The sequence below is a fragment of the Megalobrama amblycephala genome, linkage group LG2 (assembly GCF_018812025.1).
Source record: "Megalobrama amblycephala isolate DHTTF-2021 linkage group LG2, ASM1881202v1, whole genome shotgun sequence".
NCBI classification, from domain to species: domain Eukaryota; kingdom Metazoa; phylum Chordata; class Actinopteri; order Cypriniformes; family Xenocyprididae; genus Megalobrama; species Megalobrama amblycephala.
Genome location: NC_063045.1, coordinates 44345612 through 44417700, shown reverse-complemented (window position 1 = coordinate 44417700; position 72089 = coordinate 44345612). Strand labels below are relative to the sequence as shown.

Below are 72089 nucleotides of genomic sequence, written 5' to 3'. Positions count from 1 at the left end.
CAACAGGAAATCATACATCCAGGACCAGATATGCATGACAAAATGTACATACATTGCATTTGTATTTACAACATCCAACTCAATCCCTGTTTTTTTACATTCCATGTGGCCTGCAGCACTCCCTTGAAACATTTAATTTCATTTCAACACAGTAAGTACAAGAACAGGTGAATGCCAGGTCTGGCAAGAGGATGGAGGAACCAGAGGAAACACTGTGATATCTTTACTAAATACAAAAGGACGGAACAGTCTAGTAGATGCTCCTCTACTCTGTTCTGGAGGTCTACAGGTACAAGGCAAGGGATTCTGGGAAAGGAGCCCAGAGGTCAGCAGGTGGCATCGATAATATTTCCATCCATCTGGTGGCGATAAACTACTCGTGCTTTGTGGGAAAAATAGACGGGACGTACGGCGCTTTCCTCTCCGTCGTAACCCCAGGAGACTGTCGGAGAGAAGCCAGGTTGCACCTCAACAGATGGCACTGTGAACACACAGAGAGAGAAAATTAATCTACAATATTAAGTATTGAAAGACAGTTTGACTTATAACTTCATTAGCAGGATATCAGGACAAAATTTGGTTAACAAGGCAACTTACCAGGCGGAGGAGGGCACAGTCTGCTTTTACCGCGGTCTTTACAGCGTTTGTACCAGGGAAAACACTGCAAGACTTTCTTACCCATGGCTTGCCCAATCTAGAGATCTGGAGAGAGAGAAAAAAGTAAAAGGTCTATTGACTGAAGAACATGGAGTTTCAATGCCATTGTGTTTGTTTCTTCAAGCTTATCTCGCTTCTCTGACCGGAACATTAGCTGAGAGGTGAAAGCAGGAGATTGCTAATAATGGCTCAAAGAAACAAAGAGCTCATTCATCCTGAGGATTAATCCTCAGTCATGTCTGAGGCTTGTACTATACAGTACTATATCACTTGAGCGGGGCACACAGTTGTGTTCCCTGGCCCACTTCGGAGGGCTGGAACACCCGAACAAGAACAACCAGCTCTGACTCCACAATTAGCCACAACGTCAATGTAACACATAAATCTTAACTACAGGAAGAGAACCGCTATATAATAACAGAACACTTATGTTACGTAAATAATGAGCAGCACCACCGTTCATTTAGCAGAATGGGACTATGATTTATTTTGTAAGCTGTAAATCATTAAAACGTTCCAGATGTGACAAATGTATTGTATTTACAAAGGAATACCATTACAGGCTGTAGGTCTCATGGGACTTGAGGGTCAAAGGGTCTTGGCTGATGTCAGGGACCCCAATATATATATATGTATATATATATATAATATTTTGGGGTATTATATAATATATGGAGTCCCTGACATCAGCAGTTAGAAACTAGCCAAGACCCTTTGACCCTCAAGTCTCTTGAGCACCGGACCTACTGCCTGTAGACGCACGAGAAAGATGCTTTGTCGTTCTATGAAAGGTATCTTATATCTTACATAAAACTCAGTCGAGGAGAGGTTAATCCCTCATTTAAGAAAATCAAACTAGAGCGACTTGGCGCGCGTTGCACGCAAACACACATCACAGATCAAATGAGTTGAACTAAACATGAGCCCATCGTTGAGAAAAACACAATGTTTATAGCGTACAAATTAGTAAAATATAAAAGGCTTCTAAATAAACATATATTATTATAATATTTTATAAATAAATACAATTTTAAGTAACAGGATAAATGAAAATGTGCACGTTAAAGTAGCTATTGAGCACAGAACCTTATTTTAAGTAAAATATGTCTATTATTATGTCAAGCACACTAAATATTTCTGCACACTGCATACTTTAAAAAGTTGTTTTGTCAAAACACTGCCTACGTCACACATTCCAATTTCAGACACTTTAAACAGTACTTGTTCCAAACGTACCTGTAGAGAAACAAACTGGCGCGCGTCTTATCCAGTGATATGAAGGATTTGCTTCGTTTGAAACTCTGGCTCCATGAGATTGTGCTCGTGCTGGTCCCCACAGAGATCGTGTTAGGGCAGCAAGCAGGTCGCATTCCCGACGGATACTGTCTGATGATGCTGTACTTGACTCTATCTGCCCCTCTGTTCCGTTACCTCGGTTGCGTATTAAAGCTTTGATTGAGCGTGCGCGGAACGCCATGGGAAATTTCCACCGGCCGAGGCTTTAAATAACTAATCCGGCAAGCCACAACAAAAGCTTCTGACCTCAGAAGTGACTGAGTACATTTTTTTCCCCTCAAGAATCTGCCATAGCAAAGCTTCTTAATAATGCATTCAATAAACGCATAGGCTAAATCACGTTAATGGCAATTAAAGTTGTTGTAAGAGATTTTTTTCGCCCATATAGTGTCTGACAAGATAGCCTATCACGGAAATAGATGTCTGAGAATTCTATTGTTGTAATTAATAGTGCAAAACCGCTGTTGATGGAAAATTAATTGTGGCCCACACCTTTTAGCCAATCAGAAAATTTGGAGACATTTTTGCGCGGGACTACTTGAATTTGACTGTAAACTTAGAAAAGGAGTAGTCTTTTTGAGAAACAGCCATAAAGCACACTAGTAACCACACAGATCAATTGCATTCTATCAACTGCATAGCTATAAAAACATTCAGAGCAGCAACAACTTAAAGGGTTAGTTCACCCAAAAATGAAATTTCTGTCATTAAGTACTCACCCTCATGTCGTTCCACACCCGTAAGAGCTCCGTTCATCTTCGGAACACAAATTAAGATATTTTTGATGAAATCTGAGGGTATCTGATCCACATATAGGCAGCAATATCATTGCACCTTTTGACCTCCAGAAAGGTAGTTGAAAACGTGGTTAAAATAGTAAACGTGACTACGGTGTTTCAACCTTAATGTTATGAAGCGACGAGAGTACTTTTTGTGCGCAAAAACAAAACAAAAATATTTGAACCATTGTCATACGTAGTGAACTCAGTGCATGCTTCCTTGTTTACGTCCTAATGCCAGCTCAGTATTGGCCGAAGCTGAACACGTGAGCAGCACGACGCATGCATGTGATGGTGACACAGGATCCAGCCAATAACTCGGACGTAAACAAGGAAACAAGGCCTCTGTGTGGATCAGATACCCTTGGATTTCATCAAAAATATCTTTATTTGTGTTCCGAAGATGAATGAAGGTCTTACGGGCGTGGAACAACTTTTTGGGTGAACAAACCCTTTAACGCCCCAAAACATTTAGCATCATGGTAGGTTTTGCACAGTCAAGCACCATGTTTTTTGCTTTCCAGAATATATATATACAAAATATAGGCAAATTATTTTTGTAATTTTGTTTAGTGCCACGGAAATAATTTACAGCAGCTAAATATAATTCATTGCAAGTGCGTAAAAAATGTGTGTGATTGTGTAATGAGATAATGGGAGCATATCAACCGCACTCAAAATTGCTAAATAGCTTGCCACACATTGACCATTTTTGATAATTCATACATTTATCTTGGGAATGTTTTATTTATTTATTTATTTAAGTAGAAAGAGGTGTTTGTACAGTAATAAAAGAAAACTTTTTAAAATTTTTTTACAAAGACTTCATAGTTAAATGTATGAAAATTCACTAAAGTAGGCCTACTAAAAATGTTACAAAGAAACAACATTAAACATTTGTAAAAAAAATAGTTCCACCTTTTTCACCATGGTATAGGTTGAGCCAGTTAAGAAAGGACTGAAAAAATCACTTAAAAAAGAGACTGACACTGAATAAATGCACAGTTTGTAAAAAATTAATTTAACAGAACTGCTGAGAACACGGCACTGCTTGTATTGACATCTGTTTGGTATTGTATTTGGGTTCTGTAATGTGACCTATTGCTATAGCTATTCACATTAAATTCACCAGGCTTCATCAGGCTGCTCAAACCCACACGCTTCCCTTTCCCTCGCTCTCTCCTGCCCCCTGCTGGCCACAGCAGCCCCCCAGGCCTCGATGACGTGATGCAGGCAGGTTCTTGTAGACGGCACGACTATATGGGATGAAGCACAAGCCCAGCTGGAGGTGGCGTGCCATCCTGCAGTAAGCAGCCAGAGCCAGAACCAGTAGCGGAGCCAGCAGCAGGAACCCCACCACCAGCAAAGCCACACAACCCCCATCGTCCAAAAGATCCGAACAGTAGACGGAAGTACCGTGGCGCTGAACCTTTGGAACAAATGGATAAGAAAAGAGTAAGTTAGCAAGAAATAAAGGGAGGTGACTGAAATTTGGAAAAGTATACTGTACAAATATGCCTGTAATATATTGTCAGATCAGATAAGAGCATTATTACACTGTGATAATTAATAATAATAATAAAAAACATCCACATATGGTGAGGCAGTGGGAGTTGACTGCGACAGCTCAGTTGGAGGCAGTTAACTGATCACTGATTCAGCGAAATGATAAGAGAGGATTATGTGAAATAGTTCATTTCCTTTGCTCACCCAGGTGTTTTGTGTTAGTTTCACTGAGCTCTGGGAAGTTCAGTTATCAGTGTTTGGATGACATTTGAGCAATCGAAATGTTTTAATTTCCTTTTGGGGGAGAGAGTTGTGATTTGGGGTGGAATTTCGGTCTGTTGGGACAAGTACAGGAAAAAATATTGAAATTTAATAATTATGTCATAAATACAAAATTTGGGGTCAGTATTCTTTTTTTTTTTTTTTTTGAAGGAATGAACACCTTTCATCAAGGACTCAGCGTAGCACAACCAATTAACACTGATAATACTGATAATACTCTTTCTTGAACAGCAAATCAGCATATTAGAATGATTTCTGGAGGATCATGTGACACTGAAGACTGGAGTGATGCTGTAAATTCAGCTTAGCATCACAGGAATAAATTACATTTTAAAAATATTAAAATGTATATGTAATGTGAATATTAATATTAAAATCGAAAACACGTAGCAATATTTCACAATAGTAGTACTGTTCTACTGTATGTTTGACCAAATAAATGCAGCCTATAGCATATAAGAGACTTCTTTCAAAAGCATTAAAGGGTTAGTTCACCCAAAATGAAATTTCTGTCATGAATTACTCACCTTCATATTGTTCCAACGCCAGAACGTCGGGTCATTATTGGCCGGCTCCTGCGTCAGCATCACAGGCATGTGTCATGGTGCTCATGTGAATAGCATCGGCCAATACTGAGTCGGCGTTCTGACGTAGAACCTAGAAGCGCTGCACTGTGTTTACTATGTCAACAGCGTACGAGACTGACAGGGAAGAGAAGAAATTGTTGAATAAATTTCTTATTTTTGTTTTGTTTTTGTGTTCTTATCACTTTATAACATTAAGGTTGAACCACTGTAGTTAAATGGACTATTTTAACAATGTCTTTACTACCTTTCTGGGCCTTGAAGGGTGCAATGATGTTGCTGCCGTTGTGTGGTTCAGAAACCTCTTGGATTTCATCAAAAATATCTTAATTTGTGTTCCGAAGATGAACGACGGTCTTACGGGTTTGGAATGACATGAGGGTGAGTACTTAAAGGATTAGTTCACTTTCAAATAAAATTTTCCTGATAATTTACTCACGCCCATGTCATCCAAGATGTCCATGTCCTTTCTTCAAAAAGAAATTAAGGTTTTTGATGAAAACATTCCAGGATTATTCTCCTTATAGTGGACTATAGTGGCCTCCAAACGGCTGAAGGTCAAAATTACAGTTTCAGTGCAGCTTCAAAGGGCTTTAAACGATACCATACGAGAAATAAGGGTCTTATCTAGCGAAACGATCGGTCATTTTCGGAAAAAATACAACTGTATATGCTTTATATAAACAAATGATCGCCTTCCAAGTGGTTCCGCCAAAACCGCACTTTCGTATTCTTCAAAAAGCTTACGCTGTATGTCCTACGCCTTCCCTATTCTACCTACGGAAAAAATGCAACTGGGGCTGCGTTAGTTCCGTAAGTTGAATAGGGAAGGCGTAGGACATACAGTGTAAGCTTTTTGAAGAATACGAAAGTGCGGTCCGATCGTTTCACTAGATAAGACCCTTACTCCTCGTCCGGTATCGTTTAAAGCCCTTTGAAGCTGCACTGAAACTGTAATTTTGACCTTCAACCATTTGGAGGCCATTGAAGTCCACTTTAAGGAGAATAATCCTGGAATGTTTTCATCAAAAACCTTAATTTCTTTTCGACTGAAGAAAGGACATGGACATCTTGGATGACATGGGGGTGAGTAAATTATCAGGAACATTTTTTTTGAAAGTGAAGTAATCCTTTAATGCCAGAAATGTCATTTTTGGGTGAACTAACCCAATAAAATAATATTACTTGCCTCAAACCTTTGAACTATAGTGTAGTTTCTTTTGGTCAAATCTTACTCTTTAAAAAAAAAAAAAAAAAAAAAAAAAAAAAAAATATATATATATATATATATATATATATATATATATATATATATATACCATGTACAGTTAGACAAGGAATGTTCATTATTAAAGCAAATAGGGGCCATTTTGATTTGATATTGACTTTTAAAAAAAGTTTTTAAAAAATTACCGTTGAATGGCAGAGGAAGCCAAAAACAACCATGACGAGCGATGGCAACAGGATGAGGCCGAAGATAAAGGCAGCCAAACCTACATTGAGTGTGGCAATGATCAGATTCTGTGCTGTAACCAGAACAGAACAGGCCCAACAGTCCAAAGAGCCTCTCAGCTCCAGGGGAGAGTCGTTCACTGCACTGCCTGCTATTGAGTACGGAGGAGGAACCACTACACCTGAGCTGGACATGTTAGCTGGAGAACTGGAGGAGATGGAACCGGTGTGATGGAGACGCGGGTGAGGTGATTCGGACTCCCCCTGATCTGTGGGGGAATGCAGAGAGGCAGGTTTCTCCAAGGTACCATTACGGGAAAGACTCATCTTGCCGTTCATCAGCCTGTCAGGTATGTCCAGTGTTTGTCTGGATAGATAGATTAAAGGACAGACAGATAGATGATTAATTAAGGGCCATTGGCCAATAATGGTACAGTATTTAATAGCTACTATAAAATGCCCACAAACAGTGTCAATTAGCCTTTTAAGTCATGAGTAATTCAACAGCAATGAAATGACTATTAAAGGAATATTCGAGTTAGTTCACCCAAAAATGAAAATTCTGTCATTAATTACTCACCCTCATGTCGTTCCAAACCCGTAAGACTTTTGTTCATCTTCAGAACACAAATTAAGATATTTTTGATGAAATCTGAGAGCTTTCTGTCCTTCCATATAGACAGCTATGCAACTGAAACTTTGACACTTCAAAAAGTTAATAAAGAGATTGTAAAACTAATCCATATGAATTGAGCAGTTTAATAAAAAAAAATTCTGAACAGACATGATCGCTTTATATGATAAACATTGAATTTAGACTTAAATTCACATATAAACATTTATCAACTCACACATCAGTTGTGGTAAACGGAAGCCAAAGCATGTTTGCTTGATGTGCGAGAACCAATGAGGTTCGTTCTCATGTTACGCTGCACGTTTGAGGTTTGTTCTTGCATATAAAGCAGGTTCGGTTGAGCTTTTAATTATGTTGGTGTATTTGTTTGTTATGTTTATGAATAAAAGCCTAAATTCAATCTGTTCATATAAAGCGATCGTGTCTCTTCAGAAAATTTGGACTAAACCGCTCAATTCATATGGATTAGTTTTACGATCTCTTGATGAATTTTTTGAAGCGTCAAAGTGGTAGTCGTGTAGCTGTCTATGGAGGGACAGACATCTCTCAGATTTCATCAAAAATATCTTAATTTGTGTTCTGAAGATAGTCTTACGGGTGTGGAATGACATGAGGGTGAGTAATTAATGACAGAATTTTCATTTTTGGGTGAACTAACCCTTTAAGCTCAAATGACAGTAGTTATTTTGTAACACAGTTGATTACCAAAAACAAATTTTCGTTATAAAAAAGCAAAAAAAAAAAACACTTGAAACACTTACAATTAATGAAAGTAAATGTTTTTGGAGGATTTATAAGCAGAAATGTGAAGCTGGTAATTTTATAAAAGCAATTTAATTATTCTGTTAAACTTATTATTTAAGCTGTAAAGCCGTAAATCATTTTTACAGTCATTTTAGAGTTTGTGTTGCCTTGTCATGGTGGTGCAAGTGAAGTTGTAAAACTGGATATAACTTTACACAGAAATGGTTAGTAAGTGATTTTTCACGCTAAAAGGTCCGGTTTCACAGACAGGGCTTAGATTAAGCCAGGATTAGGCCTTAGTTCAATTAGGGCATTTAAGTAGCTTTTATAAAAGCGCCTTAGAAAAAACAATAATAAACATTACGGTGTGCATCTAGAGTCAAAACAATTTCACTGACATATTTTAAGATTTGTTAGTGCAAGTTGCTTTCAGCTAAAACAGCATGAACAAACATGAATTTTAGTCTGAGACTAAACTTAAGCCTTGTCTGTAAAACCGGGGGATAGTGTTTATGTCCTGTGGCTATACTATTGATACAGTGAGTATTTTAACATTTATGAATTGGCCCCATTCACTTTCATTATAAGTGCCTCACGCTAACCTATACATTTACAAAAAACAAAAAACAAAAAAAAAAGCAGGGAGGAACAAGTGGAAATTAATTTTTGTCGTTATCAATATTATAAGTGCTGTCGATTAAGCTTAACCTGAATTAAATAAAAAAATATTCCTTTAAAGGTAATTTTGTTGAAGTAAACTGTTTAAAAAATGTGGATTGTATTTCTCTAAAATGTTCTGGTGAAATATAGAGAAAGAAAATGGGGATAACTAACACTGAAGATCAGGAAACGAAGCCGCTGACCCCACCCTGATCTCCAGGATGACCAAAAAGTACAAAACAATAACTTTGGAATGGGCTCATCAGGAAACCCTGAATGCTGAATAGATCACAAATACTATAAAACAGCGGAACGCCAAACGAGCAACATCCTAAAGAAACAGTCATAAAGAGCCCTTAACAGCTTGTTACAGATGATCATTTAAGCAAGTGAATGTTAGGAAAATATTAATTTTACCTTGATTTATGCTGTTTAGCCCCTTTGATCAAAAATACATATTGAGTAGTAGTAGCATTGATGACAGATGTTAGAGCTCAGATCGTCATGTTCTCACATAAGTGTTTTAGATTGTGACTTCGGAACTCTGAGGTCACATGCTTGCTTATTCTTTCTAGGAATAAGTCTTCTGCTTAACCTTGTTTATTTGGAGCGGGCCCAATTTTTAGTGAATACAAGTATGATATCACTTTGCCATTAATAGTTCAGATGTTATCGAGACCTTGATTTAAAAACCTTTCCCAACACATTCACCTTTGAAAACTTTTATAAGAGCAATTTGTTGTGACCTTGAGGAAGTCTTCAATGGCCTATAAATCACTTGTATTTTTTAATAAGTGATAATAATTACTGAAAGACTAATTTGTATTCTTTATACATTTATTAATTCTGCACATGGTATTATCCAAAGTGATGGTGGTGAATTAATATTTTATTTGATTATTTATTAATTCAGATGTATTTTATTAGCATATTAAAATATTTTATTTATATTTTCATTTTATTTTACTTTTAGAAGAGTGATTTTAGTGCAAGAATTTGTACAAGATTAAATCACCACCATTACTAATCTTACATTCTGATTCAGTGTTCCGAATATCAGGAAATTCCACAAAATATATCAAGGGGGATTTTGACAGGACATAGACAGTCTTTAGGGAATTAAAGTTAATAGATATGCCAGGAAGAAAAGAATGGAGCATACACTGAGCTAATCTACGAGTTGCACTGGTTAGCATAAGTGTACTGAAAACACTTTTTTAGATTGAGACCATTTTTATTTTTTCCCACTTTGGATAAATGTGGCTGCTAAATGATTAAATGTAAATATTTAAATATTTAATATGGGTGGAAGATAAAATGTCATAATGCATAATACTGAAATACCTTTGTGTTCTATTTATCCAAAGCCTGAATGATCAAAAATCCACATATATTTGCATATTTAAATACGCATACATAAATAAACCATAGATATTAAAGAAATGTGCATACAAATCATGAAACGTGCTATTTGCATAAGTTCAAACGCAATACAAAGTCCAAAGTCTTCTATACTTACATTAGTGTAATAGAGAAGGTTGTCCGTTCCCTCAAAAAACAACTTTTCTCCTGCAGAGGAACTTTTCCCTTTACTTATTATATAATTTTCTTTCCTCAATGAAGTATAGACAAATCCTTCAGACTGGCTGAGACGATTATATAGGTCTATGATGTTTATTATTTGTTATATTCATCTAGCTTTCATGTCCACCTGTAGTATCTCCACCGGCTCTGTGTGAAACTGATCTCTGTGGAATGGTCACTCCTCTATTTCAGCCCTTTCTCTTCCTGCTTTCCTGCTCTACTCTTTCCTTCCTTTGACAAAGATGTCCTGCCTTGGTAACTCAGTTATATCTCTCCACTCCCACTTCTCTTTTTGGCCCCACGCTGCTCTGGCTGGGGCATTTATGAGTTAGGGGTGTTGGGTGGGGGGTGTAGTCTTATCCAGGAGTAGGTTTTTTTTTTTTTTTTTTTTTTTTTGCCCAATGAGAAGATCTATGACCTGGACTCCCTTTGGATTTACACACTCCACAAAAGACTGTTGGTGTTGGGTTTACTTTAAAACAATTTTTTTTCACTCAGAAATTGTTAACTATTTTTTATTTGAAGTTTTTTTTGTTTTTTTTTCTGATGCAATTCATTTTTATTTGTGGATTGAAGACCACTGAAAAGATCTTTAGAAGCATGTCATACAAAACTGACATTTTATAATTTAACACAGTTTCATAATGAACATATTTCTGCACTTTCTTAATGCAATAATTGGTATTGTGAGTAAATGGACAGCTTGAATGACTGAATCTGTTCACTTTCAAAAGAAAAAACTCTGCTCGTTACATAACCCTGGTTCTTACATCACGACTTTTGTATTTTCATCACACTCTTAGAAAAGAATCAGACCCTCTGGTTTAAGATAAGACATCTCAATCACAATAAAAGGACTCTTGATCTCCTGAGAAAAATGTATAACATGATTAAAGGGCATATAAAAAACTGTGAAATATGAAAGAGATCAGGGAATCTCCTAGTGGCACAGAAAAAGATTAATAAGACTATTTCTCGTGAGTTACAGTATAAAAAAAGTTAAATAAAAGTTAGTAAAGGCTTAAACTTATGTCTGAAGCCACTGAGGGCTCTCTAAAACAGTTGGCCCTTTGTAAGATGTTTCCAACTTCACCTTTAGTTCAGCTGCAGTTACAGCGAGGGGCGTTCATGTCTGTTCAATATCTCTCAGGATGTGTCAGAGCTGTCAGGACACAGGGCTCCGTGAGGTTGTTTTCTGGAGATTTCAGCAGAGGGCATGTAGATTGGCTTTGTTTTTGAGTGAGATACTGGAGGTTTTTTCTTCGGGGCCCAAATCAAATACCAATCAAAATTGTTTAGTGTACAGAAATAACAACAACAAAAAAGTTACATATTGTAAATGCAGCTTCGCAGAAAATGTACGTTTCTATGTTATAATCAGGAAGTATTCTGTTATCAATAAGAGATAAGTGTGTCAAAGTTTGTTTTGGTTGTGCTTTGGCTCCTCTGTGTGACTGTGTGGATGAATACTATTATCCTACTGCTCATAAAACATTCATTACTAAGCATAAAGAGAGATAACCAGTTTAGATGGAAAGGATCTCAAGCTGGCTAGCTGAAGAAGTTACTGTAGTTTATAATAGACACAGTATTTTCTTAAATAAATTCCAGCACAGTGCTACAACAACCATAATGAAATGTGCCTTCACAATAGATAATTCTTTACAATGAACTCTGTTAGAGAGCTACATTTGGCAATTTATCTTAAATAAAATACCTTACTCACCTGCTGAGTAATAAAAACACCACTTCTGTGTCGCTTTTACAACATTTCAAATCCCTCGGTTCATCTCCAAAAAGTCAAGTCAATGTTGATTCTTGTTTTATAACGAGCTCTATCGCATTCTCTTTTTGATAGTTCACCCTCTCTGGATATAATTTGGGTGCATAAGTGGAGCTAGAAGGTCCGACCACACCCTAACCCTACCCATAACTCTATTCCTCCACCCATTAGATCTACAGAGGTGGAGCTGGACTAGGTCAAGCTCAACACATGACGTCCAGAGAAGTGGAGCTCAGGTTGGAGCTCGACGTCATCAGGTTGGAGATTAACCATGCTCTGTTTCAACCTTGCTCGTTCAGTGTCATAACTATCTTATGCCACTTCCACACCAAACGTGAGTCAAAGTAGCCGGAGCAACTTTTCTCTATTTACGAATATGATGAGACATGCACAGGCGAGTGACACATGTACGCAATTTCCCACAAAAACCAGCGCAACAGGTCAAAAATATAAACACTTATAATAGGCTTACCTTCTTACCAAACATGTTTTGGAAGGATTGGTGATGTATTCACTCATTATTTAAATGTTGCTAATTTTTAACAAAAAAGTTACATAGTGTGCCTTTAAGTTATGTTGTTAGCAGGGCTTGACATTAACTTTTTTGCTCACCGGCCACTTTTGATAGTGGTTTTCCAAAGTTTCTAGCCACTCAGCATTTTCACTGGCCACAGTTTTGACATCAACACTATGGGGATAAAATATAATTTAATATCTCATAATATCTCATTATATCTCATAATTTGGCAGCAGGTATATTAGGCTGCTGTCACTTTAAGACCTGACGCATGGATCCATTATACCGTTATAGGCTACTGTGAGTAAAATTATGCGCAATGCGCACAATCTCGTGCTGAAATTCAAACCCTGTAACACCAACAATATTCATCCGGAGCGAATGAAACACGTGAGTGAGGGGACGCGAGTTTGTGTGTCAACTTACTGTTGGAGAGATGAGAGAAGTGTTTCAGATATTTCAGTATTGATATGTATCGAAAAATCTATATTTTTTTTTATAACACTACATTGCACTTAGTTTATTATTTCAGATGCCTTTTTAAAAGACTACAATTGAAAAATGTATATATAAAATTCAATCCACCAAAGTGGCTATAAGGAGTGACTGCTTTACACGCCACTGCTGAAATCCACCAGCATTTGGCGGGTGTTAATGTCAAGCCCTGGTTGTTAGTAAACTTGCATTCAGTTTAGCAGAAAAATATAAAAATCCAAACTATGCACCATTACATTGTTAGTTACATTTAGTATTGTCATTATTATAATTATTATTTGTATTTAGCATTGTTTCGTTCCCTGTCTGTGACTTTATCAGAACAGACCTGCAAAACATTTTCAGGTCACGACCCACCAGCTGTGATAAAGTGAACTGGATAAGATATTGAGTTCATAGGGGTGAAAACAGGATGATGACTTTATCTGTAAGTAAATAAACTATGTACAGTTGTTTATTTGTTTATTCACAGCAGTGGATTATCAGGAGAGAGAGATAAAAGGGGTGCTGGTGAAACATGCGAGTTAAGTGTGGAGGGATGGTGGAAAACGAGATATATCCTGAGAGTCATAAAAGAGGAAAACCTGCCTTCCTGTCCTTGGAGCCAGGATTTCCGCAGTAAAGTCCGCAGAGCGCGCTGAGGTGTCGCAGAAACGTTACTCCTGTCCCATGACCTCTGCAGGCCTCCACTTCCACTCCGCAGACAGACAGGAGACTGTGAATATGTAACCTTCCTCTAATACACTTCCACACACAATCCAGAAATAACAGACACGTAAACAGATGGGAATTTATCAGAATGTTTTATTTTTTATAGTTATCATTATATCAGGTATAACACACAAAAATCACAAAATGTTAGACAAGTCTGGCTCAGATCCTTAACATTTTTCCTTTTCTTTTTTCTTTTTTCATTTTCTTTTCTTTTTTATTTTTTTTTTATACAGTAAAACAAACAAAAATGGCAATGAACCTGAAAACAAACTCTGAGAGGAGAGGTATCGATGTAACGCAATCTGAAAACTCTCAACAATCTGAAATTCATCAATAATGATACAAATCAGAAAGGTCATTATAATCATAACAGCTAGGATGACTGGAATCATACACGTGCCACAATATCCTGTACCTCATGTAAAGCAAACAAATTTCATGTGTTAAATATACAGTACAAAGACATTCAGTTCATAAAAGTGTACTGACTCTGTTCTAAGCACCAACTTGTGAGATTAAATTCATGTTTTCAAACCTACAGATCATTTATACAGACAGAGAGACCCGGGAGGGGGAGGGGGATCAGCACCATTTTGAATCAGACGTTCCCCCGTAAGCCTCACCACATCAGCACAACAGAAAGATTTACAAAATACGTATGTCTCCGAAAAGAGAAGCATCACAAACAATCAATAAATATATAAAAAAAAAGGAAAAGTCAAGTAAATAAATAAAAAACAAAAACAAAGAGTAATTCAATTATGATTCAAAAAATTTTAAGTTCAGAAAATCAAAAGGATGAAATCAATCGAGAAATGCTTCAAAAGCCACAAGTTCGCAGGAATGATTTTTTTTGAGTTGTACAAAAAAGATTCACTTAACACACATAAGGTTTTCCAGACAAATGCAATCAAATAAGTTTTAGATTAAACCCGTATTTTTTGGAATAACTGTTACATATACTGTACGTCACGTGATATTTTAATGCTCTAAGAAAATGTCATTATTTACTTAATCAAATACCATGAAATCACCTTTTGTCTAAATGCATATCACAAGGCCCAAATGGTGTTAGTCTAGACTGTTAAAAAAGTTTTTTTTCCTCTTTCTGAAAACCTTTGACAACTTAAAAAAATAGCACCCAGTAAAATATGCAAATACCATTTACAAAGGTCAGACTTGTAGTAAATATGACATGACCGAAACAACAGAAAAAAAAAAAATGTAATGCCACTGCAATGGTCATCAGCTCCAAGAGAAATGAATCCCCTGCTTGTATATACATTGTATCAAAGCACCACTCAGATAAACCAGAGACATAGAATAACTGGACTGGTGAAATCGTCTTCCATTTGCATAAAAAAGTAAACTACATCAGTACCTGAATTAATGCACATGTTCGGCAAGTTGACAATTTTTTTTTTTTTTTTTAAAAAAGGAATCACAGCAGTTATCCATTGTGGATGGATGACCTGATAGCCAAGTTACACATTATTGTTAGAGTCCAATGATGTAGCACCACTCTAGTCATTCTATAATCAGGAACATGAGAACTATCAGATGTCCCGTCAGTAGCTGGCTGAGGGGAAGACGACTGAGCTGGAGAGACATCTGCTGATAGTATTGTAAACAATGTAAAGTAAACAGCGATTTGATTGGCTGTTCTTTAAGTCTGCAGTAGTGGTTTTGGTAAAAAAAAGAAGAAAAAAAAAAAGAACGAAAGGTTTGTGCCGCTGATTTGGGGCAGGAGGGAGGGAGATTTGGTTATGGCTGTGTAGTTTCAGACATCAAGTTTACCTACAGCATGGAACTGGAGCCTGGGAAGAGAAAACGCGTGAATTAGAAATGTTACATGTGTAAAATGTACATGGTATCATAGTGACAATGCTGATATCTAGAGAGCAGATATCTTATGATGATGGATTATTTTATTTTATTTTAAACATGTCCAGTTCACATTTCATAAACAATATCATTTCTATTTTTCATAATGAAAAAGAAAAAGAAAAATATAGCAATATCTATTTTATTTCATTTTAGTTTTGTTTATTTTTAATTTTAAAAATGTCCAGGACACATTTCAAAAAGTATAAATTCTATTTTGCACCATGAAAACGATGCCTATTTTTATAAAAAATAATATCTAATGATATTTTTATTTTATTTTTTTAATATGTATATGTACATTTGAAAAAATATTGTAAATTCTATTTTGCGTACTGAAAATGAAGCTAAGTAAATAAATAAATAAAAATATCATTACATGTTGATACTTTTGTCCAGGTCATGTCACAAAAATACTGCATAATGAAAATGAAGTCTATTTTTAAAACAAATAAAAATAAAGTAAAAAATATCTATCATTATATACTTTATTTTAAACTAGTCCAAGTCACATTTTAGAAAAATATTATAAATAAATAAAAATATTTTTTACATAATTTTTATTTTTTTTAATAGTGTGGCAGGTCTTCTTGTGCTTGAATGGTTTAAAGTCATATCTAAATTCACACAAAGGAATTGATAATAAGGTTAATCAAAATTTCTATTGTATAACAAGTATCTGATTCCTATGGAAGCTTGTTTCTGCCATGATATAAAAAATAAAAAAGTTAATTGGGACTTTTTATCTCACAATTCTGACTTTTTTTTAAACACAATATGAGTTATAAAGTGAGAATTATGTGATATAAAGTCAGAATTGCGAGCTATAAGTCAGAATTGCATGATATAGTCAGAACCGCGAGCTATAAGTCAGAATTGCGAGCTATAAGTCAGAATTGCGTGATATAGTCAGAATTGTGAGTTATTAGTCAGAATTGCGTGATATAGTCAGAATTGCGTGATATAAAGTCAGAATTGTGAGTTATAAGTCAGAATTGTGATATAAAGTCAGAATTGTGAGTTATAAGTCAGAATTGTGAGATATAAAGTCAGAATTGTGAGTTATTAGTCAGAATTGCGTGATATAGTCAGAATTGCGAGCTATAAGTCAGAATTGTGTGTTATAAGTCAGAATTGTGATATAAAGTCAGAATTGTGAGTTATAAGTCAGAATTGTGAAATATAGTCAGAATTGCGAGCTATAAGTCAGAATTGCGAGCTATAAGTCAGAATTGCGAGCTATAAGTCAGAATTGCGTGATATAGTCAGAATTGTGAGTTATTAGTCATAATTGCGTGATATAGTCAGAATTGCGTGATATAAAGTCAGAATTGTGAGTTATAAGTCAGAATTGTGATATAAAGTCAGAATTGTGAGTTATAAGTCAGAATTGTGAGATATAAAGTCAGAATTGTGAGTTATTAGTCAGAATTGCGTGATATAGTCAGAATTGCGAGCTATAAGTCAGAATTGTGAGTTATAAGTCAGAATTGTGAGTTATAAGTCAGAATTGTGATATAAAGTCAGAATTGTGAGTTATAAGTCAGAATTGTGAGTTATAAGTCAGAATTGTGATATAAAGTCAGAATTGTGAGTTATAAGTCAGAATTGTGTGATATAAAGTCAGAATTGCGTGATATAAAGTCAGAATTGCGAGCTATACGTCAGAATTGCGAGCTATAAGTCAGAATTGCGAGCTATAAGTCAGAATTGCGTGATATAGTCAGAATTGTGAGTTATAAGTCAGAATTGTGATATAAAGTCAGAATTGTGAGTTATAAGTCAGAATTGTGAGTTATAAGTCAGAATTGTGAGATATAGTCAGAATTGCGAGCTATAAGTCAGAATCAGAATTGCGTGATATAAAGTCAGAATTATGTGATATAAAGTCAGAATTGTGAGTTATAAGTCAGAATTGCGTGATATAGTCAGAATTGTGAGTTATAAGTCAGAATTGCGTGATATAGTCAGAATTGTGAGTTATAAGTCAGAATTGCATGATATAGTCAGAATTGTGTGTTATAAGTCAGAATTGTGTGATATAAAGTCAGAATTGCGTGATATAAAGTCAGAATTGCGAGCTATAAGTCAGAATTGCGTGATATAGTCAGAATTATGTGATATAAAGTCAGAATTGCATGATATAGTCAGAATTGTGAGTTATAAGTCAGAATTGCGTGATATAGTCAGAATTGTATGTTATAAGTCAGAATTGCGTGATATAAAGTCAGAATTGCGAGCTATAAGTCAGAATTGCGTGATATAGTCAGAATTGCGAGCTATAAGTCAGAATCAGAATTGCGTGATATAAAGTCAGAATTATGTGATATAAAGTCAGAATTGTGAGTTATAAGTCAGAATTGCGTGATATAGTCAGAATTGTGAGTTATAAGTCAGAATTGCGTGATATAGTCAGAATTGTGAGTTATAAGTCAGAATTGTGTGATATAAAGTCAGAATTGCGAGCTATAAGTCAGAATTGCGTGATATAGTCAGAATTATGTGATATAAAGTCAGAATTGCATGATATAGTCAGAATTGTGAGTTATAAGTCAGAATTGCGTGATATAGTCAGAATTGTGAGTTATAAGTCAGAATTGCGTGATATAGTCAGAATTGTATGTTATAAGTCAGAATTGCGTGATATAAAGTCAGAATTGCGAGCTATAAGTCAGAATTGCGTGATATAGTCAGAATTGCGAGCTATAAGTCAGAATCAGAATTGCGTGATATAAAGTCAGAATTATGTGATATAAAGTCAGAATTGTGAGTTATAAGTCAGAATTGCGTGATATAGTCAGAATTGTGAGTTATAAGTCAGAATTGTGTGATATAAAGTCAGAATTGTGAGTTATAAGTCAGAATTGCGTGATATAAAGGCAGAATTGTGAGTTATAAGTCAGAATTGCGTGATATAGTCAGAATTGCGAGCTATAAGTCAGAATTGCGTGATATAGTCAGAATTGCGAGGTATAAGACAGAATTGCATGATATAGTCAGAATTGCATGATATAAAGTCAGAATTGTGAGTTATAAGTCAGAATTGCGTGATATAAAGTCAGAATTGTGTGATATAAAGTCAGAATTGTGAGTTATAAGTCAGAATTGCGTGATATAAAGGCAGAATTGTGAGTTATAAGTCAGAATTGCGTGATATAGTCAGAATTGCATGATATAAAGTCAGAATTGCGTGATATAAAGTCAGAATTGCGTGATATAAAGTCAGAATTGTGTGATGTAAAGTCAGAATTGCGTGATATAAAGTCAGAATTGTGTGATATAAAGTCAGAATTGCGAGCTATAAGTCAGAATTGCGTGATATAAAGTCAGAATTGTGTGATATAAAGTCAGAATTGCGTGATATAAAGTCAGAATTGCGTGATATAGTCAGAATTGCGAGCTATAAGTCAGAATTGCGTGATATAGTCAGAATTGTGAGCTATAAGTCAGAATTGTGTGTTATAAGTCAGAATTGTGATATAAGGTCAGAATTCCATGATATAAAGTCAGAATTGTGAGTTTTAAGTCAGAGTTGCGTGATATAAAGTCAGAATTGTGTGATATAAACTCATGTATGCGAGTGTTTGTCTTACCAGGGTGAAGTTATCATATGTGTTCATCAGCTCATCGATGCGGTACTGCTCCAGCACCACCACCCCGGTCAGACCGTGGCTCCTCTCCCGAGCGCAGTCCTCACAGTGAACCACATACGTCTTCCTACTGCTGTTCTCACTGGTCACAAACAGCAGGTTAAACACCTCCACCTGTTCACACATGCATACACAGTCAGATACATGAAGAAAATACGTGTCATGACCGAATAATATTTGCCATCAGTGCATTTTGTGGTCCTCACATCACACTCGTTGCAGTAATACGCTGGCTCATCCTTCACCCTGCTCTGATAGGAGATCTTCTTCCCTGCAGACACCAGCTGGTCCCTCAAAATCTGAATGTGTTTGATGGACTGGAGGAGACAATGTCTAAAAGAGTAGACAAGAAGGCGGTGGAACTATAAAATCATTTAAAGTAGGTCTCATTGATATAAACACTTCAACACTGCACTCACTTGATCATCTTGAACGTGTTTGGGTCTGTGATCTTGATTGTGCGGGCGACGTTCCAGGACACGTGAATCATAGGGACGATCGATTTGACTTTCTTGATCTCGTTCCACTCAAAGCGCTCAAGAGCCAGCTGATATTGATAGGCTGGGAAGACAAAGGGAATATAATGAAAAATAAGTCATGATATGAAGCATGTGACAGATATATTTACAGTAAATGCTTTACAAATGTCTTTGGCGCCTCCTACTGACTCACCGTTTAAAGGGCCCACGTTCCAGGCGATATTGTTGCACCAGCCCACGGCCTGGACCCAATGCACAGTGCCAGCGTTGATCCACACCAGGTCACCAGGTCTCTGAATGAAGCGGTACACTGGGATGTTTGAACGGTACAGGTCTTCCAGAACAGGCCACCACGAGCCTGTCAGATAGTCCACGCCATGCCTAACACACAGAAGAGACACATAGCTTTATATTTGGATACATTTTTTAATCTAAAATGTCATGCTAAGCTATAAAGATATCTAAAAGAATGTGTGAGTGATCCAAAACTTACTTTTCACAGAAATCACTGATGGCTTTCCAATAGTGTTCATGGACAGCAAACCACTCACAGTCTCCAGGGCCAATATTGATGTTCACTGAACAGAAGTTATTATTTTCCTGATGTCCTAGAGAGAAGACAGAATTTCACTTTTTAAAAAGGTTTGTTTTATTTTATTTACATTTTATACATGTCCAGGTCACATTTCGCAAAATATTCGAAGTCATATATTGCATAATGAAAATGAAATCAAAACGATAAAATGAAAATTAAGTCTAATTAATAAATAAATAAATTAAATATTTCTCATTGATTATGTGTGCTTGGGAGAGAGTGAGAAGGTTTTGTTATTCTCAAGGAAACCAAACTTCCAAAAAAACAGTAAAACTTATAACAGTAAAACTCTACAAGGAAAACAACCTGATAAATCAATTTAAAGGGATAGTTCACCACCCAAAAATTAAGATTGTCATCATTTACTCACTTTCAAGTTGTTCAAAAACCTGTTAAAAACAGTTGATGGGCCCCACTATGGAAGTCAAAAGAAAGAAATTCATACAGTTCTGGAACAGCTTGAGGGTGAGTAAACAGAATTTTCATTTTTGGGTGAACTAACCCTTTAATAATATCCTATTTCTAATTAAGCTAGAGAAGTCTCAAATACATGAATATGAACATCATGTGTGCGTACACCGACCTGGTGTTCGGCTGCCAGGGACCTTCATATAAAGCTGGACTGTGTTCATGCCCAGTATAGTGTGGCCGACGTGACTCAGCATGTTGGCGCTCGAGGACACTCGCATGAAGGCAGGCAACTTCAACAACTCCTGCAGCTGCGGCTTCCACCTGAAGACAAGTACCCACATTCCTATACTCACGCCAATGCAAGTAATAATTGCACTCATAAAAGTAGAAAAATACTAAATAGTCTCCCTGTCCAACATTAATTTATGGACTAATGTACCAGTAATATCAAAGTGAACATCTCTCACCGTTTTGGGTCAGATAAGTCAATGTTGGTTCCAAATTTGATGATTTTTCCAATGGCTTTCTGCTCTGAGCTGTTAAAAAAAAAAAAAATTTTTAAGAGACAGCAGATCATATAAATAAATAAATACTATTCCATCTGGTCCTGTTAATAGCAGTCTATGTATTGTTGAGTGATAATTTAACCATTAACCAATATTTTTGAGTTTTACCTGGCTGTGGAGATAGTAGACCCAGTGTTGATTTGTAAGTTGGATTTTGTCACATTTTTTTTCTCCGATTTGTCTTCCTCCTCCTCATCTTCACTGTCTTTCTCTTCCTGAAAATATAGATAATTTTAATTGAATCTTAAATTGGTTGTTTTGAGTGGGGGTGTGTGTCTGTGTGATTATAGCGATTGTGGCTGTGGGTACCTATCACTTCCAGGCGATTGCCTGGAACCTCAGCACCATCAAACTGCAATACCCTTCCTCTGAGGGGAGGAGAAGGGACACTTCACGTAATAATTTGTTACTTTATAGAATATGACTTCATGGGGTGAGGCATACTGTTATGCCATAAACACAGTGTTTTCCCATCTAGACTTTCTCACACTTAGGAGATGTGACTCCAGTTAAGTGTGAGATAGTGTTGTTTTCTGATACCACCAAGGCGCTCTTGGTAACAGTGTCTACCTGTAAGCTCTCCTGGAAACTGGATGCTTGGTATTGTGCGTATTTAGCGATGGTTGTGTGAGATCTGCTACTTTCACAGGGCCAGGTCTGAGCGGATCCTGAATGGTTCCAGTTCTCGTCCGCCGGCTGCTGCACCTGAGTCCTCACCTCCACTGCATGCTCAGAGTTGGCCTCCACCAGGGATTTAGTGGAGAACAGACCCAGATCTACCAGAAAGACAAGAAAGTCATGGTAAAAAAAATTCTAAAAGATTCCTATTGGAATTTTATCATGAATTGGATGTGCATTTTTGATATAACATGCTAACAACACAAAAAAACTAGATCTTTGAGGTTCAGACAAATAGGGCTGGGCAACAAACTCAAGTTCCTCCGACATTTCTCTTTAAAAATTCTTGTATTAGACTTCTAATTCATGACCAGTGTTTTGTTTTGCTATGTCCTCTGTGCTCGTTCGTCAATACGTCATGCGTCATGCGTCGTGTTAGAGGTCACTCTTCGACCGGATCTAGACTTGTGTACAGCCGTTACAGTTATTATAGTTTATAAAGTTATAAATATCTGTATGGATTACTTTTATGATGGATGGATGTGCTTTTTTGGGCTTCAAAAAAAATTGCACTATTCACTCCCATTATAAAGCTTGGAAGAGCCAGGATATTTTTTAATATAACTCAGATTGTGTTTGGCTGAAAAGACGAAAGACGTATACACTTAGGATGGAGTAAATTATGAAACAATTTTCATTTCTGGGTGAACAATCCCTTTGAGCATCATAAAATAAGTTCAGCCTCAAGTGGTGAGTTTAAAAGACTTTCAAAAAACTCTCAAAAACAAATTTTTGAACAGTAGTCTATTCTGTCAAATTATTGTATAATCAATAAATGTTAAATAAACATTAACTTTTTGTACTTTTGTAAATAATTAGTTCTGCTGTTTGTCTGAAAGTTTCCAGGACCGCTGTTTGCTATGATAGTGTCTTTACTGAGAAGTTGCCATCTCTTAAAGTTCTTCCTGTTTTCTTCTATCTGTCTTTGTTCTGTAAATGTGTGTGTGTTTGAGAGATTGTGTTTTCTCACTGAGACGGAGTGATCCAGCCAGTCCTCTGATGACAGTGACAGCATTTTTAGGGTCTGTGCAGAATTGCAGTAGCACGGGAGAGAAAGCGTCTCTTTTACTCTCCAGCTAAAAATACAAAAGCATGCACACAAAGTAAGAATAGGACACTGTGACAATCAAACAGACAACTTAAATGGTTATTGTTGTTTTTTGTTAAAACAACAACAATCTTGCCTTTTTTTTACTCATGTAGACCTCTAACATGTCAATATAAACTAATGTCTGACAGAGCATATTATCGATAATTTACATTAATAAAACTGATTGGCCTGAACTCACATAAATGCTTGGCGTTGGAGGGTTCAGTTTCTCTCTGGGAATAAGAGTCTCGCTGGACAGGGCAGGCTTCACCGAAAACGCTGGGAGCAGGTACGACTCCCGAAACTTGCTCTTGATGTTTGCCCCCCTGTCATAGTAAGAGAGAGTGTAGGTGTATGTGTAAATGCAGGAAGAAAGTAAGAAAGAGAGAAAAACTAAGCAAGAGACATGATTCATATTCCCCATCAAAGTCATAATAATAATTAAATTATAGAGTGGTAAACATGCTGTTTTGATGGTAGGATGTTGTGAATGGTTGCTAGGGTAGCAATGTTTGATTGCCAGTGGTGGACAGTAACAAAGTATTTTTAGTTCATTTGCGAATCGGACTGATCTGATTGCAGCTGCTCTCGAGTCAACAACTCACTGATTCAATGATTCATTCAAAGCGAGTCTCTGGTTAACTGAATTACCCCTAGATATTACTGAATTATGTATATATATATATATATATATATATATATATATATATATATATATATATATAAAATGTAAAATTATACAAGTATATAAAATTATAAAAAACAAACAATCATCGATTTGTACTTTTTAATTTTAATTTTTTAGTACATTAAAAATCAAGTACTTTTGTACTTTTACTCAAGTAAAATTGGAAAGGAGTATTTAAAACTTTCACTGGGGTAATATTTTACAAAGGTAACAAAATTTTACAAGGTAAAAAAACCCTAAAATAAAGTGTTACCTTTATTCCTTATAGGTGTTTAGCCTTAGCAAACACCAACATTGGTAACACTTTACATGTATTAACTACTCTATTTATTAATCTTCGTTAAGGTTAGTTAATGAAAATACAGTTGTAACAATCAGAATCAATTGAGGTTTAAAGATCAAACATGAACTCACTTGCAGGCTCGAATGACCTCAGCTGCATTGTTTCTGATGTTGATGGCATTGAGTGGCATGCTCTGCTGCTCGATTTCTGAGGCGATAAAAGTCTGCTGACCTCCGCTCTCAATCTTGACCAAACGGATCGTCAGTTCTTTCAAAGGAATTTTAGACAACTCCTGCAGATTTAGGAGATTGACCCGGTCTAGAAGTGGAGGTCTGTCGGAGAGATTCACAGTAACAGAGGTTTGTTTGTTGGTTCTGGCAGATGCAGATGATGCTGTGGCAGATGTTTCAACTTTTACTGTGTCTTCTTTCATAGTCTCTTTTTTAACATCAGTCTCTTTTTCTTTCTCGACTTCTTTAAGTTCTGTTTCTCCATCTTTCATGTCAATTTGTTGGTTTTCTGGGAAAACCTGTTTGGTCCTGATTTCCATTAGTTGCTTGTCTGAACCTTTAGAGGAGGAATCCGTTGTCTCGGTGTCATCCTTTGCTGTTTCCTTTTTAGTCTCTCCTCCCTCAGTCTTTTCAGGATTTTCTCCTTTCATGCTCCTACCAACTTTTCTTAGAGACCTCATTTGAGCTTTCTGTCTGACCCGGTCTCGTTCATTTTCTCTCTCAATAAACATGGGACCACTGACTTTCAAGGCCTTTGACATGGGACTGGAGTTTTGAGTGAGCAGTAGCTCGCAGCTGTGCACTAGTTTAGCCTGCAGGGTGGCGGGAGACATCAGAGGTTCCTTCTGCTCCAATGATGTGCAGGTTGGGTCTTTAGCTGATTCAGCTACTTTGGTCTCTGTTTGTTCATCCATCTTCTGCACCTCTGTTTCCTTTTTTTCTTCTGCTATTTCTTCCTCTTTTACCTTATTTTCCTCTCTTTCTTCCTCTCTTTGACTCTCTTTATCCTTCTCTGTGGGCTGGACCTGATCTGGGATATCTGTTGTTGGAGATGTGGCAGGTGAACTATGCTGGTCTGGAGGGTGGATCTCAGGACCCAAGGACAGAGATGATGAGTATTTCACCCCAACTAAAGCACCAGGGGGAGGCCGACCAAATGGTCCTCCCCTGTAAGTGTATCTATGGCTGCCAATTGCTGAGGTTTGGGATTTGAACGTGTCCATTTGGTGTAAGTGTGGTTTGTTGGGCTCAGAGCTGCTTGATGCATTAGGACTACTATCTTTCTGCTCTCCTTCTTTCTTTTCTTCATCCTCTTCCTCAGTGTCCATTGCTTTAGAGGACTCAGAAAAGCCATACAACTTGGCCAAATCACTGTGGCAATAGTCAACACCAGTGCTGATCTCCACTGAGTCTCTAAATGGAGATGAGTGTGTTGGACTAGGTTGTAGCACTGGCCTCCTCAGAACTCCAATCATATCTTCCTCTTTCCCTTCCTCATCATCACCTAAGTCTGACACCGGAGAGCCCTGCCAGCTCAGAACAGGAGGGCTTGTTGGTGGGTCCAACCTTAGGAGCTCCTCGCTATAGGTGCAGTGAGCAGGGAGAAGGTCCGGGGCACTATGCAAACCTGGGACACCCTCCTTGCTTCTAATTGGTTCTTTACAAACCTTCTGCTTATCGGGAACAGTAGGTTTGGACCCACCAACCTCATGGGTCTCTATACTGTCAACATCGCTAGTGTCTATATGTGCAGGCTCATAGTCTGATTGGTTGCCAACCTCTAAGGCTTTAGTATTGGCTTCATGGATTGACTGGCATGGAGAATAATGGTTATTATTGACAGGAGATTTACAAGGTGGGATGAACCCTGAGGTATGTCGAGAGAATTCTTCTTCTCTGTGACTGAAATGAAGTGGCTCGGACAGTAGGTCATCCAGGAGAGGTCCCGAATCACTGGGGTACAAGCGTCCTAAACTGGGAGATGCTGATTTCGAAGTGGGCATCTCACTCTTCCTGTCTTCATGCTTTCCTTGTTTTCTCTCCTCTTTTGCTCTTCTTTTCATCTGTCCCAACTTCCTCCCATTTTGATGTATGTTTTTCTTATCATGCCCTTTCCTGCCTTCCCTCATCTTTTTCTTTTTCCTGTCCTCCAGTTTTTTCTCCATCCTTTCCTTTGTGTCTAACAGCTCTCCTTCCTCCTTTCTCTCCTTCCTCTTTAAACGATCCTTGTGCCTCCTCTTGGCTTGAATGTGTTTCAAGAGTTCAGTGTCCAGCTTGCTGAGGGAGCTCTTGTGAGTGGATTTGAATCCAGTCTGGTGTTTAGAGTGTCTGCTCTTCTTGATTTCTGACCTCTGTGCCCTCTGACCTCTGTCTGAGGTTTGAGTGGTGGGTTCAGAAGGAGAGTCTGAGTCTCTCTGATCATGTTTCCTTAACCCAGTCTCTGGGTTCCTCCATTCTGTACAATCTCTGACTCTACCCTCAGCACTGCTGTATGGCTGAATGGGACTCCGTTGGCGGCTTATGTGTTTGGATGCGCTTGGACGTTTTCTGTCCCCACCCTCAGGCTGTTGGGATTCCAGGCTAGAAGTGGAACGCCCCATCTCCTGTAGAAAAAACAAATGCCCAAACATGTGACAAGTCTAAACTAATACAAAAGGGCAACTCAGTATACATGATTTGCTTTTTGAAATGTAATCTTCTCTGCTTTTTCTGTTAATTTATATAGACTTAGTTGACTCACACTGCCAGACTTTTGACTATTGATATCAAATCTTGGATATTATTCTGGCCAAGAACGCCCACTTAGACCGTCTGTGGGTGTGTTGTCTGAGGCTGAGACTAGTTCTTTAAAAAATGGAGCATAACACTGAAAGGAATAGTTGTCACAGAAATGAAAATTCTTCAATAATTTACTCACGCTGTTGCCGTGTTTTCCAGAGCGGCTCTGTGTTTTCCAGCCAGGCTGTGCTGTGTTGAATCTGGGCTGAGGTACTGAGGTGACTGGGCTGCTGGAAGGGCCAGTGTGCCTCTGTGGTGGAGGGAGCTGGTGCTGCTGATTGTAAGGCACACTGGTGAGGTTTGCTGGTGATGGGCAATCCCAGCCCCCTTTGGCCCCACGGGGATGGGGGCCTGAATGATCCCGGACCGGATGATGGGGTGGCCCCTGTTTGGTGGGTTTCTTGCTGTGGGGGCTCTGGCTTATGGCAATGTTGGGTGGTGATGGAAGGGAATATGTTCTGTAGGTGTGATCTCTCATGATTGAATGACTGGACTCCTTTCAAATAAGAGAAAGAAGGATGATCATGAGCAGAACAAAGTATATAATTGCAAGTTATATATTTAATGTAGGAAGTCTGTGATGAGGGCTGTTAATGTGTTAAATTGACTTGTCTTAATTCACATGTGTGTGTGTATAGTGTTTTAAACCTCCCCAAAATAGCTGCTGTCTTCAAGGTATACAGAGAAAATCAAGTACACAAAAAATACAGCTGAGACCACTGGTCTACCTGAAAGCGAGAGGGGGAGGACCTCTTCTCAGACAAGCTCCAGGGCATTGAGCTTTTGTATGCTGGGCTCCAGGGCCGAGGTGGATGTGATGGAGGTGGGCGGTTGATGAAATATTTCTCTCTTGGGTGGAAATTCTGCAGAATTTTTCAGGAGTGAAGCATTACATCTTAAGGATGTTCTCATTCTGACCAGCAGATGATGCTTAAAGACTACTGCCCCTTTACAGTGTTATAACCAAAACTTTTTGATTGACATATAGCCTAACCTTTTGGTTCTATAACCAAAACATTAACATAGAGAAATTCAAAATTGTAAATGTAATTAATAGTTGTTTGTGAACATTAATTTTAAAGAGGAAAAAGAACATGACTGACCTGGTGCAAGCTGATGCTTCTACTCCTCTTGCTGGGACAGTCGTCTCGTGAAGGGGATGGGTCACGGAGGGGTGGTGAGATATTGTGAGGAGGTACTGGACGTTTGAGAGAGGGCCCTTGGAAATTCCTGGACTGAGTTGACTGTGTCCACTTCTCTCCCTGGGTCTGTGGGGAGCGCCCAGTGGAACGCTGCTGCTGGTGCGGACCCCCATACTGAGACAGGAAATAACATCAAGTCAGTCAGGAAATTAGGTTCTTTTGTGATTTGCTCATCTCTGACAGCACTGTAACTTTCATATATTTGGATGAAAGTCCCTCACCCTGTGCGGCTGGCTGCCGTGATTGTTGCTGCTAGAGAGGTGTCCTCCACAGCCTGAGCTGTAGTTAAGGGTGGAGCGTTCTGGGTTGTGGTGCTGGTTCTGTGTTGGTCCGCAGCCCCTCGGGACCCTCTGCTCCTTTCCAATGCCTCTGTCTCTGGGGTGAGTGTGGGGTCTGTCCCTGCTGAAACCTGGAGGTCTGTCCATGAATGAAGATGAATATGAACCATGAGTGTCACACAGCAGTGTTCACATAGGAAATTTGCATATTATCTGTACTATATAGCATGCAAAATTAGTGCATGTCAAATTAAAGTATTTTGAAAATCTAAATTATATATTTATATACAATTATAAAATAAAACTATAAAATAACTGTTTTATCATAATTTTATTATAAAATATAACATAAAATAATAATATATATTAGGTGTGTGAAGAGACAGTCAGCTCACGAGATGAGAAATGAGATTGAGTTCATGAGAACGAGATGAGACGAGACAAGATTTTTAAGAAATGACTAGAAAAATAATGTTCAAGGCAATACTCAAGGCAAGCACTTTAAAAGGTTTTGCCACAAACTCAAAGTTTCATATGGGACTTTTCAGGCCTTAGAACTGTACTTGATTTATGAGCTTCTATAACTTTTGAGCTCCTAACTGAACTCCTTTCCACAAATTTTTTTTGTCTTAGTTTTTTGTTGTTGTTGTTGTCTTAAAACAGTTTTGTCTTAGTCTTATTACGTGCAAACAATAAGTGCAACCATAATCAAAGTACTCTCTCAATATTCATATTGCAAATAGAGAGCAACTTTTTCTTCATTATGATACAGGGCTTAGAGATGGTTACTGCACAGCCCAGCCTAAGATAGCTTTCATATCGGGAGATATTTGCATCAGAGAGCCGCTTTAAATATGCAGGGTATTGAAATCGCGTTTGAATGTGCGTTCACATTTTACTTTCGCTTTCGAGATTGCGCATATTCTGTGAATAGGGAACGGCGGTGCTGAGCGCACATTCTACAAGATAAGACATTTGTCAGACGCTTAGGCTCCGTTGAGCAACAAATCCTCCACCCTGGTCATGTCAGTCGTCACTTATTCTCATCATGTGATCAGTGCACTATGTACTCTACTGCTAGTGTTGGATGAGCTGGATGGGATTAAAGTGACTGTTATCCAACCAAATTAAATGGTTTTTATTCCTCTAAAAAGCAAAATGACAGTGGAAGCGTAACACAAACGTAGCAGTGGCAATTTCTATGCTAAATTCACCCTCACGCTCCGTCATGGCGATATCACGAGACAGATTTTCACCTCGACGAGAAATCTCATCACATTTTAATCTCGCAAGATTTAATGCCACAAGATCTTGTCACACCCCTAATATATATAATAAATAATAATACATGAATTCATCAAATTATGTGTGCAAAAATGAGAAAAATACATCATCCAAGTGAACAAGTGGTGCAGTTGCAGTAGAGCAGTGACTGTGCTGACTATTAACAGTGCTGTACATATGTAGTATGCAAATTGGGATTCAGTTTACAAATCAGTACTATTATAGCAGCAAAGGAGGACTGACCTGTTGTTATAAGCTTTGTTTGGGTAGTTTCTTCCTGCTGTGTAGTTTTGGGATGGGGATTGATAGTTCCCTCCGCTGCACCTGTAAATAGAAGAACCGAGGATTTAAAAGCTGTAATACTCATTGAGTTAAAAAGAAAATGTAAGATATACATAATAAAACGGTGTTCAAACAACAGATGTTATGCTTTTAAATGTATGTGGAGAAGACCTGGATGGAGGAGCCCAGTGCCGGTTGCTGCCTGGGGCCCATGGTGCTCGATTCGGCCCAGAAGAGGGGAAGGAGTCCCACGAGTTACGTCCAGAATACTGCTCTGCTATGTGATACATTCAGCCTGAGGCGAGACAAACACAAACACATACAAAAGCAATTACTGTTGTTGTTTACTCGTGCTGTACCTTGTTGTGGAGAGAAGAAAGCATCCTGCGAACACTCACCACACTGATGAGTCTGAGAAACCCTCCACTGCAGATCTCAACAGAGATCACAACACTCTCCCTCGCTTCCAATTCAAGTTTTTCTGCATGAAAGAGAGAAAATGAAATAACAAGGATGAATAAAACTGAAAGCATCCTTTCATAATTTGACATGATAAGAGCAATGCCTTGTTTTTGTAATCTTCTACATTTCTTGAGGAAAATTAGTGGTGATGTTCATTAAAGTTTCTAGGGCATTCTTCATGGTCGCTAGATGGATGCTCAGTAGTCAAAAGAGCCCACCTTCAAGTCTCTATGATTTTTTCATCCCTAGATATGACTTGGATCATCCTTTAATGTAAATCTGATCTTTCACCCATTTTATTGTCCAACCGGTATCGTTCTTGTCAAGTCACTTACATAGCGCTTTAAAGCAGTTTAACAGTAATAAATTACAGAATCAATGATGGAAACTTCATCAAATTCTGTTGTGTAAGGCATCTCTAAAAAGTGAAAAATGTAATTATTCAGATCAAGTCAGTTCAGTGTTGATTCAGTTCAGTTCAATAACAGTGTAAAGTTCATCATTTGTGAGTTCAATTCAGCTATAAGCAGTTCTACAGAAGGCAATATATTGTAATAATAGTGAATATCAAGTGTCTTTTAACCCCAACTAAGCAAGCCAAAGGTGACAGTGGCTAGGAACCCAAACTCCATCAGGTTACAAATGGAGAAAAAAAAACTTGGGAGAAACCAGGCTCAGTTGGAGTTCTCCTCTGGCCTAAATGCACATGTATGTAGCACAATAATGCGGGACAAGTTACTGGTTTCATTATAATGATTAGGGTATAAACAGACCTTTAGTATGATTAATAGTAATAGTGATGTTTGCCTTAGCACAGTACACAGGAGGCTAGAAACATACAGACAGATGGAAAGCCAGTGAGAGAGGGGAAAGTAGAAAGGAAATCTTCAGGATGTGCTCTTGTAAATGATGGTCAATATCAGTTTCCTGAGAGAAAAGACAACATGGCTCTCTGGTAGCCACAAGCAAGTTACAGTGCATCCGGAATGTATTCACACCGCTTCACTTTTTACACATTTTGTTATGTTACAGTCTTATTCCAAAAGGGATTAAATTCATTATTTTCCTCAAATTTCTACAAACAATACCCCATAATGAAGTTTCTCCCATTCTTCTTTGCAGGACTCCTCAAGCTCCATCAGGTTGGATGGAGAGCGTTGGTGCGCAGCCATTTTCAGATCTATCCAGAGATGTTCTATCGGGTTCAAGTTTGGGCTCTGGCTGGGCCACTCAAGGACATTCACAGAGTTGTCCCGTAGCCATTCCTTTGTTATCTTGGCTGTGTGCTTAGGGTCGTTGTCCTGTTGGAAGACGAACCTTCGCCCCAGTCTGAGGTCCAGAATGCTCAGGAGCAATGATGTCTCTGTACATTGCTGCATTCATCTTTCCCTTGATCCTGACTAGTCTCCTAGTTCCTGCCGCTGAAAAACATCCCCACATCATGATGCTGCCACCACCATGCTTCACTGTAGGGATGGTATTGGCCAGGTGATGAGCGGTGCCCGGTTTCCTCCAGACATGATGCTTGCTATTCAGGCCTAAGAGTTTAATCTTTGTTTCAACAGACCAGAGAATTTTGTTTCTCATGGTCTGAGAGTCCAGGCAGGCTGTCTTGTGCTTTTTACTGAGGAGTGGCTTCCGTCTGGCCACTCAACCATACAGGCCTGATTGGTGGAGTGCTGCAGAGATGGTTGTTCTTCTGGAAGGTTCTCTTCTCTCCACAGAGAAACGCTGGAGCTCTGTCAGAGTGACCATCGGGTTCTTGGTCACTTCCCTGACTAAGGCCCTTCTCTCCCAATCGCTCAGTTTGGCTGGGCGGCCCACTCTAGGAAGATTCCTGTTGGTTCCAAACTTCTTCCATTTACGGATGATGGAGGTCACTGTCCTCATTGGGACCTTCGATGCTGCAGAAATTTTTCTGTACCCTTCCTCAGATCTGTGCCTCGATACAATCCTGTCTCAGAGGTCTACAGACAATTCCTTGGACTTCATGGCTTGGTTTGTGCTCTGACATGCACTGTTAACTGTGGGACGTTATATAGACAGGTGTGTGTCTTTCCAAATCATGTCCGATCAACTGAATTTACCACAGGTGGACTCCAATCAAGTTGTAGAAACATCTCAATGATGATCAGTGGAAACAGGATGTACCAGAGTTCAATTTTGAGTGTCATGGCAAAGGCTGTGAATACTTATGTCCATGAGATTTTTTCGTTTTTTATTTTTAATAAATTTGCAAAGATTTCAAACAAACTCTGTTCACGTTGTCATTATGGGGTATTGTTTGTAGAATTTTGAGGAAAATAATTAATTTAATCCATTTTGGAATAAGGCTGTAACATAGCAAAATGTGGAAAAAGAGCTGTGAATACTTTCTGGATGCACTGTAACTCAATATCATGTTTGTGGCTACCATGCATATTGTGCTGCATCCATAACACAACACAACGTCCTTTACTGTCAAACAAATAAATCTTATTCTGATCTTCATAACACCCACACACCTAACATATCTTTGAAGATTTTTTTTTAGCACTTGAATGACACTTCCCCTAGATTTGACCGAGGCAACAGATCAAACATGCAACGCTGGAACAAGTTCAACCTCAAGCATCTGCAGCAGTCCACAGGAACCTTTTCGTTTTATCTCTGTCCCCCACGTTCCACTCCACCCACACCAACTGTCCTTTATCATAGGAAAGAACGTAACAAGTATGCAAACGTGTGTGAGGTTAAAGGAGGGCATTTGTGCTCTTTCTGGTGTGTGAATAGCTCAACTATCATAGTGTAAAACACCAGTTGTGCATTCTGATCCAGAACAGGACAGAGCAACTGTGGGCTCTTTGTGTTTGCTAAAGGATGTTTCACCTCTTATCTGCAGCTCATAATAGCACATTTAACACACACTTAATTAAACACAGACTTGACCTTTGACACATTTGCCAGACGTGGTAAACATTTGTATGCTTCTTTCACACACATATACACAGCATTGCACTAGCACATAAAAACACAAACAACATCTTTTATATTGAGAGCTCTTGTTTCCTATAAACAGCAAACAGATGAAATTGAGAACACATGGTGACATTTTGCCTCTGAAATTTCAGAAGAGATTTAAACAACAGGCATTTCAATCCACATATTTTTATGCAAATTTTGCAATATTGTATAAAAAAATGCTGGATCGTAACACCAGATTGTGAAAATTTCCAAAATGTGCATAAAAACATACGCTCACTTGAGGTATATATTTTTTTCAGTAAGAAAATTCTTAGATGTGCATCGTAAAGTCAGTCACGTGACTGCATCAACATGTCATGTGACAATTCATATAAATGCTTTATTCACAAATTGTCTTAAAGTCAGCTTGAAAAAAAGTATCCTATCTATTTTTTGCATATTATTGATCTTGTGAATGATTCATCCATGCATAACATGTTTCATTTTTTTAAATGTCATAACTCAAAATTCCAGTGAAACGACATATGATATGCCGGATTTCAGATTTTACTGCATTCAGATCTGGCCTATATTAGTAACAATGCCAAGACGAAACGTGCAACGCTGGAGCAAGTTTAACATCAAGCACCTGCAGCATTATGAAATGCTAATGCTAATGTAGGTAGCCCTAAGCCTAGGACACACCAAGACGACTTCAAAGAACTAGCAGTGACCGACGGTGTTGGCGCCTCGCGTCGGCTGCATCTGGACCAAAAAGCTGCGCTTGAGCACACAGTACAGACTACAGCCAACTGCAAACTGGCACTTTCTGTGCCTGCGTGTAAGGAATTACCTATCAAGGATATACGAGATATATACGCATATATGAACATAAACAAAGCGGCAATTGCTTATCATTTTGAATATCAGCTAGTTGATTACTTTCTTCATTTTAAGCAGCTCATGTTGTTATGAAAATATTCACGTTTTGGAATGCTCGGGTTGGATAACATAACCAGCCTTAACCTTAGACCAGCCTTCTGTCTGTGCCGTCTTGACTTACTTGTTCTCTTTCATCACTTTCACTTTAAATTTTGAGCACTGACTCGCTAAACTGAACATCCAAACCAGAGTTCCCATTCTCACCGATGGCCCGACGCCAATTCAACATGCTGAATCAAGCAAACTGCCGCCGACCTGTGGAACACGCCGCAAAAACTAGCCTGACAGATGTTCGCCGATGGCCCGACGGCCAACCATCAGTTTGGTGTGTCCCGACCTATAGAATCCCAGTGAACTGTTCTGATGAATTAAACCCAAACACTTCTCATCAATCTCCTTAGACCAAATTATCTCGGTTATTCAATCCTCATTAATTTTATAGCTCAGCACTCATACTGTATGTCAACTATGACTTACTATCATAAGGAAATTTAGGAGAAACATCTGCGATAAAGGTGATACATCAACGAAGATCTATGATAGAGCTATGAAAGAGCACCTCTGAGTAATAAAAATATCCTTTGTTCTGCCAACGCTCATGTAAGCGTCCTATCCCATTGTAATCAAATTTCAAAGCAGATCAACAATGCAATGTCAAACAGGTTGAGCTATATCAGATTACACAAAGCTATCCAGGTATATCACCTGTTCAGTGCAACTCTCACAGTGTACCTCCACCAGCGAGGATACAAAACACAATGAGGCAAGACTGACGTGCATGAGTGGGTTGTGTATGCTAACGTTTTTATGAAATGCTAAAGTAGGTAGGCATAGAAACCCAGCAAACTGTTCTGTTGAAAAGGAAGTGGTTCTAACTTCCTGTAAAAACGTGACTCTGATGTGCAGCTGTGGTCGTGACCTCACATACACACACTGCTGAAAAGTATCTCACTTTTACAATGTGTCTGAAACGGAGTTTTCTCTTCATGTTTTTAAGTGGATTGTGATTGTGGCTGTTATCAGGCCTCATTGGGACGCATGAGTGAAGTATCGCACATCTCATGGATGAGTACAGCTTCTTTGCATTGCATTCAAATGAGGTGCGATTCAGGCAGACAGTTGGAGAATCGTCAGAAGAGCTTCGCCTCACAAATCTTCCTCTTAGTATAAGCTTTCATGAGCTTCTCCAGCTTCACATGCATGCACTTAGATTGAAGAGAGATAACATTAGAAAAATAATGGGCCTAAGGCAGTCCAGCACTGTCTTAAATCTTTTCCTCCCATATCTTGCTCTCCTTAATTTAATCAAGTCCATGTCGGTAGCCACAGTAATTCTGCTTTTGCATCATAGTTCTACACGGTTCATGTGATATAGGCATATTTATGATGTTAATCAAAGTTCTTTGCACAAAACACACATACGTTTAGTTTATCTATGTTTAGTCAATTGTCTACTCTCTGTCTGAATTAAACAGTAATTTTTTTTATTTTTTGTTGCTGCACCTTTAAGAATCCTATGTAAAATGCCTTTTTGCATTTGAAATGAGTAACAGCAGGTATGTTGTGATGTCTAATGTAGTTAGCGCTTCCCATTTTTAATAAGAGCCAACATTAAAATGTAACCGATACTGAAATTAACCACATTAACGATAAAATCAGACAGAAATGTTTATGGATCTTGTTAAAGGTCCCGTTCTTCGTGATCCCATGTTTCAAACTTTAGTTAGTGTGTAATGTTGTTGTTAGAATATAAATAAAATCTGTAAAATTTTAAAGCTCAAAGTTCAATGCCAAGTGAGATATTTTATTTAACAGAAGTCGCCTACATCGAACGGCCAGTTTGGACTACATCCCTTTACTTCCTTCTTTAATGACGTCACTAAAACAGTTTTTTGACTAACCTCCGCCCACAGGAATACACAAAAAAAGGGGGCGTGGTCTTGTTGCGCTCCCACGGAGAAGAGCAAGAGTTGCGTTTGTAGAGTGTGTTTGTCGCCATGTCGTCGAAACGCTGTTATTTTCATCCCGCAGTCCAATCACCTTTGTTTGGCCTTCCCAGGGACGCTGTACTTAGAGATCAATGGTTACAATTTATGTTTAACTCGGTTCCCGAAAATTATAATCCACATGTAAAACTATGTGCAGCACACGTTATGGTAAGAGGCGTGACCTTTCCGGGCAAGGTGCGCTAAGCTGCTGTCGAATCACAACACAGGAACCGCTGGCACAATCAGAACTCGTTACGTATTTCTGAAGGAGGGACTTCATAGAACAAGGAAGTCATCAGCCCGTTTTTATGACAGTGGAAACAGCGGTATACAGATAAGTAAATTATGTGAAAAATACTGTGTTTTTTTACACGCGAAACATGAACACATGTTATATTGCACACTATAAACACAATCAAAGCTTCAAAAAACCACGAAAAACGGGACCTTTAAAAATGAACTTCTGCCCTTTTTTCCTAATGTTGGGATCCAGAAGGATATGCAGAGCCAGAACGGTATGGCAACCTTTCCCACATTTTGCTCTTCTGTTGTTTTGGAATAATCTTTACTTTCCCATTAAATTATTGACATTTGACATCTGAAATTTTATAACAAGCCATTTTGGATGCCTAGTTTTAATAGTCTTTTTGGGCCTATTTGTAATGATATTAACAGTTTAAAACACCAAAAAGAAAGCTTGATAGAGCCCACACAGTCTAGAATCCACATCGAAGCCTATTCTAAACTCTACACTGACTTGAATTACTCAAAAAACTAAAGCCATGAATTTGGTTGAAAACAAAGAGTCTACGGCGACTGTCCATTTGAAACAGATATCTCATGAGAGCAGAGGGGAACCACAGCAGGAATCAAACAGCCAGAAAGAGAGAGGAAGAGTGGGAAGGGAAAAGATAGGGGCACCACTGCTGTCGGGAGCATGGATATTGTTTTACTGACTGATATATGAGAGAAATTCAGACTTGATATTCAGCTCAAAAACCCCACGCACACTGCAGACGTAAACAAAAGCAGCTAGGCCGAGCAGCGAGGGGTTTCCTGTTTAAACAACTGAATTAGATATGTTGTGTCTCCTTTTTGAAAGCTAAGTACAGATGGTGTTACAGACACAAATATAGACAACGATCTAAAATGGCACAGATCATGCAAGAAAATTTGAGGTTTTATTGATCAGTTTCAGTTTCAGACGCAAAACGACATCCAGTTTCGAAATCACACACACAGTAAGACGCCTTTTATTATTGTACTTCATATCAAGCAGGACTTTGTTGTGGAGAAACCGGTCTCATAAAACAGACAATGTTTGCTGATGTGAGACCCTTGTCGTAACCGCACAAATGTGATTATTTACTACGTTGTCGAATGATCAGCCACATTTTCTCTGCGAGTAATTCTCATGGGATTGCTGTCTCGATGTCTCTTTCTCACATTCTAATTCTCAGCTTTCATGCTTAGTAGAGGTGCCATTGATGCTGACAAGTCTTTAAAAAAGCGACGTGCTATTGCAGCTGTTGGGGTCACAGTTGGTGGCTTTATGATTTGATATCCAATCTGAGAGGCAGATATTGACATGTACACATATCTCGTATTACCCTAAATAAACAGAGACAGAGAATCGTTCTCGCGCATAAGGCTTTTATCAGATAAAGAGTGTGTTAAATGTGTGTTGTAATAGGCTGGACACATTTGGGGGCGGATTTGGGTCATTAAACATGGGACAGGAACAAACTAATTTGATAGAAAAGAACTTTGATGTAAAGCATGTGAGAGGAAAAAAGCCATCCCTGTTGAAAAAAACAGCACATGCTGATTAGGTATGTTTTTTGAAGCATGGCAGCTGGTTTGAGCTGGTTTAAGCTGGTCCTTAGCTGATCATGAGCTGGTGTAAGCTGGCCAAGTGCTGGTCCTAAGCAACTAGCTCCAGCTCAGGACCAGCTTAAACCAGCTCGTGACCAACTAAGGACCAGCATAAACCAGCTGCCATGCTTCAAAAAACATACCTAACCAGCATATGCTGTTTTTTTCAACAGGGATGCCAACAAACTCTTATAGTCTTTGCAAACACACTCGCACATACACACTCTCTACCCCTGATTATTAAAGGAATAATGGACCTTAAAATGAGAATTGTTACGATGAGAAGTTTAGAAAAGAGAATCAACTGTGTTTGGCTCCACTGATGTTAAACCTGGCTTGATGCGTCTTCATGCACCAATTTTGAATATGCACAGGAACAATTCTGAAGCCACATGATAGTTTCATATGATTTTGTGTGAAGAACAGATCGAAACTTGAAGAGTAGCTCTCAAATATCATTCACCCTTAGCATATCAATGGTTTTTGGTGTCAATGACATATATTCTGGCTTAACACGTCTTCACGAGAGATATATGATTATGTGCAAGCGCAAATGAGATTTGGGAGCTGGTGGAGTGTGAGATTTTCATTGAAAATGAACTGAAATTTCAGTCACTTCATTATTCAAAGCTACTCAATGGTTTTAGAAGATGTACAAGACATACGTAACACTTTATGACGGTACTTTTATGACCCGTTTTGTCACTTCTCAGCTTAACATCCCCATCAATATATTGTAGGCTTTCAATATTTGGAAAATAGCAATGTGATTCTTCATAATTTTTGTGTTACACAGAATCATTCCAGGTTTGAACAAAGAGAGCGAATGATTTACAGGTGAACTGTCCCTTTAAACTGTCCCTTTAAATCCCTAAAAGTTTAGAAGAGATCTTAAAGTTAAGTTAGTCAAAAAACATTCAATGTTTTTCTTTTCTCACTCTTATCATTCCATCTTCATTTGCAGGTGCTGCTAATGAATTGGGTCAACAACAGGGATGACAGGTGACCATGGGGCCCTGAAGGAGGGTAATGTAATGCGTGCATGTGGGTGTTCTTTGGCAGATAACAAACCTAAGATATCTCTCTCATACAGAGAGAGTTAGGGGTGATACTGCTCATGGGGAGGTTGTCTGAGAAAGTTCACTGCAGACACACACACAAACCAAGGCGGTGTCTTTTATTAGATCTGTGCTGAGCTGTAATGGCAGAGATCATGATCGCCAGCTATAATAACCATACTTCCTGTACAAAAGTATTCAATAGAGACCAGCATGCTATTATATTACACACACACACACACACAAAATTGCATTATGTATAGAAGTATCTCCTCTGCAGCTTACTTCACAATTCAATTTGAGTTGTAGAGACTTGCATGGGATTTATTACAAAACATTTACAATCAGTCACATTACTACACAAAGAAAAGGAAAAGGAACCGCATGAAGCACAAAGACAGAGAAAGTAAGCCGGAGAGGCCGGTATTTAAGTGACTTGGAGAGGAGAGAAGAGTGTTTCTCTCTTGAGACACACAAGCATTCTTACCTTGCAGGTCAGAGAGGAAGAGAAGGACACTGCTTCCTGTTTGCCCAGTGATGGAGCGTAATGTACCTTTAAATGTTTTACCTTTACCTTTAAATACACCGGATGACAGCCCTGACAAAACGTGCACACGCTCTGTCTCATGCACGCACACACTCACACAAAAAGAGTAAGAGGACTTACGAACGAAACGCCAGTGACAGACAGGAAGCGAGCTTCTATTGTCAAAAAGGCGAGCGTGCCTGATCCATTCTGTCTCCTCTCTCAACACATTCTCTCGCTTTCTCCTACATTTGCACCCTCCTCTCCTGCCTTCTCCTTCAGTAGACAAAGAAAGGAAAGGAATGGAACGAGAAAGCAGAAAGAGAGAGAGAGAGAGAAATAGAGGGAGAGACAGTGAAAGAGGCAGAGAGAGTGGTGTTGAGAGAAGATAGCCCAACCCCCTTCTACCAGCCAGTCTGCTTTCATTTCTTTTCCTTTTTTTTGCTTCTGCCTCTACTACCCCTCCCCCACTCTCCATCACCTCTCTCTCCTTCACTCCATCCTCATTTCCCCCCTCTCTCTCTCTCTCTCTCTCTCTCTCTCTCTCTCTCTCTTCACAGCTAAAGAGTACAGTATGTGTTTCCAAGGCAACCAATCATAAACTGTTCATTGCACACCAGCTCAACATTACAGGAGACATTCAGAGCTCAAAACAACGATCTCACCTGAGAAGAAAAACACATGCAAACATGGAGAGCACGAGAGTTCCTGAGGGAGATTATGTGGACTTGAGAAATTTGAATGGCTACTTATGAAGATTCACCTGTTTGGTTTGCATCGTCCAGTTTATTTTGCTATTCGTTGAGTGATTTCAGATACTGTATGAGGATTGGCATGTTGTTTAGATGACTTTCCTGCTTCTGCATGTACAATATGCAAACCCAAAGGAGTAAATAACAAGACTGTCCACTCGAAGAAATCACTGTTGACTGACTGCTAACAAAGGATTATTAACACTGAACTTAACAAATGCTCTGCTTGAAATAATACACTGTAATTTTATGGCAAAAAAATAGAGATGCACCGACTGCAATTTTCTTGGCCGATTCCATTTTGTTGTTAGTCCGACCTGCCAATGCCGATTTTTGCAGATTCCGATTTTTTTCTAAGAACAATAATTAACAGCATATGCAAACAAAAATCTTTTTCTTCAAAAACAAAAACAAAACAAAAAAACAAGTAAAAAGTCAGTAATAAAATAAAAACAAATAAACAAATTGCAAACAACAGCACAAATAAATGCAATAGAATACAGAGAGCTATGAAACTTAAGTTTTTCAGGTTGATTAGGTTTTTATTCAGGTAAGAAATGATACAGAAATTAAAATAATCAAATGTAAAATAACACCAAGTAGTCTTCATTGTAAAAATTAAATACTGATTAATGCTTGCATTTAAAGTTCTAAAATGTATTCAGTCAAGAGCAGAAACTGATTTTCTTTGTCTTGTTCTTTGAATAAAGGGTTAGTTTACCCAAAAATGAAAATTCTGTCATTAATTACTCACCTTCATGTCATTCCACAGCCATAAGACCTTCGTTCATCTTCGGAACACAAATTAAGATATTTTTGATAAAATCGGATGGCTTAGTGAGGCCTCCATTGACAGCAAGATAATTAATACTTTCAGATGCCCGGAAAGCTACTAAAGAGATATTTAAAACAGTTCATGTGACTACAGTTGTTCAACCTTAATGTTATGAAGCAATGAGAATACTTTTTGTGCGCCAAAAAAAAATAAAAATAAAATAACGACTTTATTAAACAATATCTAGTGATGGGTGATTTCAAAGCTTTACGAATCTTTTGTTTCAAATCAGTGGTTCGGAGTGTATCCAACTGCCAAAGTCACCTGATTTCAGTAAACGATTTCAGTTACGTCATAAGTATTTCGAAATTTAAATGGTTCACCACTGGGGGGCGTGACTTTGGCAGTTTGAAACCTGTGGGAATGACTAAAATTATGCACAATACAAGCACCATTTAACCAGAGTGAATGAGACGAGTGACAGCGAGGAGGCGCCCGTGCGGGTGTGTGTCACTTCGCCAACGGAGAGAAGAGAGCGAGAACGTGCAGCTGACGTTATTGCCTGTGCCGCTGGCAACAAAATGGATCGGATCGATCGGTGCATCTCTACAAAAAGACCTACTCTATGAAAGTCTGATCTTAAATTCTGCTGTCTGTTGTCTTTTTAAAATCATTATTTATCATTATCTAAATTAAAAACAGTCCGACATTGCCCGACGGCCGACCGTCGGCTTGGTGTGTCCAGACCTTTGGAAACAAGTGCCAAGTTACAGAACATGTTACCTGTTTCAGATGCAGAAAAGCTTCTCATAAACTTGTAATACAATTATATCTGATGAAATAGTACCAAATACACATGATCATCTTTTGCCTAAAATGCATTGAACAGCAGTTACACTAATTCTTCTCTTTTTGCTTCCCTGTTTTTTCTTGAAAGGCCCATCCTGGAGTAACTACAGATTGCACCAGCCATTGCAATGTTTTCAGGTGACACTGATAATTGCTCAGATGATGGCTACACTGTAAAAAAAATCCCGTTGTTTCTACGGAAAAATACCGGCAGCTGTGGTTACCAGAACAATACTGTAAAAATGACATCAAACCGTAAACATACTTACGGAGTTACATGTGAATTTTACATTTTAAATATGTATATTTAACATTGGATTTCAGTAATATTAACATCATTGTTACACACTGTAAAAAAAAATCCCAGTAAAATTTACGGTAAAATAACGTATTTCATTAACTGATATAATGTTAATTTACCAACCTAATGAAGTACTAATATCTGTTTTGTACCTTTATAATACACTGACAGTCACCAAACATAGTGGTGATGAGAGTCACATGATGAATCAAAGTTCATCACAAGCAGCTTTTCCACAAGCTGAGGAGGACAATACTAATATATAGAAGGAGCACACAGTGTCATTCACACACACACTAAACACCATCATGGTAACATGCATGAAATTTTAAAAATGCAATAAACATTAATTTAACAACATTAGATGTAACATAAAACCCTAATGTACATAACTGATTAGAAAAAAATGAGAAAAACTAAGAAGAAACAGAGTTATTTCAATGAAAATATATCAAATGTGAAGTATCACGCAGGGAATTGTGGGAATGTCAATATACGGTTTTTCACTGTAAATTTTACAATGAATTGTTATTTTTCACTTCCAAAAACTGTGAATTTAACGGTATTTTACCGTGAAATTACATTAAATGTACCATTAGATCTATTACAGTTATTCACCGTATATAGTACGGAAACTTTCTGTAAACCAATCAACAGTTTTTCACCGCAGCATTTTTACAGTCTTTTACTGTTAAAATCACGGTCATTTTTTACAGTGTACTTTTGTTCAAAACCTTCAAAAATTATCATAATATTGTAATATTACCCTTATATTGTAATCATTATGAGTACAATTGCTGTCTTACATATACATTGTGTTAGCTTAACTCAATACATGAAGTTCACCGCTGGAAAAATGGGCTTTCAGTAAAACTTGGCTGCCTATTCAGTAGCAAGGTGAAAACTTTTTGGAAATCAGCACTACCTGACTAGAGAATACAGAGGAAAAAAAGGCTGATATCTTCCCTTTTGCAAAATAGATAGGAAAACTTTAACACCCATAATGGACTGGGCATGTTGCTGTCCAAGGCCACTCCCACCACCTATGGATACATGCAGAGTCAAATACTGCCTTGCTTTATTAGGAAATACTTCCTAATAAAAACTTCTAGTCATAATGGCGTTGTATTGCTCCCAGGTGCAAGATTTAAAAGAGCAAACATTTAGCAAACATGAGTTATTTTCGATTTCTGGTAAAGGGTCCAGAGCGTTGTAGGCAGTGGCAAAATGCTGCAAAGAGTTGTAAATATGAAGAGAACACAGCAACAGAAAATCTGAATAACCTCTGTGTTTGTAGTCAACAACATTTCAAAATGGATGACCAGTGGTGAAACACTGAAAGAAACTGCAATTCTGTCAGTTCCGCCCAACCTTCCGAAACAAAACACTGTTGTGTACAGGTAAGAAAGCTGTTGCCATAATGTTCCATTTTTACCATAATGCTACATAAACCTATAATTACTTGACTTTTGCTGACATAAACGTGAATTTCTCGGCCCAGGTAACACAGAGAAAAAGTAAACATTGTTCATTTACCTACTACTGGAATTGTAACAATACAAAGCATGTTGAAAATCATTTTAACCACCACCTATAAAACGGTTAGTTCCTGTCCTTGATTCTGATTGGTCAATAGCGGTGTTTTATTCATAATAATACATGTCTATGACCGCTTCACTCAACGGTTCTGTGTATCACGACACAACACCCTTAGCAACCACTCTTAGCAACGTAAACTGTATGTTCTCAATTGATATTGTTCATTGAAGCTTACTGTATTATGTAGAAGAGTATTGTGAGAAAGAGATCGAGAGAGCGAGTTTATTACCTGCATTTTCCTTCAGGTCAGTCCTATGTTCATAATAAAAAATCTGTTTAAATGTCCAATGTATTATCTTGTCCTTTTAACAGTTAAGGGGTTTTCCCGTGACTGACAGCGATAGTCAACGCATTTGTCAGTTGCGTCTTGTTCGGTGTTCACAATTCAGTCTTTTCAATATAAAATTCTTTGCTACTGACTGACACACTCATACAGACAGTCTTTGCCGCCATCTAATGGCGTAAAGTTGCATTGATACATATTTTTGGTTTTAATATTTATATTGTGTGGTAACCATTTTATAAAAGCAATAAGGTACTCGAGGCTAGTGATGTATCGTGAGTAAGTCATGCCTGAAGGGCGTTGATAGGCGGAGTAAGCGGATTATTCACGATACAGCACAGCCTCTCGTACCTTATTGCTTACATATAACATGTATATTATAGCTGTATATTACTGCCATATATGGACCTTACTTTGATACACTCATCTCTGACTGATAACATAATACTTTCTAAATAGTAACAATGAAATAAGCATTTTCAGTAAATTTGCTTCGAAACAATATGTATTGTGAAAAGCACTATATGAATAAACTTTTTTGCCTTAGCTACCAATATTTGAACTGAATTAAATTAGAAGTATAAGATCAGATGTTTGATATCAGATAGTTAAAATCAGAGGTTTGAGATCAGAATTTTGAAATAAGACTGTTACGGTTATCATCTTTGAGATCAGACAGTTGAGATTGAGACAGCTCAAATTGAAAGTTGGAGATCAGACTGTTAAAAGCAGAAGTTTCAGATGAGACATTTGTGTTCAGGCTGCTGAGATCAGACTGCTGTCTAATCTGAGAGTTAATTGGCAGCTTTACAGTAAACCATTCCTGCCTCGGCAAGTACCTCTTGCCTTTGTTAGAAGTCCCGAAGCACATACGACACAAGGTAGTATTACTGTACACAGCAAGCTGAAGAGCTCCAAAACGATGGTGGTCCAGTAATGACAGTTTCATCAGAACCACAAATTCCCATATGAGGTTGTGAAGTGCTTGGATTGGCAAAACTTTAGGATGTTTCCTAAACCAAGTTTCCTTCACTCCCAAACCATAATAACCACCACCACTGCGACTCACACAGCTGGACCACCTTGGTCCAAACCAGAACCAAGCATAATGTTTCAATTTACTGCTGAGCTGTAAAAGGTGCGCAGTACACATGAGAAGTTAAAGACAGGATTGTGTTTATACTTTGAGTGTTATTATTACATATTTGCCATGTTTTGCTTAGATTTAGCATTAGACTACGCACTTCGAGACTTCTTTTAGTAATAACCCTCCAAAGGTTTCAGGAGATGCTTCGTAACTATGTTAGGATAAACAAATCTGGTTGTGCTTCAAACTTGGTCTCCAAAAACACGGCTGACTCAAGTATCCAAGTTGTCCTCACAAACAATTAATTCTGCAATTACAGACTTCCGGTTTCTGTGTTTGAACGCTGTTCTGGGTTTCAACTCAGGAAGGTTCATTTCAGTCTACAAGGTTACAAGACACAACTCATCTCATTTAACTGACATCACGGTTTCATTCATTACAGCTTTACCAAATGACTCGGGTTAAGCTTCTATATTTAGAAGGATATTTTAGCAGCTCACAGTTGTCTGCCTGTGGTAAAGCTCTGGTGAATGTAGGTCAGTATGTGGAGATAACCATGGCACGTGAGCCATTAAGCCTGCTGCAGGATTGTGCAAACAATAGCTTTACAATGCTTTTTATCCTGGAAATGTTTACAGTATACTGTGAATTGTTTCGAAGTAAACAGTCATTTTTAGAGCCATACTTCCTTTATGAGCTGACATGCATGACAGAGGATGCTGTTTTGTAAAAACCAGTGCATTTTGAAGAAACACTTACTTCTTACAAGATGAAAACTAGCATGCCATTTGGATTGTAATCTCATGCTGGCATTCATTTAATTGCACGGAACCAGAGAGCCGATGTAAGCGATACCAGTAACTACAGTTGCCGGCGATGATGTGAGGCATTGCATCTGTAATGCTACCTCATACACATATACACGCACACACACTGCTGTCAGAATAATGAATGACTGCTTTAGTGCTGATTAATGTGTATGTAATACAACCATACACAACATTTACCCATATGGAACCACATGCACATACTCATTTGCACAAAAAAACACATGCATGTAGCCCTAACTATTATGAGATGTTTTGAATTATGGTCTTTTCTTTCAAATCTTCAGCTTACCTCTTCTCCTCTTCTTTTACCTCCTCTTCTCTCCCCTCTTTCTCCCTTTTTTTTCTACTCCTTTTTCTTTCAAAGCAATTCCAAACCTTTCTTCTCTCTTCCTCTCCTTCCTGAGTCAATCCTGTCGCCTCTGTTCCCCACTTCTCTCCTCCCTCTTTCCCCTCTCCTTTCCTCTCCTCTCTCTGATTCTCAGATTTTCACAGCAGACTCATCCACGTGCACAGTCTGGGGGCGGGGCCACTGCTTGCTGTTCCTGCACTCTGCTCAACTGTCAATCATCTCACCTCAGCCAATCGGAAGAGAGCAGTCTGTGTCAGTCAAAGGATACCAGCAAATATGAGCCCTGGAGGTGGGAAATTTGTGGAAAAAATTTGTGGGAGAAAGAGAGTGTGTCTGCCGTATATGTGTGTGTTTTGGAACAAGGCCAACACACTATGTGCTATTTTTAAACCTCACTGTAGGGTGGCAAAAGACTCCATTTTCTGAAAGAATCAGGTATATTTCAAAGCCTTGAAAAAATCTATATGCTCAATTAAATCTGTTTTGACTGACGAAATATGAAATTGTGGAATTCATCATGGGATAATTATGGTCTCCGATGGTATTTTGATTAAACTGTCTCTATACGTAGAGGTGGATGTGGTCGCTACAGTTGCTATTGAGTTTGTAATGGACCAAACAGCTGCACTGATGCCTTATTTACAACTCTGAGTTCAATGTAATACTGATACATATTATATCACAAGTTTGTTGCTATGTGGTTGTTAAAGTGTTTGCTAGGGCAATGTTTGGGTGTTCTAGGTGATTGCTTACAGAATACCGACCCAAATTAAAAGAGAGCTCACCACAAGTCTCTGTGATATACTCCCTAGCAACAATAAGGATTTGGTTGCTTGTTCAATGTAAGTCTATGGCATTAGGTGATAGGAGATGATAGGCACTAGATGATGTGTGAGAGGAGCAAAAGACAGAAAGGGATAGGATAGGATAGAATATGAAATGCAAAGAATATGATAGGACAGAACAGCAAAAAATGAGAACAGCAATAGGAATAGGAATAAGAAACGCAAAGGATTTGATAGGACATGACAGGACTAGGAATAGGATAGGAAAAAATAGGAAAGGATGGGCCAGAACAGTGATAGGAGAGGACAATACAGAACAAAACAGCAATAGGAATAAGAACAGGAAATGCAAATTATATGATAGGACAGGATAGGAAGGATTGTGACCAGGAGAGGATAGGATAGGATAGTATAGAAGAGGATAGGGTAGGATAGAGTGTGAATAGGATAGGATAGAGTGTGAATAGGATAGGATAGAGTGTAAATAGGATAGGGTTGGATAGGATGGGATAGGACGGGATATTATAGGATAAGGAAGAATAGAATATAAATATGGATAGGACAGGGCAAGGTAGACAGGAAAGAATAGAATACAATAGAATAGAATAGAATAAGACAGGATAGGAAAGAATAAGAAAATAAACGAGATAGGGTAGGAAAGAAAAAAATGGGACAGGAAATAATATGATATAATTAATATATGATATTATAGGGAATAAACGAATAGGGATTCGATAGGATAGAAGAGGACAGGACAGGAAAAAAGTGTGAATAGGATAGGATAGGATATTATGGGATATTACAGGATAGGATAGGATGGGATATTATAATATAATATAGAATATAATGGAATAAGACAGGACATGATAGGAAAGAGCAGGAATACGGATAAGACAGGGTAGAGTAGACAGGAAAGAATAGAATAAAAGAATTGAAAAGAATAGGAATATGAAAGGGACAGGATAGGATAGGAAAGAATAGAAACAGAATAGGATATGATGAAATATATGATATGATATGATATGATATGATATGATATGACATGAATAAGAATGAAAGAATAGGAATATGAATAGGATGGGATAAGATAGGATAAGATAAGATGGGATGATAGGATCCGATAGGACAGGACCGAATCCTATCGAAAAAGAAGAGAGGTGAATAGATGATATAGGACGATGATGAGATATAAGAGTAGATGCTGAGAAAAGTAGAAGATGGATGGATTGGATAGGATAGGACATAATAGTTAAAGGTATATATATATATATATATATATGATAGTAGGATAGAAGTAATAGGAGAGTGCGGGATGACAGTGTAGGAAAGGATAAAAGATAATAGAAGAACAGAGGGGAACTTGAAATGCTTGTGCATTCCTGGCAATGTTTGGTCACAGCTGGGTAGACCCACAGCCTCTGACTGAGACTGAGGCACTTAGACTGAGGCAGTGAGGCAGTGGGTGAAAGGAGGAGGGGGTCTTGCCTACGTGACTTTTTGTGCATAGCACCCATGTACCCCATCTGCCCTGTCCCTATCCTATTAAATAAGGAGAGAAGACAGTGTTCACTGTGAGTACAAACACTATTTGATGGACAGACAGAGACGGTTCATCACAGAAACACACAGACCATAAGAAATAAGACAGATTCCTGTCTGACTGCCCATAGCAACAGCTCCAGTGCTGCACGATCTCCATTGGGCGAGGGTGCCGGCTGCATGATATACCAGTGTTGGCTTGCCAGCCAATCAGACGCTCTGTCTGGCTGAGCTGAATTCCATGCTCTCCATGGTTACAGAACTACACACTTGAGTCAGTCAAACATGGAGTTCTGACATCCATGAACCACATGTGACCGCTGACTCCATGCAAAGAGAAAAACCAGAAGATGTCATAAATCAACTCTGTTTATGTGTTCGTGGTAGTGCGAGAACACACAGAAGACAGACTCACACTGGACAGTGATGCATGAAATAGCTTATTGGAATTCCACTGATGTTACAGAGCCATAAAAGATGCATCTAGTTTTGAGTTGCAGTGTGGTATGCTTCATAAATGTTGCTCTGAATTATTATTCCAACTAGATCTGAAGAAGCTTGCATGTGCAGAAGTTGACGGCACACTGTTACAGGGAGTCGCTATACAGCTGTAAGGCATTCTGAGAATGTTGCTATGTTGTTGCTAAGGAGTGATTTTTAGAGTGTTATAGGTCCTTCTGGTCTCAAGTTCTTTTTTTCATTGATTTCTATGGGATTTTTTATTTATTTTTTGCTTGCATTATTAAATGAAAATCCTAAGCCCAATTACACCTCTCATTTACATACTACACAATTTAAGGTCATGTCATTCAAAACATACTTTATGGGTCATGGGTTCGTTGAGATCCCTAACAACATCAAATTAAAGATATCATTTAATTGGCTGGGACAATGCAAAAATAATTACATATATTACATAAATAATAATGTTAATTTCATGCACCATTTTTTTTTAATTATAAGACATTTGTTACAATCTAACAATTTGTGTGAGGATAAATAAAAATTAGATAAGAAATTAGATACATCAAAAATAGATTAAAAACTAGATGATAGCTAATCCAAAACCTATGAGAACTAGCTCTGCTTGGGAACAGTCTGAACATGCTACATACATGAAATATGACACTCAGTGTCATCATCTTTCAACCCCGATGAAGTCGTGATTATTGGTCAGGAGAGAGTTTAAAGACCCACCTCTTCTCCATGATGATTGGCTATCCCTGCTGTTCATCTCAGTTTAATCAGGAAGAAGCTCCTCACAAACTGGTACCAATGGCACATTTCTACTGGCTGCAGATGCATCGGCATCAGTGACACCATTTTCCATCCAACTGCAGGGATGAAGGAAAAATCCCAGCTACCTGACAGCTGTGCAGATGATGATGATGATGATGATGAGAGAGAGAGAATTTGAATTTTAAGTTCACCTTTATTATTACAATTAATTTATTGTGTGTAAATAAAAACACAAAAACCTGTTCACACTTTATTTTAAACATCAAAGCAAATTCATCATCATTCCGTGTACATAATACTTAATTTATTCCCCATTATTCTATGAGCTTCCACCAACTTCTAGTTTGCATAGCCAACTACTGCACTCTCATTCGAAAAGCTACGAGCCCCAGAAACACGGACACTATGCTTACTGCCCCTTGCCCCAACAGAGAGAGAGAGAGAGAGAGAGAGAGAGAGAGAGAGAGAGATTGAATAATAAACAACCCATGCAAGCGTAGACATGTTATTTCTGTATTCAAATAGTGCCATCTAGTGGTCTGTTTTAGAAATAGAAAAGAGACGCACAAGTGACGAACATCATTAAAACACAATCTTATTGTGAGTGTAACTCTGGACTGACTTGCTCATTACAATATCTAAAAAGTAACATAACTCATTAGTTCTCAATACCAGCTATATTTATTATATAATGTATTCAGAATCTTACCTGCGGAATGAGCTTTGCGGTCTTTCCGGGTGTATGAGCTAATGATGAAGAATTGCGCAGTTTAAATTCCTCCAAGAATGCCCCATAGATCCTTCCTCCACCTGTAACACCACCATCTGTACATGTACCCTCCATCAGAGCTTAATTAATGATGAGCCGAGACTGGAGGACTTGTTACTCTCTGCTGCGTTACTTTTACTAAGGATGAGCGGTTGAGTCACTGAGTGACGTCAGCGCGATTCATCCCACGCGCCGGAGTGTCACTTGGGCTCGTGATAACGAGCTCGTGCAGCGCTACATCGCACGTTTTTAGTTAATTTTTAGTTTGCATTTATGTATTTATTCAAAAAGCTAACCTCACCGCAAGCACAGTTTTAGTAAATTAATAACAGAAAAAATACATAGGCCTAGTTGATGTGTATCTTTTTCTTTATTGGCTTTTGTGCATTTTAAAAACAACAACAACAAAAACCAAAATAAAACAGACAATGAATGGGATAAGATAAATGAAAATCTGCTGGGTTTTCGGGATATAATTGTCCTCAATATTAGAAAAAGATAAGTCGGATCAGTTAGCAAACAACAGTCAGAATAGGCTGAAGTTCTATAATAGTCAAGTAAACAATGCTAGAGGTTTACATGAAATTAATATTGTTTTATATTGTTGTTGGAGTTAGTTGGAGTCAGTAATTCATTCCTGTTCTCGTGCTTGTCCTAAAATAGCACAAGAATGTACACTTGTGTGTTTGTGTTATTCCCTACAGTGCAATCCAGTGTAGTGGCCAAAGGGAGCAGAAAAAGTGGGATGCAGACCACCCACTAGGTAACTATGGCAACAAGTCAACCTTACATTGGCGGGCAGAGCAGTAAGTGGTGGAGAAAAGCTCATTACTAGTAAGTGTGAAAGTTAACATATACAAACACTTGTGTGTGCACTGTATAGTGTACTTAGACAAGTGGGCTTCTGTTCTGACATTTACATATAGGCACTGTGAGTTCACTTTCACTTTTATTGAATTGTATAAAAGTTTATAAATTACCACTGAATTTAAAAAATCTGTCTTCCCACCATACTGTGTAGAAAATGACTGAATGATGTTTCATCTGGGGTGTAAAATAAAAAAAAAATAAAATAAAATTGTAATGAGGGAAAATCATGGCAGTAAAAAAAAGTGGTACACTGTTTTTGTTTTAAAGGGGACCATAATTCCCCTTAAGATGTAATATAAGTCTCTGGTGTCCCCAGAATGTGTATGTGAAGTTTCAGCTCAAAATACCCCACATATAATTTATTATAGCTTGTCAAATTTGCCCCTATTTGGGTGTGAGAATAAACACACCGTTTTTGTGTGTGTCCCTTTAAATGCAAATGAGCTGCTGCTCCCAGCCGCTTTCCAGAAGAGGGCGGAGCTTTAACAGTTCGCGTCTCGGTTGCTCAACATCATCAAAGCTGGAGAATCTCACGCAGCCAAAATGACGATTGTCAGTAACGATATTCAGCCTTACATTGTTCAAACCGGAGTCAGATACTGATGGAGAGATTCAGGAAGAAGTTACAAATTTTAGAATGCAACTGGACATTTATGAACGGTTAGTGGATAAATTTATGTAGTTGCTGTGGAGTTGATTCAGCTCATCGACTAGCATGTGCCATCATGTTAATCTTTTGTGCAAATCCAGCGTTGAATTAACCAGTTTATGAAGCAGTCCGGCGTAAAATGATGGAATGGCAACAACACTCTACTACAACAACTCTTCCTCTTCTCTAAAGCAGCCTGACATGGCTTCACCCCCTTTGTTGCATGTTCCTGGGAGCAGGTTTTATGTAAATCTTAGGGTTAGTGATGTCACGAACCCAGGATCCCGGGAAGAAGCTTGTTGTACCTACCAGCCGTGTGTTGTAGTCCTTAAACAGAGAATTCTTTAGAAGAAAATATCTCCCTTTGCACTGAACTTTGAGCGTCATAACTTTGCTGATGCTGTTTATGCTCTAACAGATGCTCTAACACCAACATTACACACTAAGTAAAGTTAAAAAAGTGAAATCATAATCAACCACCCCTTTAAATTAAATTAAAATGATTTAATTAAAATAGTTTTTTGATATAATGAATGCAATGTAAATTAAAGAGATCCAAATTGTAAATAGGCCTAGATTAAGGGGGAAAAAAATTTTTTTTTTAACAAAATAATAATAATAATTTCAATAAAAATAATTAATGCAGCATTTATGGGTTCCACAATTAGGCCACCAGAGCAAGGACAGCTGGTTTTCTTTACTGCTTGCTGAGATGCTGTTGTCATGGTAGTGCATGAAGAACAGAAGCACAAGTGCTTCAGGAAATGAGGAAGAACCTCTTCAAAAGACATACAAGCTCTTGACCTTCAGAACCAAAGAGAGCGATCACACACACAAACACAGAATGCAAGACCACATTTAACCACATTGATTCCATTCAGCTTACTCAAATCCAAGGTTTAAATGCGTGTTTTGTGGGGTAACTTCTTTCTTTTTCTGTTCTTCTGATAAATACGTTTTAAAATCACATAGAGGCAGTTTCATTTGTTGACAAACATCCATAAAAGGGAAGTGTTTACATAGAGAATCCCTAAATAACATTTAAAAACTCCCAGTAAACATTTCAATCACTAGGGGGAGCTACGACTCTATGCTGGAGAGTCTGTTGATCAATATCTTCCATTTATTTGCACTGAAAGCTGAATTCCCATTCTACAAATGCAATTGCAAATTGAACACATCTCAGTTCAGCCTGACTCTGCTGAGGTTACAAATTGCTTATTTGTTTTTGGTTTAGCCTATTTACTCCAAAATGTTCAAAAGAACAAAATGCAGACTCAAACAAAATATTAGGCAATATTTTCAGCTTATCAACTTCAGACTAATGTACATTAAAATATAACAGAAATGGGTTTTGATTGTTTGAAAGCATACCGAGAGGGCACCAGAGCGCTTTGTGTTTATGGCCCAGCCCTAAATCACCAATTACCGGCATCAACAGGAAATACATGATCATTATAGTTCACTTAGACCTAGTGTAATGTCATCCATCAATCAGGTTTTAAGTCTGAAAATGAGCACAGACCAGTGAGGATATGGTTATCACTGGACATCATCCATAGCCCTGCATTAATTTTTAATAATGGCTTTATTGCAAATTTATTACTGTGCATTATGTATTTTAAAATGGCTTTATTATAGATTATCTGAGCCACTGAATTATATAACAGCTATTTAAAGTCCTAATACTTTCTAAGTCATATCTTGCATGTATACACATTCTTTACACAGTCTTCCCAGGTGAAAAAAAATACACTTCCACAATGTACTGTAACAGTGCTCTATTTTCGCACACTAATTTTGCACTTAATATACTAAAAATTATTCTTTAGTACTTCTTAAGATAATCTTCAGAACATCTAAGTGTACTCAACTGGGCTATTTTGAGACACCATGAATATGAACTAAAATGTGCTTTTAACATACTATCTCTGTATTTAAAAAAATGTATTTAGTTACCACTTGAAGAGTTCAGATGCAAAAGCCTCTAAATGCCATCTGAAATTTTCTTCTAAAATTAGCATTTTTATCAAGCTTGTACGTTTAGGTTCAGTAATTTCACTTTAATGTCAATTAGTAGGTAATTTTCATTGCCATTAAAGTGAATTAACTGAACATAAACATGCAAGCTTGATAAAAATGCTCATTTTAGAAGAAAATTTCAGATGGCACTTAGAGGCATTTGCATCTGAACTCTTCACTTGTATACCTTATTTAAAGGGGTCATATAAAATGCCACTTTTACAAGATGTAATATAAGTCTCTGATGTCCCCAGAGTGTGTATGTGAAGTTTTAGCTCAAAATACAATACAGATAATTTTTTATAGCATGTTAAATTTGTAACTTTTTGAGGGTGAGCAAAACCGCTCCATTTTTGTGTGTGTCCCTTTAAATGCAAACGAACTGCTGCTCTCAAGAAGAGGGCGGAGTTTCAAGAGCTTGTGTTAGCAGCGCTGACTACCTCACGCAGACTCACTTAAAATGTTTGAAACCAAAATTAGTGTGCAAAAATAGAGCACTTTAAGTACATTATGGAAGTATACTATTTTTTCACCTGGTTTTCTCTTCTAGGAAAACTGGGAAAAAATATAGATGACTCATCCTGTACTACATAGTTTTTTATCCAATCATATGCTCGTTGAATGAGAATATCCCACCCACTAATACCATCGACATTACCAACTAACAGAAATGTAACTAAAACCTGATATACATCCTTCTTATTTTGAAATGGAACAGTACATTGAATCTTTAGACAATATATAAAGTTTGCATATGTATTACTTTCGTATCATAGTTCACATGGCTTTTATGACTTTTATGATATAGAATAATATGGAGCTCATACTCTCATATGTCATTGCAGAAAGTCAACTGTAGTCATCAAGCAAATTCAACCCATATTGTGATGGGTTGATGTTTCATATCATATCACAGCTATATAACAGTGATAATATATTTATGGTACTGCATAGATTCATAGTTTAGAATTTAACTTTTTAATTAATTTTTAATGAACCTCATTGTGACAATTTGTTATTAAAATCATAATTTATTACCCTAATTAAAATCTCAGTAAACACAATTAGCTGCTATAAAAATAAACAGGGCTGTCAGAATGAATGGCTGAAAATCTGAGCCTGAGTCGCATGATAGAACATGAAAAAACAGAACACGCTCTATTTCTAAATGTTTGACAGGCGCACCATATGTTTGTTAATTATGAAGCTGTTATGAAAGCACATCAGCTTTGCTTTTTTCTGCTGCTGGTCATATGGCTCGCATCAGCTTTCTGGACACAGCTGGCTGAGGTCAAACTCTCCTTGTTCCACAACATGCTGACAGAAAGTTTCTGAGCCTGAGATGTGAGCCAAACGAGACATCTTACTGACAAACGAGGGTCGCAGTTTGAGGGGAATATGTGGCAAGATGTGGCAATACTGTATCACTTGTTTCCAACAGTTTCTGCAACTGTCTTATTGGACAGTGATTGCTAGGTCCACACGTATCTGCACCCACAGAACTCACAGATTTACAGTATGCAGAATTTGAGTGCCTGTCAATTATAAAATTCTACACATCCCGTGCTTCCTATGTGATGAAATATTTTAAATTAATTTAATACTACTTTGATTTAGTGTAATAAGCTACTCTCAGCTATATTTAAGACATTTTACCACAAAATCTGCACAAAAGATCGGTCAGTGACATGAAAGTCCTTTCAGATCTATTAAGTTAAAGGGTTAGTTCACCCAAAAATGAAATTTCTGTCATTAAGTACTCGCCCTCATGTCGTTCTAAACCCGTAAGACACGTAAATCGTAATTTTTGTTTTGTTTTTGAGCATAAAATGTATTCTCATTGCTTCATAACATTAAGGTTGAACCACTTTAGTCACGTGGACTATTTTAATGATGTCTTTGCTACCTTACCTTGCCTTGAAAAATGATGTTGCTGCCTATGTGTGGTTCAGATACCTCTTGGATTTCATCAGAAATATCTTCATTTGTGTTCCGAAGATGAACGAAGGTCTTACGGGTTTGGAACGACTTGAGGGTGAATATATGACAGAAATTTTAATTTTTGGGTGAACTAATACTTTAACCCTAGAAAGCATACTGTATCATATTTGATACATGAACAGCTAAAGCCTCTAAATTATTCATGATCAACATAAAAAAAAAACCCCAAAAAAACCTGTTGTACATAATATTCTACATGCCTTCTGTCACCTGATTGATAGATCATACTTTTTCATTAAGTAAAGGGCTTTTAGTATAATTCTAAAAATATCCACCTTCAGGTCGTGGTACATGCATCTTTTTGCTGTGAAATCCTTAATGATTTATATAAAGTAAACTTAAGAATAGGTTTTATATTGTTACTAATATGTCAAGATGAAGATTTAAAAGGCTTTTGAGGAATGTTTATTTCTACAGCTCTCACTCATATTTGCACTCCATTAATATGTTTTGTCTCCAAAATCAAACTAGACCTTTGATCATAAAACTAAGCATTTAAATATCATCGCACTAAGACATATGAGAACTGATATTTTTATTATATATAATATTTATGTAATTAGTCTGCTGTACTGATATAAAAATCTTAATGATTTCCTACATTGCAAGCTATCAGAATTTAATTTTACTGTTTGGCCATATAAATATCAACATCTGCACCAAATTGCATTGCTCAGTTTGGGCCTCTGGAAAAAAATGTAGCTGTGTTTTCCTTTTTCTTTGAGTATGAGCTTCATATTGTCATATATCATACTATATGTGTTATATGGTGTATGAACTATGATACAAAAGTAACACATATGCAAACTATATATATTGTCTAATGATTCAATGTACTGTTCCATTTCAAAAACTTATATTTTTCTGACTATTATTTCATATGTCAGGCTTTACAGGCTTAATAAACATACAATTTCTGAATTAAAATTCATTCTGATTTTTAATTTTTATTGTTTTTATTTTCAGGGTATAAAAACAGAAATGGTAAAAGGCTTATTTAAAAAAAAAAAAAAAAAAAAAAAAAAAAAAATATATATATATATATATATATATATATATACTTTTTATAATAATTATTATTATTATTATTTTTTTTACCAAATATAAGTTAGTGTGGTGCAACATGCAATAAGCCACTTTGCTGTCATGTGACTACATGGACTAAAAACTACACAGAAAAACAGAAACCCTTTTTGACACTCATACCTGTGTCGATGTCAGTAATGTATTAAAAATATTACATTTAAAAATATGAATTAAACTTTAAAATAGTGATTAAGATTATCAAAAATAATTCTTAATGGTTACATCACTTATGCGTTTTATTTTTAATCTGTTTAAAATGGTATAAACGCTTTTAAAAATGTATAAAACCAACACAAAAAAAACGTATAACTTGAGATTTTTAAAGGATTTCTCCTTTTCATTATCTTTGATCCTTATTTGTCATTGAGCCAAATGCCTAAAACTCAGATTCTGTTTCTGTCTGGGCCTAGTGATCTCTTATAAACCTATCTTTATCCCATAATAATGATGGTCCCACAGCTAGCACAAAGATTGATGACGATACCTAGAAATTCAACTGACAGATATAAAAGATTAGATGTTACACTTTGTGTATCACACAGGTCATCTGCAACTTGCCACTCTGAGTCGCCAGCCTTGAGAGTTGTGTTTTTAAAGTGCACACTTGAGGGAAGCAGAAAGCGATATGTCAACCATCACTCCTCATTAGAGGCCAAATAACCACAGCATGTCGCACAGTGCTGTCCCTCGGCCAATTTCTCTGTCCCTCCAAAACCGTATCACCCTTTTACTGTCTCCGGCTGGCATCTTGCTCAGCAGTTTGAGTGCTAGTTGTCCCTGTGGTTGTAAGCTAAGTTCTTTCTACAAATATTTGAGGTGCTCATTTGTCTGCATTCCACACAGAGAGGAGCCATTTGGATCTGACTGACTGATTTAATCCCTCTTAAATACGGGCCTGATGATTTCAGAGAAGACCTGTTACACATAGGGAATGTCTGATAGATCCTTGCGTATGTGTGTGTGGCCGCTGCCTTTGAAATGCTGTCTTCAAGGAGTCTGAAAAAATCCGTATTATTGAAAGCTCAGCAAATTCAAACCCCCTCGCTGAAAAGAGGAAGATGAGAGGGACGAGGAGGGTTGTCTGAGATGCTGGTCATCTTCGAAGGATCCCATAGACAGACATGCTGAGATGTAGCAAACAAACACTGAGATAAACAGAAAACGGAGGATGGAATCAGAGAGATGAAGAGAGGGAGGTGGGAGATATATACACACAGACAGCACTGGTATTGATTTTCACCTCAGGTTCTAAATCTCAGGGAACTCTGGGAAATTTTGGAGGCAGTAGTGAGTCAGACTCTTCATATAGGATTCCATTGAGACAGAAGCTTTCTCTCCCCAACAGCTGCAAGATCCTGTCGCGGTCTCTCAGCAGTCGGCTGTGTCAGATTAGCATATGTGCTTGTTTTGAGAGGAGAACTATTTTGAGATATGAACATTTAGGGTATAATTGCGCTAAAGTGTGTGATGATACAGTTCGAATACTGAACTACGTGACTTATGAGGTTGATTTCTAGTGGCTTGTTATCTGAGACCTTCTTGAGCTGTCATCTCTTAGAGAGATTTGCTGCTCGCCCTATTTGCTTAGATATGGCAGCCGAAGCACCTGTTTACCCCACCCTGCTTGAAAGGGAAAAATTACTGTGCTAATCTGTCCTAGCCTATGTGGGGGTCAGGTTTTACCTCCGTTATGGGGACCAAATGTCCCCACAAGGATAGTAAAACATGGAATCAACTACATTATAAGGACCATGACCAGGCAGCTTCAAATGTACAAAATAATGTAAAAATAGAGTAACTTTTCTGTGGGGAATGGGTTTATAAATATTGAGGTGGAGAGAGGATAATGACTTTTAAAGAGTGTATAACATCTACAGTGACGTCTACAGTAATATAATATAATACATAGTTGTGGTAGTTTCATGACTTGTATCATTTAGCAGTCTATTTCTTCTAACATGATAAAAATAAATTATAAATTGATTAAATTTAAAAAAAAAAAATGCAATATTATGCATTCAAATACTTTCATGACTCTTGTATCACTATTTCTTCTCACATAAAAAAAAAACTATAATTAAAATCAACTAAAATTTCACAAGAAAGTGTAAAAAAAAAATAGAATAGAAATCGTCTGTTATGGCAACAATTATGTTTTTACAGTGTAGAAGAACTCAAAGTTGATTGAGTAAAAAGACAGAAAGAATGGAGAGAGATTATGTATCAGGAAAAAATAAAAAGAAAACTGACAAATTTAAAAGCAGAGAGACCTTCAATGTCAATAAAACGGTCGATGAAAAAGGCCAACAGGTGCATCATCCATCTTGGTTAACTGAATAAAAGGACGAATGATAGAAGAATGGGGAAAAAATGAAAAGACAGTAGACGTAGGGCACCTGAAAGATGAGTGAGGCTTATCTGGATGGTAAAATGAGGATGAGTTTGTAGTTTGGAGCAAGACAGCGCCTGTCATCAAATTATAGCACACATTAAGTTCGGGATGGTCCAAACAATTGGCCTTTTACTTTCCCTTTTCCAATGTAAATTTAATTTAGAGACAATGTTGATTTAATCTCTGCTTAGTACAGCATGACAGAGCAATAATGAAACAATCAAATAAAGAAAGGAACTTGAAAAGAAATGACGGCACTTTATAAATGGTGTTCTTCCTTATCTAACCACATAATTGTAGGTTACGACAGACATTCATATAAACTGTTTTCTTTTGAAACAGCATGCCAAAAAAACTGCAAACCATCAGAATTCCTACCTCTAGACCCAGAGATAATCACACATAATTAAAGAAAATTTCTGTTTACAAGCTAATTCTATCACACCAGAAAAATTTAGGTCACCTCTCTCAACACACACTCACACACACCCTCACACAGTTGTTCCTGTGCAAAGCTGAGAGGCCTGTGTGAGCAAGAAGTGGTTTACTTCGATCATTACATGTGTCCTCAGCTCTGAGGAGCCGACGACAGGAGTTCTGTGAGCAGCCTGCAGTCCTCGAGCAATATATGGTCTCTTAGGACCTAAAGCCCAAACATCAAGAAAGTGTTGAGTAGCTGAAGTGTGATTTGTACTGGAAAATTTAGACTGCCGGTCCACCTTTTTTTTTTTTTTCTGTACCACTAGCGACACCAAAATTACTAGAGTTGACAATTTTCTGAGGAAAGTTTTAGTGCACTGACCATGCAAAAGTTACCTACAAAAATTCGAGGGTGTTGTAAGTGGACATCTAGTTAGTGTTTAGTTTTATTTTAGTTAATACATGACATATGTATTAACTTAAAACAAAATACTAACATTACTGAGAAAAGAATAAAGCTAAACTGAAATACATTTTTATGACCCCAGAACTAACTAAAATAAAATGATAACGATCGTAAATTAATTTTAGTTTTTGATCCATGTTATATTTTAAAACTTAAAACATTTAAAACTTAAAAACACCCAGCGTTAAACATGAAAATACCACTGGATAGCAATAACACTAGATTTTGCTGAGAAATTTAATTGTTAAATTATTTAATTATGTTAGTTTAGTAATTGCACCATTTTAGTTAGTTAGTTAGTTAGTTAACACTATAACATTGGCAGTTCTAAAATACTAAAGCTTTAAATACTTTTCATATTTCCAGGGTTCTCAGAAACAGAAGTTGTCATAGATTGGTGAACTTCTGCAGTGGCGAACGCAGACTACAACAATTATAATTTTTGAGTTCCCATTTGCTCCAATAGCACAAGAAAAAATCCATGATTGTGTTTCCATTTTTTTTTTTTTTACAATTGATTACATTTGGCAGAAGAGAGAAAGACGTCAAATTTGTTGTCCCTTCCTCAGACGTTAGAGAAACTCTAGACACATTAGAAACACACAGAAGCGTTAACTAGTTCCCTTTCGATACGGTAATTTTTTTAGCCAATGCTTATGGGGAAAACTCCTGTTTTCTCCAAATCCTGAAGCCTGATTGGTTATAAATTTCAGCCCGGCAAAATGGGTCAGATTGGCTATAAAGGGCACGGAAATGCCAGATTTCATCAGAATCTTTCTCCTTCAGCTCTAAGATCATCTCGCTGCTCCGAAGAAGACTGTAGCCTCTCTACTTGCCTCTTCTCGCCCTCGACGAGCCTCGCAGCGGATTAGATGCTCTGCAAGCAAGGTGACTCAGCAGCGCTCTGCAAGCAAGCTGTCTAAACAGTGCTCTGCAAGCAAGCTGTCTAAACGGCGCTCTGCAGACAAGCTGAACAGCGTGCTGCAAGCAAGCTGACTGAAACAGCTTAATGCAAGCTGATTGAGCGTTTTCCCCTGTGGCCACCCGGCGATTATACAAAAGAGCAAATTTTAGAGCAAATTTCTGCAACGCTGTTGCAAATAAGACGTTGTGAATGCGGGTCATCCACTCTGAATGAGCACACTGAGTGCACCTCTTGCCTGGGCCGCACTGTAAAAAGCTAAACCTGACAACCCTGTGAGCCCGGATTGTAGCTACTTTTCAGCTACTTTTCCTTTCCCTCTCGAGCCAAGGCAAAAGAAGAAAACAAAGCCTCCCAGCTGAGCAGCGAAGCAGAAGTGAGCGCATGTCAGCTCAGTGCCTGTGTGCCTCGCTCTCTCCTCATTTTCAAGAGTCCCCTGTTTTCTTTACCCAAGAAGATCAACATCTCTCATCTGGCACGAGTGGCATGATCTCATTTGGAGGATCTGAGGAAGAGCTGGACTTGATGTGAAATTGGACTTCCCAGTGGCAAGCGGAGCTGGAAGTCAAGCCACGCCTCCACCCGGCAAAACGCTACACTTTCCTGAAGCACCTAGGGCCTCGCCCCAAACTAGAGCTGGACCTTGTGCAGCTAAGCAGTCCTGATCCTCAGGACAGAGGACAAAATAGTTAAGTCCCGTCAAGGCTGAACCACCCTTAAAGTGTGCTTGTCTTCCAGTCCCCTCTTCAGCTCAGGGCGCTGGAAACAATGTAATTATTGCCGGTTCTGGGCCCGCCCTGACATTGTTCACTCCCAAACCCCTAACTGCTGTTATAGTGAACCAAACAAATATTTTACATTTTCACAAAAAGAGCATTTCTCCTTCTCTCAATGCTGTAACAGGTGCTGTTCTCCTGCTCCAGCCTGTAGTACTTCAACCATTTGCCACTTGACTCCAGGCATGATGGGCCATCCCTGGAGTGTCGAGCTGGATATTGGGGAAAATAGAATGAGGTTACTTGCTCCAATTCGCTCGCAGACTGCCCCGCTTCAAGGGCATAGTTCAGACAATGGTCTCGGATGATAGCTCTCATGTCCTCAGAGCCAAAGTTCAGTCTCTGATGGAAAAAGGTGCCGTGGAGAAAGTCCCCACGGAGTGGAGCGAGTCAGGCTGCTATTTCCTCGTCCCCAAGAAGGATAGCAGCCTCAGCCCCATCCTCAATCTCAGATGTCTGAATCACTCCCTCATGAGACGGCCCTTCAGAATGCTGACTATCAAACAAATTCTTGTGCAAATTCACCCCGATTGGTTTATATTGGTGGATCTGAAAGATGCCTACATTCACATCCAGATAGCATCCCATCACAGACCGTTCTTGAGATTTGTGTTCGATGGGGTGGCATATCAATATACAGTCCTTCCATTCGGACTTTCTCTAGCTCCACATACCTTCAAGTAGTGTGTAGACGTGGCTCTTTCCCCTCTTGAGGCAGACGGGAATCCATATTCTCAACAATTTTGATGATTGGCTGCTTATAGCCCAATTGAAACAGGAGCTGTGCACCTACAGATCCCTGCTCCTCAGTCATCTAGAGCAGGGGTTTTCAAATCTGTCCTTGAGGACCCCCAGCACTGCATGTTTTGTATGTCTCCCTCATCTAACACACCTGATTCAACTCATCTGCTCTTAAGTAGAGACTGCAAGACCTGAAGTGGGTGTGTCAAATAAGGGAGACATACAAAATGTACAGGGCTGGGGGTCCTCCAGGACAGGTTTGAAAACCACTGATCTTGAGGACTTAGGTTTCAGGGTCAACTTTAGCAAGAGCCCTGGTCCCTTGGAAATCTCTACCAAAATGGGGTGTTGCTGGGCTCAGTTGCCAGGAGGAAAGTAGTTATGACAGATGCCTCCAAGACAGGATGGATGCAATAGACGCACTGGCTCTGAAGTGGCCGCGTCGGCGCCTTTATGCCCTCCCTCCTGTAGCCCACAGGTCAGATCAGTCGGATACAGGAAGAAGCATGTGCTGTTCTTCTGGTGGCATCACACTGGCAGAACCAGCCATGGTTCCCAGAATTAGTCCAGCTACTGTCAGCAGCTCCATGGCCCATACCGGTGAGGAGAGACCTTCTCTCCCAAGTAGCAAGGATGATTTGGCACCCCCAACTGGAGTTGTAGGACCTGCATGTTTGGCCCCTCGACAGGGGAAGTCATGAGAACAATCTCAGAGGCAAGGCAACTTTACTCCCAGATATGGTCCACTTTCTCAATCTGGTGCCTAGCTCAGAAAATAGACCCCGCTGAATACGATACTGTGTCAGTTCTCATGTTCCTGCAGGAGATACTGGACAGTGGGTGCGCCCCCTCCACACTCAAAGTTTATGTGGCAGCCATCAAGGGCAAATCATACCCCAATAGCTGGCCAATTGATTGGGAAGCACGACTTAGTCGTTAAGTTCCTCAGGGGGGCTAGGAGGCTGAACACTCTACACCCATGCTTGTTTGCAGGCTCTGTTTGTGGCTCCATCTTGCCTTGAGTTCGGTCTTAGCGACAGTAAGGTGGTCCTTAGGCCAAGGATAGGCTATGTGCCAAAAGTGCTTTTCTACCCCTTTTAGAAGGCAGGTGATAGCGTTGTCAGGTCTTCCACTCATGGAGAACGAGCAGGCACCTCACCCACTCTGTCCCGTAGAGTGTATATTGAGCACTCTGGCCAATATCGGCAATCAGAACAGCTGTTCGTCTGCTTTGGAGGCTATACTAAAGTGCTACCAGTTTGAAAGCAAAGACTTTCCAGATTGTGGATGTGATAGTGCTGGCTTACAATTTTATGGACTTGTTGTGCCCCAGAGGTATGGCCTCCTCTTGGGCATGGTGCAGCAGAGTTTTCCCCATAAGTGTCAGCTAAAACTGGTGCAATGCTCATTCCTGTTATCTCAGGAAACCAGGGTTGCGTGAGTAATCTTAATTTTCTGTGATTTAATGCCAAGGTATACTATAACTCTTAGTGTTGCTTTGTTGTTTTTATAGTTTTTATAAATGTACATTATTTTTTAAATGAAAATATAAAAAACTTTGCTAGATTTGCAATGTTAATAACTGTGGGAAAGCGTCATCTCATTCTGTGAACAGGGTCTATAATAACGATAAATCTAAAAAAGAAACCATTAAAAAAAAATAATTTATCAAAAGGACAAATTAAAAATAAAATGCATATTTTATCAATTTGACCTACACATTTTAAAATAGAACATCTAAAAATTATGCACAATGCACTAATAATAATAATAATAATAATACTCTGGTCTATGATAATCTGGTCACTAGATATATGTAAGCACCACTAACGATTATTTCCAAATAGTACTATAGCCCCACCCCATTGGTAAAGCCAGAACATGTCGGATAGACAAATGTTTTGAAAGCACCATGGAGCCACAGTGTTTACAGTTTGTTTGTTTGTCTAGCTGTGTTGATTTTATTTTTTTTTATTTTTTTTGGACCCAACCTAAAATCAATGATAAAATATTTTAGGAAAAGTTCCTTTTGATATTAGATTGCTGGGTCCATGAAGTCTGAATGTAAAAAAAATTACGATGACACATGACACTAGCTCATCTATTACAGCCAATTCACCCCAATTCAATTTCTGAATCTTGCTCAATTCCCCACACATGGACATGCTGTTTTTGCCAAGACATGTTATCCAATTATCAAGTAGAGGTCGGCAAGCAAGTCAGAAATCATGCTTTCAGAACATCAAAGATGGTTTTTGTAACCTTGCCTTGTCAGGTTCCATAACCTTGGATGTTTCAAGTTCACTAGAAGCATTTTAATGGATGTATTTTTGAGCTTATGGAGCTACAATGTCCCAAATCTCTCCAACGCAGCTGCAAAAAAACACATACAGGCTCTTTTATCCAGCTGTTGAGGAGCTTTAACGAATACTCCATGGACTTACGCTTCACAGTGCTTTTGTGAGTGTTTTTACTGTCACAAACCAGGCGATAAAACAACACGTGGTGCTGGAGAGCCCTTCCATGACTGCGCAGGATGGACAGAAAGTGATTTCAGTAATCATGTGGCAGCTGAGACTGTTGATTGAGACCGACGGGCTGGTTAGCTGATTAAAAACGCCTGATCTCCATCACCCAATCTCACAACGTGTAACTTCATCAATTACATGACTTTCCAGCTCCACAGAGATGATATCGATCCAGTCAAATGCATTTACAGCAGGATGTTTTCACGGCCTCAGATGCTTCTCCCGTTCAAAAGCCAGCTGTGGGATGGATATATAACACCCTCATAATGGCTGTGTGTGACAACATTCTCTTTCAGTCATGTAGCAATTTAATTAGTAATCTTGACGACTGCCTGTCACAGGAAAGTAAACAGAGGACAAGTGGGAAAATGTGTTTATTAGAGGGTTTGTTATCTTTGGAAAAGTTCCCTCTTTGTTTTTTCTGGACTGATTTAAATCACTGCAGACATGCAGGATGATTAGCGAATGAGAAATGTAGAACACCAAAATGAAACAAATCTAGTGTAATATCTTTTCAAATTTGTTCCATTATGTGAACTTAGCCAATTTTCTCTGTCTTTTTTCTTTTACTCTACAGGATTTGTCAGGAGACAAACTCAACCATCTTTTCAATTTTCACTTTGGCTGGCCGTGAGAGCTGATATAATTATTTCTCAGGTCTTTTTTTCTCTAACAAATTTCTCTCATTGTTCAGCAGAAGGTCAAGTCCTTGTCTCTCTGCCGCCATCCGGGCACAGAGCGCTCTGAGGGCACGGCTCAGCGTCCCCCCGCTGCGGCGCTAGGAGGGCGAGCAGGTGCCCCTTTAATCTGCCAACTGCAGGCTCTTTAGTCATAATGGGTTTACAATAGTCATTTTGGAAGAAGAGACTATTGGAGGAGGGATGTCGCACATGTGACCTGATATCCATGAAGAATGAACCATCTGCTGCGCTTCAAGACAAGACCGAAGGAATGAGATACTGAAGAGAGGAACACACAAGATGTCTGTCTAGCGAAAGAAAACCATCCCACACAGTATTATACATTATCGGTCATCCTTTATGGACCTGCTCAGGTATTTCAACCCAAAATCCAAATAAAATTGTGAGAATGTTTATTTCTCATATTTTTGAAATTATACTTATTTTAGGAGAATTTTGTATTTTTTTTGTGATTGTTTATTTATTGTACACATCCTCTTCCCTCAAATTCTTATGACCGTAATGTGAATTTTCATCACCAAAATGCAATTATTTATTTAAACACAATGTATCTTATCTTTCTTTATACAATAATTTTTTTTCTTTTGATTTTGAGATGAAATCTGACCTGGACATGCTTTTGTGAGACTCATCCTTACAATATTTAGTGCATTTATAGGCTAAGCAGTGTTGAGACTACAATGCAACTAGAACAAACAAACAATAAATAAATAAATGATTTATATTGCGCAGTTACCTTGGTGTCAAAAGACTATTTAGTTTTAGGTTTAATATCTTATGTATTTGTTTACCACTGTGGAAACAGTTAAAAAGGAGCATATTTCTCATAAACATGAAACGCCAGGGGTGAGAACAGGTAATGACATTTTTGAAATGACATCATTAGCCCTGTTTTCTCACCAAGTTTAAAGTTATTAACATTTTAGTAAAAACAGAGAAGGAGGGCACTGAAAGAAAGTAGAGAGCTAGGGAGCTAGGGAGGGAACGGGAGTGAGTGCTCTGTATTTAATTGCTTTTATTCAGGTCATCAGATGGGTGAACTACGTGACAACTGTACAGTAGATGTGTAATTAGATAGGAGGAGCAGAGGAGGAGAGGAGCAGAGAGAAGGGACAGCGACAGACGGAGAGGTCACACAAAGGTTACTAAAGAACAGTGAACAATCCCACCCACAAACACACACACAAGAACCTCAGGCTCCAGCAGCATTAGCTGTGCAGATGCACATCAAACGGACTTTGATTCATTAAGGCAGTGATTAGAATCAGGAGATGACCATTTCTAATTTTCCTCAGAACCAATGACTGACCACATTTAAATCGCATTTTCTGTCTCTCACACTTTCTGTTTTGAATTAGATGTATGTTGTGTCTAATCTCAGATTGTATCCTTCACACTGCAACTGTTCCTCAGCTGTTGGACCCTATATGATGTGTAATTATGATTGTGTAACATTTCTGCAGATGGATAAGAACGAATGGAAAAATAGGCCTACACTGCTTACTGCACACTATAATGTATATACTGCTGACTATTTTTTAAAAATAGTATATTCAACAGAATCTTCTTTTGATTTTGGGATGATATGTGGCCTGGACTTGCTTTTTTCCCTGATAAACAATGATGAAACTACAGTGCAACTATAAGGAATATATATATATATATATATATATATATATATATATATATAGTTATAACACTATTGGCTTGTTATTGTAGGACTGTTTCATTTAGTTAATATCACATTCATCTGTCTCCTACTTTGTAAACAGAAACATCAGTGGAGCATAAATAGACAGCAAAACAACAAAAGTAACTAAATTAACATAAACAGTCTTTATTAAACTAACAGAACACACTCGAGAATCTCAGGAGAGTAACAACTTACACTTTACAAATATACTAAGGCAATGGACAAAAAACTGAACAAAACAGGAAATATACATACACAAGGAAACTAAATAAGACACAGGTGTAACTAATTAGTAACCAAGGAAACTAACAAGGGAATAACAAGACTAATTTGAATGGACAAACAAGGAAGAAACTCAGGCACATGAATGAAAACACGAGAACACTGAGCATAAACCTGACAGCTTTTTTTTTTGTTTTTTTTTGTTTTATGCAGTCATTTCAGTGCTGTCGGGCAAATATTTCCCAGCTAACAGGGAATGTTCTCAGAACTTTGGCTAAAGGTTCTCTTAAAGTAATGTACAAACGTTTTTCCAGTAACATTAAAAGAATGTTCATTTCAGAGTTCTCTGCTCTAGTCAATCTAATTTTCTTAAAATGTTAACACAAAAATGTTATTCATACAATGTTATTTTATGAAATGTTTTAGTTGGATGTCTGTTTTTTTTAAATGTTACTATTGTTTCACAACATTCAGAGAACATTCAAAATGTTTATAAATGTTTTGAACGTTAAGAGAACATTGATAAATAACATTTTCATAACTTAATGAGAATGTCAGCAAACATTCTTAAGCATTTTTGTTAGCTGGGTTTCAAGCCGTTTGAGTACAATTTGTATGTACTGGAATAGAGAAAACTGAAATCTCTAACATTTATGTTTCAAAAATACATGTCAAATTACCAGTAAAATCTAACAATGTGTCAGGGTTATGTCTAAATCTGTTCAGTTTAATTGTGTTTTGTTTTTGTTTTCCTCGTTTTGCCCGTATTCCTGGTCGCTATTAGGGGAGAGCGGGGCACAGTCTATTTAGGTTCAGAGAATTTCTTTTGTTCCAGATTGATTTCACACATCTGGTACAAATATGTGGCTTTGTTTCATTAAAACAGAGTATACTTTTTTCTCTATTTACCCTTAAAGAAGGGAAGTGAAACATGCACCATAGGTGGTCCGAACTAGCCTCTCCTACCTCCTCTACCCAAGACAGCCAGTTCTTCTGCCCCTCCTCCCCTGGCTCCACATCCAGCCACCTAGCCAGTCATCCTCCTCAGCCCGTTAACCAGTCGTCTCTACTTTGACTCCTCCATCCCTCGGCTCCACTTGGGGCCATCGTCCTTACGGCTCAACTGGGCTCCCTTGTCTTTCCGGGTGTGCCAAGGTCAATCGCCGTTCTGCCTGCGCCGTGGACCTCCGGGCCTTCAGCTGCACTTCATCCCTCCACCCCTTCGGCTCAGTCTGGCTCCGCCTTCCCTCTGGCTGTGCCTTGGTTCTCAGTCCCACTGGCACCGCCTCAGTCCTCTGGCACCCTGGCTCTACTTTGGATGCTTGTCGCTCCGCCTCAGCCTCCAGATCCATCGGCGTTACTTGGTCTCATCGGCTCAGCCCTGGGTCTCCACCTCAATCGGCTCCGTCGTCACCCTGGGTCCGCCTGCCAAGTCTCCACTACGACTCCTCCCTTTGTCATCTCCACCCTGGTTTCTCCTGCCATCATCTTCTCCTGTTTCCTGGCCTGTGTCCACCTCCAGATCCCCCACCCTCCCTCCTCAGTTGGACTGTTATTATGGTGTGTCACTTCCCGGGGATATTAGTATTAGTTTCCATGGTTTCTGATTGATCATGCAACTATTTCTGTTCTAGTTAATTACCTCACTCTGAGTATTTAAGCTCTTTGTTCCTCTCAGTTCTTAGTTCAGTCTTGTTTATGTTAAAGTGTAGTTGCCTTGTTGATTTTCTCCTGGTTTATTAAAAAGACTTAGAATTCATTCTGATTTGTGCATGTTCATATGGCACAATGATGGTATGATCAATTTTGTTTCTTTCTCAAAAATCAGTTTAAAGAACATTTTTGTTCGGGTAGTACATGCACATGGAAAACAGCAAATAGTATGCATAGGCCTACTGCATCTATATTCCTCAAAAATAGTATGTAGTATGTTGTTCCGAACATATGTGCTATTCTGTTTATTGTCAGCTCTGAGTAAACACAAATGCGTCTGTTCTCTAAATGAATCTTGGCACAATCTAGCAGGGAAAAAACCTGAGAGTGTTCCGGGTATCATCACAGATGAGGGACTTCAATCATCATGCAAATGAATTTACCCACGATGCCGCACAACTGCAGGATAAACCTCAGCGAGTCAAAGGAGATGCACTGCTCAAACATACCGTGACATGTTTACATATTGCCAATTAATAATCCAAGAAAAGACTGCAGACACGTGTTTGCAGATTCCTTAGTGTTTGGTTTAGAGATACAAAAGATTAATAATGATGAAGCTCTGTGTCAAGAGACGACCGCAGACAGATGAACGCGTCTCCACTTGAGATGTGAGGAAAGAGAGGGAGGAAATGAAAAAGCAGATATCAGGCACAGCACAGCTGATCAGAACTGAAGACAGAAGTGGCTTCAGGACCACCGCAGTATCGCTGCCAAGAACAGCAGCAGATGCTTGTGAAAACCAGAGCAGTCTGGATGCTTGAACTCCACCTGACCTTGAACACACACCCTAGTCTCTGGACAGACACATAAAGCGCGGGTTTAAAAGTGCTCCAGTTGACCACAAATCAAGCTTGGGTGGAGGGAGGTCACAGTTGCGCAGTAAGAACTGTCAGTGAGTGGTGAGTCCCTGCTTGACTTTATGACCTTCTCTTTTCATGAAGTCACAAGCACCTTAGTGCCGTAACTATACAGCCCTGCATTCAAGAGACAAAAATAACCACCCGTCCAATTCACGGTCACTCTCCAAGATAATCAAAATGTTCATATGAGAGCACTCAAAAAAGCAAGTATAATTCAACCAAAACAATAAAGCACCACATTGGTTGGCAGATATAAGAGCGGCGTGTTTGTTTATGAGCGTTTTGAAGTGAATTTCAATATCAACACTGCCTGAGGATATATGCCAACTTTTAGTTGGCCAAATTTATTTTTTGTCTCTGTGAACCTCATGAAGAAATGGCCGGTTTATATTTCACTCCAAAATCATATGAAATAAACAGCAAATATATATTTTAATAAGTTTATAAGAAAGAAAAGAAGCTGTTTTTTTTTAACCATTAAGATTGTGGAATGGTGACATTTTTTCTCTAAATTCTCATTATTGGTGAAGGGATTTTTTTTTTTTTTTTTATAAATGTTATTATAACATTTAAAAATCATTCAGTCTCAACACAATGTTGCTTTTGTTGTTGTTTTTAATTAAAATGCATGTAAAATTAATTTTAGCACAGGTACTCTGAAACAAATAATTTTCATTGTTATTAGATAAAATACAATATGTATTTAAATAATACATACATACATAGTCAAAACAAAATTTTTTCAGACACCTTGAACATTTCATTCATTAATACGGTTTATTCACTATAGTTTAAAAAAAATGGTAATAAAATATGACAAGATCTCAGAGTTAAACTGTCAGAAAAAAAATTAATCTTAATTATGTCAGATAACACTTAAGCAAAACATGGTCAGGTCAAAGTGTCTGAATAATTTTTGGTTCCAAACGTTTATCAGTTTTACTGGCAGTCCACTGTATGAAGAATTTTTGGGTATAATATGTCACAGTTTACTTTATTTTGCTATCCTCACTTATATAAATGAACTATAGTGTCCTGCACCCATTAGTAAAAATATATAAAAAATATAAAAAAATGTCTGAATAATTTTTGGTTTGACTGTGTGTGTGTATATATATATATATATAAACCCGATTCCAAAAAAGTTGGGACACTGAAAAAATTGTGAATAAAAAAGGATTGCAATAATTTACACATCTCATAAACTTATATTTTATTCACAATAGA

At 38.1% G+C, this 72089-nt stretch overlaps 3 protein-coding genes across 6 annotated transcripts in view; all 3 read right to left on the bottom strand.

The window, feature by feature from the left end:
• Window positions 1-2457, bottom strand: part of si:ch211-237l4.6 (uncharacterized protein LOC446130 homolog) — a 2583-nt gene extending 126 nt beyond the window's left edge. The window contains exons 1-2 of the mRNA XM_048178160.1: window positions 1894-2457; window positions 1-481 (exon numbers count right to left, since the gene is read on the bottom strand). The exon at window positions 1-481 is cut by the window's left edge and continues 126 nt beyond it. Coding sequence (XP_048034117.1) covers window positions 327-481; window positions 1894-2134 — 396 coding nt within the window. The 5' untranslated portion in view covers window positions 2135-2457 and the 3' untranslated portion in view covers window positions 1-326. The remainder of the gene's footprint in view (window positions 482-1893) is intronic.
• A 998-nt stretch (window positions 2458-3455) lies between these two features.
• On the bottom strand, window positions 3456-10499 carry tmem88a (transmembrane protein 88 a). The gene is made up of 3 exons (XM_048178149.1): window positions 10114-10499; window positions 6518-6923; window positions 3456-4161 (listed from the first exon to the last, which is right to left on the bottom strand). The coding sequence occupies exons 2-3, from the start codon at window positions 6893-6895 to the stop codon at window positions 3880-3882; spliced, it is 660 nt and encodes a 219-aa protein (XP_048034106.1). The 5' UTR covers window positions 6896-6923; window positions 10114-10499; the 3' UTR covers window positions 3456-3879.
• A 3260-nt stretch (window positions 10500-13759) lies between these two features.
• Window positions 13760-50963, bottom strand: kdm6bb (lysine (K)-specific demethylase 6B, b). 4 transcript variants are annotated; one of them, XM_048178113.1, is made up of 22 exons: window positions 50738-50963; window positions 49987-50160; window positions 30245-30327; window positions 30018-30141; window positions 29808-29888; window positions 28224-28419; window positions 27904-28116; window positions 27529-27663; window positions 26940-27296; window positions 24143-26625; window positions 23240-23366; window positions 22921-23026; window positions 21843-22048; window positions 21381-21487; window positions 21174-21242; window positions 20879-21027; window positions 20194-20308; window positions 19894-20081; window positions 19641-19782; window positions 19428-19554; window positions 19165-19335; window positions 13760-15504 (listed from the first exon to the last, which is right to left on the bottom strand). In XM_048178113.1, the coding sequence occupies exons 4-22, from the start codon at window positions 30134-30136 to the stop codon at window positions 15481-15483; spliced, it is 5115 nt and encodes a 1704-aa protein (XP_048034070.1). In that variant the 5' UTR covers window positions 30137-30141; window positions 30245-30327; window positions 49987-50160; window positions 50738-50963; the 3' UTR covers window positions 13760-15480. The 4 variants fall into 4 exon arrangements, with proteins under 4 accessions (XP_048034070.1, XP_048034079.1, XP_048034083.1 ...); XM_048178122.1 differs by lacking the exons at window positions 49987-50160; window positions 50738-50963 and adding an exon at window positions 46406-46580; XM_048178126.1 differs by lacking the exons at window positions 49987-50160; window positions 50738-50963 and adding an exon at window positions 39782-39916.
• Window positions 50964-72089: the final 21126 nt, after the last annotated feature.

Bases quoted from the DNA above. Each gene is read 5' to 3' on its own strand.
- tmem88a (XM_048178149.1), bottom strand. From the start codon at position 6,895: ATGAACGGCAAGATGAGTCTTTCCCGTAATGGTACCTTGGAGAAACCT. The intron at 4,162-6,517 runs GTAATTTTTTAA...TTTGTTCCAAAG, and splicing joins GCTTCCTCTGCCATTCAACG to GTTCAGCGCCACGGTACTTC.
- kdm6bb (XM_048178113.1), bottom strand. From the start codon at position 30,136: ATGTATCACATAGCAGAGCAGTATTCTGGACGTAACTCGTGGGACTCC. The intron at 27,664-27,903 runs GTCAGTCATGTT...AAAATTCTGCAG, and splicing joins GAAGCATCAGCTTGCACCAG to AATTTCCACCCAAGAGAGAA. The intron at 26,626-26,939 runs GTGAGTAAATTA...TTTTTTCTACAG, and splicing joins CTGGAAAACACGGCAACAGC to GAGATGGGGCGTTCCACTTC.